The following is a 62,331-nucleotide window of genomic DNA, read 5'->3' as shown; positions in this document are numbered from 1 at the left end:
GTAATGTTAAAGTTTGCGTACCACCCCAAATATTTTCAAAGTCCATTGAGATATTGCTTTGATATTTTGCATACTTGTTTACCATGATAGCCCCAGTCTGTAAAAAGAAGGCAACTCTATCAGGTATTTTGACTGAATTATGGCCCCTTTTCGACTTAGAATATGCTTATTGTAATGTTAAAGTTTTACTCATAGCTTATATTATACTATCAAGCACTGAGAACACGCTGTCCACTGACAGTTCTTTTTACTCCAATACTTGGTCATAATGCGTATCTCCTTGAAAACTCGGACGAGTTTGAAACTGGGCCATGTGGTTTAAAAAACTCGGTCACTAGGTCAAACATGTTTACTATTACGGTGTTACTCAGGTGAGCGACCTAGGGCCATCTTGGCCCTCATGTTTTTTTTTGTTGTTTTTTTTCATTTATCGGTATGGATTCCAGTGATCTCGCTTAAAAGCCTGCCGTGACACAACATCTGAACAATGATGCAAGTTTGTCATAGTATCTTAGATAAGACAATAAATCTATACCTAAAAATCTCATATTTGCATATCTTAGCATGCTACAACTAAATTTAAATTTGAACATGGTTTATAAATTAGGTACAACGTAGAGAATAGGTATGTATACTGCACTATTTAAAAAAAAAGCGGTATGGATAGCATGAAGGCAATTGATTCTAGTACCTTTGCTACCCCTGAAATTGTGAGTGGAAACCCGATAAGAGACATTGTTCGGCAAGAATCTTGTTTTCTTCATTTTTTCCAGCAATATTCATATGTACACAAGGACGTAGCTTAAAAAAACTGTTTGGAAGACAAATGCAATAATGTTGCAGACCCAGTTCTGTTAAAATCCCTATTGCAATTCCTAAAACAAAGTCTTTAATACATAATTTTCATATTTTTAATTTGTCTGGCTCTGTGTGCCCTGCATGAACAAAAGTTGAAAGCGATTTAGCAAATGCAATTTGGTAAAAAGTTATGATTGTTAACTTAACCTTAAACATGCTACCGGCAAGATTCTGCTTTGCTACCAGCAGAAATTATGGCCGTTGAATTACCGAAAATTGGCTTTTTTTTCGGCGACGCCGTCTAAATTCGATATCGTTACCTATGCCACGTGACTTCAGTTTGCAAATCAAACTACTTGATAACGCATTATAGATAATTTATCAAAATGGAAGATTTATGCAACACTCTGCCTGATTGGACGAGAGTGTCAACTTCTTTCACTCTGTTGATTGTGCTACGCTGAGTGAAATCTAGACGAAGCGTTTGTCCTAAACGACGCTGTTCACAGTTTTAAAGCTAACTTTGGCTCAGTATATTTAGCAAGAATATTGATATATCTCAAAATGATAAATAAGTTTAATAAATATGATAAAAACCTGTTCAAATACCAACATATATCAAATTAAAGAAAGAGCTGAATATGGTCTGCGTATCACATGAATAAGGGTGTGATAAGAGTCTTTTATGTAGAGAAGTGCTTTTTAAAAGATTTTCCTTGTTACAATTGTCGTCTGTATATGAAAAGGTTTCTTGCTTTTGTGACTTATTCAGATTGCATATTAAAATGAGTACTTGTTTGCTTTGATATATTTGTTATAAATTATTTAACTGATTTATTATATATGAATATTTTTCTTTAGTATGGTATGCAAATATTGAACTCAGTTGAAATCTGTTTCATTATATATATGCTATATAATGACTGAATCTCATCACACTGACATGAAGGTACGCTGCATACAGTTTATCTATGTGATATGACTACGGTCAGACTTTGTTTATGAAACAGAAATATTGAAATAATTACACTTGTATGTTTTGCTTGACCTTCATTTTTTTTATAGGTGTGACGTCATTGTCCAAAGATTCATGAATAGCGAATATGCAATTTTTAAAGCGGGATCAGTTGGCCTATTTTAGAAATAAATAAAAATAATAAATAAAAAAAATCTTTAATTGATTTTTTCGCATGTATTCTAATCAAACTTGATTTGTAGCATCTTTATTAGGCCCGCAACCAACTTTGTTCAGCTGGGACATTTGACCCCTTTTAGGGGTTGCTCGAGCTAAAACTAGAAATGCCTTCATACAGCGTCTCAAGAACAGCTTGGTGGATCTTTGTCATACTTGGTCTGGAGCATCATTACAATGTCCTCTTCCAAATTTTATTTAGGAGCTTGGGCCCTATTAGGGACCACTATAGCTAAAAGTAGATATGCCTTTCTTCGCATTAACCACTAAAATGTAATGGATTTTTATCAAACTCGATGTGTAACAATATCGTAAGGTCTCCTGCTATTTTGTTACAAATGGGGATAGGGACCAATTTAGTTAAAAATATAAACACGTTTAATGACCTCTTCTCATGAACCGCTTCATGAATCTTCATCAAACTACTGCTGTAATTATTCGTCTAAGGATAAACGAAACAAAATTGCAACCCTACGAAACCTTTGCGAAAAATTAAAAGAGAACCATTTAAATTGTTAAAGTTCGGTGTTTAGTTTTGCAATTTGAAAAATGTTAGATGAAAGATGAATGTTAGATGAAAAATTCATAAACTCCTTTCCTTATTACAATTCGCCGACCATCATTTTTAAAGATATTTCTTGTTACTCTTGTCAGCAGTCAAAAGTCGAACAGTTCTCATCCGATCTTTAACACACATTCAACAAAATGTTTTTGACCTTAATTCCTCGGCCAAGTTCATTAACTAGCTAAATCACCCGAGGCACTTCAGAATTAGGGTCCTTGAATTACCCCAAATCAGCCTTTTTACCCTTCAAAGGTATATTTGTAGTGAATAAACAATATATAAAAATTGACTTACTATTTAGATGGTTAGGCAGTTGTGGGAGACGTGCGCTTTTCTCAAAAGCATCTCTAGTTTGTTTAAGATTTCAAAAAAAAAATCGAGTAATGCAAAATGATTTGATTTTATTAATTTTACTATATGTACATTTTATTAATGTTACATGAATGTATTGTTTCATTTTCCGAGCAAACATCATTCTAGGATACATAGGTGTAAATGCTGAATGTCCACTGATTTATAGTTAGATATCAAAACAAGATTAAATTTTATGGATATAATAGTCATTTTGATTTTGTCGTAATTTCTCTGCCTTATTACGAAATTCGCTCTTGCATTTGTTTTAAAATTCACGGCGTTCAATCTATCATAGCATTATATGATTTTGTCGTAGTTGTGATATGTCATGTTCATGTACTTTCATAAACGTACTCTGACCTGTTTGAGTAGAACGATATGAACTGTCACGATTCAAGTGCAGAAAGTAAATAAGTACGGTGAGGATTCACAAAAATAGTAAATGTCTTATCTTTAAGACCTCAAAATGTGTAAATATCGTCCAGATTACATCTGCTATCGACGAAACAAGGGACGTTTAGTTTAAACATGTGTCGCATTAAGTGGTTTCTCGTAATTTTGGTGTTTGTTTGTATAGAAACTGTGAGGTGCTATTCCCAGGAAGAAACGATAAGTTTGTTATTAAACAAAACCGCCGCGCTAGAAATAGAAGTAAAGAATAACAAAGATGTATCTGAATCCGAAAACGCAAAACTAAAAAATGAAATATTAACACTAAAACTGAAACAGACCAAGTTAGAAAACGAGAATAAGGAGCTTCATTTCACTTTAGGCGAACTGACGGGTGATAGGACTGGACATGACGACAAGTCAAAGAGGCGTAAGTGAATTTAAACATAAAACCATATGCCATGTAGCACACTTATTTAGGAAAATGTAGAAATAGAAATACGTTTTAACAGTAGAAGCTATTTTATATCTTTGTTATAATAATTATTAATATCACAACTACATTGAACAGAAAAATACACGTGATGTGAAGTACATTTGTATGGTGGCATATTTGTGCCAACCACATATCCACTTATTTATCTCGAAATTTATCGTATAAATGTCACTTATTCAGTTACTATCTGGCAAGTGACAAAAATGCTTGTTATTCACTTAAGTAGCTTATCAGGACAAAACTGCCTGTTAGTGCCCATTACTGCCATACACATATTCACTTACGTTAACTAGGTATCTTGAGTTTTGTCAGTTAGTCAGCTATGATTGGCAATATCCCGTAATCGTCCCCTATCATTACGGAATAAATGAAAATACATAAAGGGGCATAACAATTATGCAAATTTATAATTCCAGATCATATCTATAGGCATAAACCATTAGCGGAGGTGGTAGGGGATAAGGCGGATATACACTCATTCATTCTGTCACAGGATGAGAAAAATGTAAAGTCAAACCGAGACTCCAACCCGGGGCCTCGGATTACCGTTCCATAAATCTACCGACTGAGCTACCCGACCGCCAACACATTTTAACTGAAACATAATTGAAAAACGGCGTTAAACCCAAAACATACGAAAACACAAACAAACACTTTGAACAAATAAATTTCTTTTTTTTGTTTGCGTTTCAAATTCCATGCAATGCCTTTAAACATACAAGATATATTTTAGAATTACAGCAACATTTATAATTTAAATCTTTATTTTGATGAGCATAAATAAGTCTATGACATATTTTGTTTCAGTTCTTATGTCCATTTCACAGAGCTTCAAAAACGCCGCTTTCTCCGCCAGCCTTACAAATCACGTGACCAACCTTGGGAATTCCCAGACTATAGTATTTGACAATGTCTTCACAAATAATGGCAACGTCTACTCGTCAATGACCGGCGTCTTCACTGCACCACACAACGGCACTTACTACTTTTCGGCAACTGTCATGAGTCATTATGGGCAGTATTTAGAAAGCGAAATTTGCCTTAACGGAAATAGTCTCGTATTTATGTATTCATATGATAGCGTCTATGTGCAAGGTACAAACTCAATAGTTCTAGTCCTGAAGGAAGGGGACATGGTCTGGGTAAGACATCATGGCAATGAAGGTAGCAATGTGTACGGCGAACACTGGAGTTCATTCTCCGGCTTTCAAATTTCTTAATACAATTGTATTTTTGGTAAAGTGAATTAAATACAGTCATATTCACGATGGAATTTAAACTTTTTTTATGACATGATTATATTATTCCGCTTCACCTGTTTTGAGAAAGTTGCTTAAAATATGTATTCTAACCATATTATGCCTCAGACTCAAGTAGACTAGTAAATTATGAAATATCTAATGACCTGTTCAAGCGTCTTTAAGAATAGAAAATCGAGAGGCAAATGTTCTTTTTAAATAAGATCATAGCCATTAACATGATTATATACGTACGACGGCCATTCTAAAATAATGACAATCGTGCTGTAATAAGGTACACTGTGTACAGACTTTAAATTTAGTTTTTCCCTTCAAAGTATTATCCATTGACTTCCACGAGAAATCCAAGATGTGAACGCTGCTGAGAAGTCTCCCCTTGTTATAGTTTACTTATACCACTCCTATGTGCTTTATTCGAGAAATATTTTTACCAAGGCAGCATCTTTTTCGGCCTTGGAAAAGAAATCACAAGGACTTAGATCTTGTTAATAAGCGGGATGATTGATTTGTACCACTTTTTCGTCTCTAAGAAATTTTGAACGATGGCACTTTTGTGAACCGCAACGTTGTCATGGATCAACCGGAGTCCGCGAAGACGTATTGTTTTGTATAAAGCTAAACATCTCCGAATCGGTACGATAGATTTTAATGAAACTTTGCAGTATTTTAAAGTCATCTATGAGCTATGTAAAACATGGGTTTCTCGATGTCAAACTTATACAGAAGCGAGCGGTTGTCATTATATTTAGAATGGTGCTCGAATAACAAATTCGTTTTAAACGACAAGAATACAAAGCAAAATCCAAAATAAGCTAAAGAAGTCCTTTGCAGTTTAGTTGATTTGTATATGAAGGTTTTATTTTTATTATATATGCATAATGTACAGGAATATGCATAACAACACTAGGGACCTCCGTGGTCTAGTGGTTAAGGTTACTTACTTTAAATCAATTGCCCCTTACCAATGTGGGTTCGAGCCTCGCTCGGGGTGTTGAATTCTTTGTGAGAAAGCCATTCATTTGGCCCACGGAAGTTCGGTATTTCTACCAAGAAACCGCCTCTGCTGAAATGATGCACAGAAGGGCACCTGGGCTCTTCCTCCGCCATCAAAAGCTGAAAAGTCGCCATATGACCTATAAGTGTGTTAGTTTGACGATAAAACACAACAAAAAAGTGTTAAAAAAAAGGCATTACAATACTGGCATGGACACAACGCTAGCATGGGCACGGTGCTAGAAAAGGAGTTGTAACAGAAACAGTAACAAAATATTAACAAACCATGAAATAATTAAAGAGGTGTAAGGGTTAGGGGGTATTATTTCAACATGCCCACATGCAAAGTGTTTCACAAATAATACCTATCACGTACATATGATATAATGCAACTTTCGTCTGATCACTAATAACTATATGACACAATGCAGTTAATCCATAAACCTGGCGAACGGCCGACAGCACGGTTATATAATAACACCAATAGTGAGGCGAGATTGCTGCTACAAGAAAACGCCTAGAAAATGGAGCAGTTTTAGATATATTGCGGTGTATTTGAAAATCTACAGTAGACATGTCAAATAATTTAAAGATCACTTTAAAAGTTTGGCTCACATAACACGGACAGCTTTTCGCTGACTGTGTAGATAACGTACCCACTTTCGCAGGTGGGCGAAGTGTTTTGAATAAAGTTCTGAGAACTAATTGCAAATATTTTTGTTGAGGAAAGCACTCATTTTGATGTCTTCGATCTGCCTTTAGCTTATGTAAATCCTCCAAATAATAAGGAAAACTTTGACACAATTTAATTTGAAACTGGACATTTTCTCAATGAGTACGGTATCGAAAAGTCACGTGGGTTGGCCGACCTGTTTTTGAAACATAGCTTTATAAAGCTTTGTCAGAGATTCAACTCAACGGCAACCTCTTTGGAAGATTTTGCTTAGCCTGTAGACATATTACCGACTAACAACTTAATTTCTTAAGTTTACTTTGCCCCAATGTATTATCACTTTGAAATAGTAAATCAGGTACTATAAAGCCTTTTTTTTTTGACATTCACATTACTTTCATAGTTGAACTTTTACCGCAAGAAATACATGTTCTAATGTAAAGAAACACACTTACAGATAAATACTTAATTGAAATCTCGTACCCTTGATTCAAGATGAATCGTTAAGGTAAGTCATTTCAAAACATAGCGAAAAACATCATTTTAACCAAAAAAAAAAAAAAAAAAAAAAAAAAAAGAAAACGTGACATCCCAGCAAAATAAACTATATTAAAGTTGATTTACACTGCAAGTAGGTCTTGATTTCTATGATTGGATATCAAACTAACAGACTTGACAGATGTTTAATAATTTCAATAAACCAATATAAAATAACTTCTTTTTCATACGTCACTTTTTGTTTTATTTAACCTTTCTTTAATGATAAATGCTCGCAAGTTGATAAAGTTTTGTTGGGTTTAACGTCACATCGACACAATTATTTTATATGGCGACTTTCCAGCTTTGATAGTGGAGGAAGACCCCATGTGCTCTTTCGTGCATTATTTCATCACGAGCGGGTACCTGGGTAGAACCACCGACCTTCCGTAAGCCAGCTGGATGACTTCCTCACATGAAGACTTCAACGCCCAGAGTGAGGCTCGAACCCACATCGATGAGGGTCTATTGATTTGAAGTCAGCGACCTTAACAACTCTACTACGGAGGCCCCCGCAAATCGATAAAACAAACAGCGTCTTTATATACATGTAAGATATAATGCATAAACTGAAGTGAATAACATGCAGTGTAGTGGTAGCCTTGTTTATCCTCTAAGTAATTGCAAGTAATGAAATCATAGCTGTGTGTAGTTCATTAACACCTTATATTTTTTTCCTGGCCAACTGAAATATAATTCCATTGAGTATATTAAAATAGCTAAAGTTGACGAAGTACGTAAACAGATTTAAATTTAAATAGAAATATATATATAATCAAATCCCTGAAAGGACTGATAGCAAGTGCTTACTGAGTGATATTGTAACCGATACACCTGAAGAATCAACATTTCATTGTGCATAGAACGGTCATGATTTGAACAATGTTGATAGAGGTACACTAGCGATGTGCTACATGCCATACATCTAAGTTCTGTGTATTGTGGTTCTAGTCAAGAAGAATTTTAAAGGTTGTTCCTATACAGCTCTATGTAAAATTAAGTTTGTCTCGGGGTGATTTGTTTGTTTGTTTTGGGTTTAACGCCGTTTTTCAACAGTATTTCAGTCATGTAACGGCGGGCAGTTAACCTAACCAGTGTTCCTGGATTCTGTACCAGTACAAACCTGTTCTCCGCAAGTAACTGCCAACTTCCCCACATGAATCAGAGGTGGAGGACTAATGATTTCAGACACAATGTCGTTTACCAAATAGTCACGGAGAACATACGTCCCGCCCGAGAATCGAACTCACGACCCCGCGATCCGTAGACCAACGCTCTTACCTACTGAGCTAAGCGGGCGGGTGTGTCTCAGGGTGAGGCAAATTTCAACCCTCTCTTTAACTTTAACACTAAACTCTAGACCCTAGCTCTAAACCCTAACCCTTACCCTAGGGCGTAGTGATTCCGAATATTTCGAATATGAATATAAAGTTCAGAATTATTCTAGAGTCCGTTGCTGCTTGCTTTTGTTGTTTAAAACAGTAGTCCTCAATTGCTCACACACTCACACAATACCACTATTATAAAAATAAATCAGGGACTATTATTTACACATCCAGAATATTTGTGTGGTGCAGTTACATAGAAATAGAAGGAAAAACTCAAAGGACGCGAGTTTGAAACTTGGTAGTTGATTTACAGCTATAGCCATTTGCTAAAGCACTGGCAGATGTATCGAGTATATTTACCATTCGTAGAATTGCACATACATGATTATACAGCTGCGTGAACCTTTTGACATACTGCCACAATATTTCGAATAAACTGCACACTGCGTTTTTTCTCTCTAAAAGCCATAGTTTTTACAAGAAATAGTAAATTACAGTAGTGATGCAATGCAAAAGCAGTGTTCATCTCTCTGTAATAACTTACAAAAATGTCTGTTGGTATTCTATTATATCTAAATTACTGAAAAAACATCAACCACATCAACGATGTTTGATTCTATGATTGTCTACATTCCATTTAATATGAAAAAAAAAAAAAAAAAAAAAACAACCTTTATCCGACTTTTTTACACTAGAAACCAGTTTTTTTTCGTCCAGTTGTATAAATGTATTATGGACCATAAGAGAAGCAGGTGCTTTACTTTCCTATGGTTTCACTGAGCTGATAGGGCGACCCAACATCCTGATGATTTTATACTTTACGATGTCTAAACATCTTATATTGTGAAACTGTGTTCTAGGAGCAAACGATTTTTTTAAAACCAGAAACAACAAATTATAGAAGTTCACACTGATCTCAGGGTATGAAATACTGAAACTTCTTGGAGTCATGAAGAGGACGGGCTGTAAAACTACGATTATTATGCAATTGTTGACAACAGCATTGAACAACTTTGTGTTTGATTGTTTATTAAAGTCTCATCAAAGTACATACATCAATATAAAAACAATCATACATTCTATATAGATTCTACATGTACTTGGAGTAATAAGAATAAATTTAAGACATAATATATTACTATCTTAGTTTTAAATAATTACAATAAATACAAAACTAATTCAACATGGTTAGAGGGTATTAAACGCTGCTTAAAAACTAAAAAAAAAGTGAACTGAAAGATGCTTTTGTAGAAAAGCGCATGTCTCCTCCTCTGCATAATTATATAGACAGAAGTCAATAGGGGACAAGAGCGAAAGTCAAAGAGACACTGATGGTTGGCTGCAATCGGGACCATCTGCTTCTCATGTCCAATCATCCCACTACGTTTCAACATTCTGGGCCCAGTGGTTCTCAAGTTATAAACTGGAAACAGTTTTCCATGTTCAGTCCTCTGTGACCTTGACCTTTGATCGAGTAAACCTAAAATCAGTAGGGCTTGTCTACTCTGCATGTCTAATAATCCTATTTAGTTTTAACATTCTGGGTCAAGTGGTTCTCAAGTTATTGACTGTTCAGGCCCCTCTAACCTTGACCTCAGCTCAAGTGACCCCAATAAGGGTCACCTACTGTTTAAGTTCTATCATCCTATGACGTATGAAGGTACTAGGTAAAATGATTCTCAAGTTATCGATCGGGAACTATTTTCCATGTTCTGGTCCTTGTGACCTCGACTTTTGATCAAGTGACCAAAAAAGCAATACAGGTCAACTACTCGACATGATTATTCATCCTATGAAGTTTCAATATTCTGGGTCAAGTGGCTCTGAAGTTATTGATCAGAAAAAGTTTTTTTTTTTGTTTAGGCCCCTGCAATCTTGACCTTTGATCTAGTAACCACAGAAACAATAGGGGTCATTTTATCTGTAAGCCCTATCATCCCATGAAGTTTGAAGGTTCTAGGTCAAATGGTTCACCAGTTATTGATCGGAAATGAAGTGTGACGGACGGAAGGACGGGCGGACAGGGCAAAAACAATATGTCTCCGCCAGTAGGGGGAGACATAATTAATACCCAATGCCTGTTGTACGAATTTAAAAGTAATGAAAGAAAATAATACAAAATAATAAATGGGTATACAATTGTTCATCGACAAAACTGAAATCACTCCGAATTTAATGTTTCACTTATTTAGATACTACAGTGTGTACACTACACCTTTGCTTGACTCAACGAACCTAAGGCGTAAACATGAATAATTGTTTATTTAAGGTTATTAAAAAACACAAACATTTTTACTATTCATATGAAAATCAGAGTTGTATCACAAAAAGATGATAAATAACTTGTTCATTGTTTTGATTCACTTTTATAGAAATAATTATTTTTTGATATTCATTTTTTTCTCGTTATGAAATATAATCGTAGCATGAAATATATATCGAAATATCATCGGGGAATATATACAAGTAAACGCAGCTGTACAGCGTGCATTCGGCATATCAACCCAATTCCGATGCTAACATAATAAACATACAAATGATCTGTACATTTGATTTTTTTTCATAGGATTCAAGTTAGCGTTTATTTTCCTTAGAATATTGCTTTGCCGTCGCAATTGCCCGGATGATCTACGTTGTTCATACACGTATCATCACAAATCTGTGTCTTTTGTTTTCTTAAAATGCAAAAAATAATAAAGATTTTTACTTATACATCATGTTGGTGTAAGACTCTTTGATTATCCCTAGAGAAAGAATAAAATATGTATTAACTGCAATCATTAACTTTGAATTATTTGATATAAAATTATACAAATGGCAGCTGTACCATTCTCGCAGTGGATCTACCATGGTTTCCTGGTTGAAACTCTGGTATTTTTTGCCGATATTTTAAGGCATTCTTTACATTACATGTTCAAAGTTTCAGCCAATCAGCTGCGTTCCGCCACAGGTCTTCGCAAAAAGAATCAATAGCTTCCGCGAAAAGCGCGACCGCGTCCATTTCAGTACTGGCGTATTATTGCGAGGAATTCTTTTTTTTTTTTAATATTTCTTTTTCATCGTTAATTTCTTAATGATCGATAAGGAGAGTTAATGTTGTCCTTTTCCAGCTATTCTTCGTTTTCACTCATTTTTACAAAATGTTTTGCTTATATGTTGCTTGAATTTCCAATTCGGCGGGTCGAATAAAAGGAAGCACTGATTGGCTTTAACTGCTCCCGATAGTAATTACGAGTGCTCATGATCATCTGATGGATGAGAATGAGGAGGATAGTCCCAAACCTAGATTTTATAAACGGTTGCATTTGGCTTTAGTTATATGGTAACATGATTGCATATTTCAAAGCGTCATGGATGAAATTTTTGTTCCAAGTAATGGAAATGAACATGTTGTAATGTTTGAGAGTTACCATCTTTGGTCCTTCAGACAGTCCCGCACTACGCGATGTCCGCCATGTGTTTCTCTTTGTCCTGAATGCATCTCGTATCTGAAAGCAAACTTCACAAATAAATTGATTCATGTGTCTTATTAACATTTATCTTTTTATAAAAATACAATGTTGTATAAATGACTTTGAGGATGAATGATGTATTGTTTATCTGATATTTGTTTATAACAAACAATGGCCAATGAATGGATTGGGTTTTTTTTCTTAATCTCTATAACTAATGAATGTATGAGAAATACGCAATAAAGAGTTTGGTACCTTTTTGTTCATCAAACAGTGAAAAACGAATATAAGCAACCCCTGAAATAAAGAATTGTAAAATATTCAATATTTCCTGTAATACCATTTTTAACTTTTACCCTGCTAAATTTCCAAAATGGACTGGTCCATCATTCATTTTGGGCAGTACTACTTCCTGTTCAAAGGGGAGTTCACTGAAAATTTGCTGACTGAATAGCGAACAGTGCAGACCTGAAATGCAGGCTGATCTTGGTCTGCACTGGTCGCAAAGGCAAAACCATTTGCCGCCAGCTGGCTAAAGGTTAAACAAGAACTATCTTTAAAAGAATACGCGTTATAGAAAAATTCATAAAGCTCGATGTTCTGTGTATACTTCCATTATAAACAATAATTATATTGAGCAAACAAATTTATTTATCTATGAAACTGAGCTTGAATAATTATCATTTATGTTCAGCAATAAATACGTTTTCAAAGCTTAATGTATATCAACCCGACTGTTCTTCCCGAGGTGTACCGGCACGTTATATGGAGCTCAAACTAATCAACATACCCGATATTAACAATTGCATATTTGACACTTTTAGGGAATATACAATTACCTGTATTATTTTACGTGCCGAAGAAACTTGTTTTAACTGCAAAGTTATATTTCTATATATTATACACTTTCTTTTAAAAAAATAGATTGATTATTATAATTTCATCATCTTATTTTGAACATAGAGAAAGTAATTTTTCGACGAATAATGTCATTTGCAGTCAGGAAAATAAAATTAATGATGGTGTGCAACGCTACTAGAAAAAAGTAACATTGTTTCATCGATAGAAAAAGCGTTATTGCTCTAAACACCTGAGCCAGAAACAATTTTGTTAATGTTGATCAGCTTTTTATATAATAATAAAAAAGCACTTTTCTCGAAAGCCTGTTAACACAACAGAATTTCATTAACCTGTTTTATTCCCATCCAATCAAAAATTACCCTACAAATTTAGTTTCTTAGTCAGTCAAACAACGTGATTTCCAGGCAAAACGAGCTTAATACGGTTGCGCCGAAAATAAGGAGAGCTAAGCACGTCGAACACTTATTTATGCATTTTTATAGAACCTCCAGTAACATAATCTTCGTTAGTTGGTGTATGCAGTGTTTAACTTATATTTCTCAGCACTTTGTTACAAACTCCAACCTGCAGGTAATACTGCCAAAAAAATTGCCGCTGTAGGTTGCCGCTGGAGGTTATTTCAGGAATGTTTCCTGATTTTCACCTATTCTGATGTTACATACGATGCGAATAATTTCGATATAAATGGTTAGAAATCAAAAGCCCAACCTCTTTGTCATATCATTTATCATCCATATTCGCAGGGTTAACAGACTGGCCAAGGGAAGGTTACAGACCTATAACTAGTTTTACACAGAAAAACTTACTTTTGGATGTTTTAGTCACTGTGACTACCCTAACACTCATACAGTTTTGCAATGCTCTCCATTTTGCAGAAGAAAAAAAACCCCTAAATTTCACCAAATGCATTTTAAATTTTATGTAATCAGATAAGCTGAAAGCAAATGTGTAGTAACTCAAGCATTTTGCCAGCTAGAATATTTTCATACATTTGTTTGTGAAAAGGTAATATACCTGTAAGCTGTTTAAGGTAGCGAAAAGGTACTGGAAAACCAGAGTGTCCTTATTGACTGAGAACACGCCGAACACCCATGTCAAACCCATTATTGGCATTAATATTAAAATACCACGCAAGGCAGCCCTGAAATCAGAAAAAAAAAATTCTTAAGAAAAAAAATATTGCCTTTTATTCTTAAAGTGTTTACGTGTTTTGAATTCAACATTTCAATAAAATCTATAATAACAACATGATACACAGATGACACCGCGGGTTCCATTGATAATAGCTAGTATATATATTTAATATCTATATTCAAAACGAGTAAAATTAATATAATCTATCAGATCCTTTGGTAGCAATTAAAAAAACGCAACCAAGCAAAATAATAGCAGACTAGGTTTGATTGAGACTGTTTACGAAACGCAGCTGGCACTGGCTTAAGCGGAATTCTATTATATTAATACTGAATGAACTCCATGACCCCAAATGACCATGTTTATGACAGTTCACATCGAGCAAAACACATTATTTTAATGTTGATTTATTACTTCAATCTTTGTTTTTCTTATAAATATATCTTATGCGCCAACTGTAGGCGAACTGGAAGAGAGGAATTACTTATGATAATACAAGCAAAGTGTACCATGCTCTTTCAGTAAGTGATTTCCTTGACATTGCTGTTGTTCCACACATAACCCTAATAACCATGCAAACGACAATAAAGTTTATCTGAAAACATCCAGTAAGTATAACAAACGAGTTAGATATTTTTACTGTGTATCATTTATTTAACTAACATTTTTTAAATTGAAATCGATGTCCAATTAAGGAAAAGGTACAAAAAGCAAGAAGTATTTTAAACTAGTAGATTAGTATGGTTATATAAAATGGACACAAGGACAACAAGAAATATCTTTAAAAATGATGGTCGGCGAATTGTAATAAGGAAAGAAGTTTATAAATTTTTCATCTAACATTCATCTTTCATCTAACATTTTTCAAATTGCAAAACTAAACACCGCACTTTAACAATTTAAATGGTTCTCTTTTTTAATTTTTCGCAAAGGTTTCGTAGGGTTGCAATTTTGTTTCGTTTATCCTTAGACGAATAATTACAGCAGTAGTTCGATGAAGATTCATAAAGCGGTTCATGAGAAGAGGTCATTAAACGTGTTTATATTTTTAGCTAAATTGGTCCCTATCCCCATTTGTAACAAAATAGCAGGAGACCTTACGATATTGTTACACACTGAGTTGGATAAAAATCCATTACATTTTAGTGGTTAATGCGAAGAAAGGCATATCTACTTTTAGCTATAGTGGTCCCAATAGGGCCCAAGTTCCTATATAAATAAATTTGGAAGAGGACCTTATAATGATGCTCCAGACCAAGTATGACAAAGATCCACCAAGCTGTTCATAAGACGCTGTATAAAGGCATTTCTAGTTTTAGCTCTAGCAGCCCCTAAAAGGGGTCAAATGTCCCAGCTGAACAAAGTTGGCTGCTGGCCTAATAAAGATGCTACAAATCAAGTTTGATTAGAATACATGAGAAAAAATCAATTAAAGGATTTTTTTATTTATTATTTTTATTTATTTCTAAAATAGGCCAACTGATCCCGCTTTAACAAATGCATATTCGCTATTCGTGAATCTTTGGACAATGACGTCACACATATAAAAAGTGAAGGTCAAGCAAAACATACAATTGTTATTATTTCAATATTTCTGTTTCATAAGCAAATTTTGACCGCATAAGCAAAGTTTGACCGTAGTTATATCACATAGTTAAACTGTATGCAACGTACCTTCATTTCAGTGTAAAATGAGATTCAGTCATTTTATAGCATATATATAATGAAACAGATTTCAACCGAGTTCAATACTTGCATACAGTACTAAAAAAAATATTCATATATAACAAATCAGTTAAATAATTTGTAACAAATATATCAAAGCAAACAAGTACTCATTTTAATATGCAAACTGAATAAGTCACAAAAGCAAGAAACCTTTTCATATACAGACGACAATTGTAACAAGGAAAATCTTTTAAAAAGCACTTCTCTACATAAAAGACTCTTATCACACCCTTATTCATGTGATACGCAGACCGTATTCAGCTCTTTCTTTAATTTGATATATGTTGGTATTTGAACAGGTTTTTATCATATTTATTAAACTTACTTATTATTTTGAGATATATCAATATTCTTGCTTAATATACTGAGCCAAAGTTGGCTTTAAAACTGTGAGCAACGTCGTTTAGGATAAACGCTTTGTCTACATTTCACTCAGCGTAGCACAGTCAACAGAGTGAAAGAAATTGACACTCTCGCCCAATCAGGCAGAGTGTTGCATAAATCTTCCGTTTTGATAAATTATCTATAATGCGTTATCAAGTAGCTTGATTGGCAAACTGAAATCACGTGGCATAGGAAAACGAAAACGAATTTAGACGGCGTCGCCGAAAAAAGCAAAATGTTTAACCTCATTCCTACAACGCATTCCCCTTACAGAACGTCCGGCATCAGTGTATATTATATATAAGCTACATAAGGCTTTATATACGAAATACAATCGAAATTGTCTAAACATGTCAGCCTCGGTTTTTCTTAAAAGCAACCAAGAAACTCAGAAGACTGTGTACGACTCTGTTTTATGTATATTCATTAATTTAAAGCAAATATTCTTAGAACCCGATGGGTTTTCGAAATTACACGTTCTCTCACTTGAGTTACTAGTATAGCGAATGAAAATGAGAAATGTTATCTATAGCATTTATCAAACATTTGACATTGATGATTATAGTTGCACCTTCAATAATTCTTATGTGGTGATGTAAATGGTTGTTTCCGTTCTAATAATATTACCTGGCAGTGCATTAATATTTAGAAGGCTTCAAGTTAACTGTTTAGTTGCACATACCAGTATGACCGCAAGAACAGGTCCGATGAATGCCCAAATCAATCCGTTTTCAGTAGACAGCCAACATCTGAAACAGGGAGTACGAATGGAAATACTTTCAGAAGCATTCTGACTACAACTAGAAGATTATATAGAATTACAGGCTAACATCAATATCAATTTGGATTTATGCCAAGAGCGCATACTTTAATTTTCTACTACCTGCTTGACGAGACCACTGGTACGCCTTTATTACTTTCAACTTTAAGTTTTTGCTGCCATTCAGGTCAGTATTCTGTCAAAGGGATAAAATAGGGTTATTATAATAGTAGCTTGATCTAGGATGTTGTATTCCGCTTGAGTGAATTTTGCCAGATCAGATCACGAGCCTCGTGTGATCCAACCGGGCAAAATCCACAACAGCCGAATCCCAGATATAGCTACTGTTATAATGACCCTTTAATTATATACTATCGAACGAAATATTCAATGTTAAATGGTAATAACATGTATGACATATATGTATAGCTGTCCAAAATACATAGAACACTATAATTTCTACGTGATTCTTTAAATGATTATGTCATGCAGCTCTGTGATATCCTTTCAGATAACATTAGAAAATATCACATAATGAAGGTAAATTAAGTCGTCCCCTATGAATGAAATATCCGTATGAATGAAACTTTTTCGGCGTTGGTTAGGTAAAACTCAGTGACATAATATACACACTCTGTAATATGCAGAGATAAAGCTAATAAATCATTCGAAATGTAAGACGTATTTAACAAAAATATACAACACATCGAATTAAACTTTCATCGAAACATTTAGATAATGGCACCTTTAAATGGAAACAGGATTCCAGCGACCACTTCGTTATAACTTATGACCTCGGTCTATAAATAGCTCATCAAACAAACACTGGTTCCGTGCACAGTTTCATTCATAAATGTTGATATGAATTATACTGCGCATTATTAATTATATGTTTAATAAAAGTATTACTTTTACTGGGTATGATTTTGCATATAATACAAAATGAATAATGTAAAAGGGGAGCATAAGTAATAAATTCTTCCAGATCAGTTGCTATAGGTTCTAGGGGAGGTAAGCGCTGCGTGGAATTGCCACAGTAACACGATTTGTATACCGAAACAGCGTACATGTTATATTTTGCTACAGAAATAATGTTAAACTATAATATTACTTGATTTAACGGCAGTTTGTTTGTTTTTGGGGTTGTTGTTTTTTTTTGCATTTTTTATACTAAACTAGTTCGTTTTAGAAACATTCTAACGAATGCTGAAAGTAATATTTATTGTAAAAATGCTTTTCAGGGAGGGGTGTGTGTGCGGGGGGGGGGGGGGGGCGATGTAAGCGATTTTTGTTTAAACACCTCGCAATGGTATTGTTTAATAATTGCATTAACTTGATACAGTCTTGAAGTTAACATTGTTTTTGGACTGTGTTACATGTTTTAAACAACTTTTACCGTGTCGTTTTTTTTTTGTGTGTGTATTTTTTTTTTTTTTTTTTTTTGTATAATTTATGTTATTTCCTCAAGCTCAAACAGAGACAAATTTCAAAGTGATAACCACTGCGCAAAATGATCGCAGAGAATTTATTATACCAAACATTGCAACAATTATAAAACACAAAATAAAACTGTCGATAACATTTTTTTCTGGGGAGCCTCAAGTAAAAGGATTTACTCGGACAGAAATTAAGCTCCAACACTGAAAAATTATGGCCTTGCTCTCTGCATTCAAAAATAACCATAGGACAGTAGTAAAAACTGTCTACATTTCTTCCTCAATATGTAAACTAAAGAATAAGTAACTCAGTATTATCAAAGATGTCTAAACCTTCATCCTTCTTTTTCAGAGGTTAAATTCTCTTTAAACAGCAAGAAATGGCTAATCAAATGAAAAATCAATAATAAGTCTTGAAAAAACAGTTTATCTTACTAGATAAAAGAACTATAAGGTAAAAAAAAAACCTTTGGTCCTAGTGGGACTTGAACCTACGTCCTCCTGAAAAAATAGTTAAAGTAGGTTTAAGGTAGGAATTGAATACTCTTCAAAAAAGGAGGTACACTATTATAAGTACGTCAATTTTCCTAACCATCGTGTTAGGGAAGGAATAGGACTAGACCATAACTATTAACAGTCCGACTGGTAGCGGGGTTCGAACCTAAAATGTCCCTCAGACCGACAAAAAATCGCCCATTCAGTACTTCAGTGCTTTGATTCTATAATATTATACTTAAACGACTCAATGACATATAAAACTATACGCGAGATTTACACATTTTCACTCCCGTATCCTTCCATTTGAACTATTCCCATGGACGCCGCAACAATCACAACAGCAAGAACTGGAATAAAATAGATCAGAATTCATACATATGAACATACAGTGGGATTTGAGAAATAGAACAATGCATTTATATATTTGCATACTATAGAAATGTAATCAGCTGATTTTGAACGGTCATTTAAATGACTCGTGGACACGTGCACTATTAACTATACAAGCCATAGACAAAGCTGTTAAGAGACAGGTATAAGGAACAGATCTATATAAAATCTAAATGCGATTTTACATTTTGACTTGATAATTGAACTTACAAATTTATGGTTTAATTTGTAATGTTAAAAACATATATTTACGTTCTGTCACTTGTTGTACACGTATGAAGCCAAGTTTTCAAAGCAGTGAAAAAAATATTTCAATATCTAGGATTATGGTTTTCTTTTAAAAATAATTTCTATACGATAAAAAAAAACACCAGATATTTTTGCCAGGTTTGTATTTGGCAAATTTGCCCCATACTTCCATGCTCAAAAACTTACGTTGTCTTTAATTGCCGTGCTTTCTAATTTGTTTCAAAATTAAAATGACATGATTTTCTACCATTGCTACATTTTTGTAAATTATATGAATGACAAATTTGCAATTGCTATGGCGAAAAGCCCTTTCGCTATGTCAATAAAATCTGAAAGTAGATCACTCGGAAGCACCGAAAACAATGCAAACAGTGAAAACGCATTGACATGGCAAGAATATGTTATACTGTGGTGTCAACAACTTTCAAATTTTCTTAAAACAGCTTTTGTCCCTAGACATGACTATGTATAACTATAGTTTTAATGCCATGCTAAACCAAACATTTTGACAGTTACTGTAACCGTTTCAGATCTTGTACGTACCGTATGATAGTACCAGCATAGGAATACCAGGTGTTCGAGTACTGAGGGGTTTAATAACAGTGTAAGCTAAATGACATCCTTCAGTTAGCATAATGAAGAAGACAATCAGAAACATCAAATGGAGGAGTGCTGCCATAGCTCTACAAACATCCTACAGTATATAAAATGAATAAAACAAATCAGAAAGGGATATGCGAACATCCTACATTTAGTAAACGGTGCAGCAGTTAGTAAATAAGGATTTTTGTTGTACCAATTCTGCAAAATATATATACAAGAATTGAAGCATTGAAACTCTATCATACAAAAGTGAAAGGTATGCATGTATATTACACATATCTTGTTCTTTCTGTAACTGAAAAACAGCAAATGCCCCCAGCGGAAAAGTGCGACGATAATTATTTTTCTCCATACTTTGCAAATATAACCATTTTAAATAGTTAACACATAAGCCACGTTTTCAAAAAATGAAATTTTAACGAATATTACGAAGACTTTATTTTTACCTGCAACATATGAATGTGCTGCCTCGTAAGTATTTAGAAATGGAGACCTTATTATCTGTGATCCCAGAAATGCGTCGTGAAGAACACAAATATAATTTCGGTATGAACAAACCAGTTTCATATTAATTTTAGTAAAATCAATTCCGCATTATATGCTTTGACCGTTTGTATATAAATCAAAGAGCTATTGTCTCAAAATCGCGTTCGAATAAAGAAAGCCTCGTATACCACATTTTTAACCGGTAGGTAGTGTAATAGTAGTAACTTGGTTGTACATTTTCACAGTGAGAACATAAGAAGAATAACTTTCTTGCAATTTCTATATTCCTCTGTTAAGTTTACCTCGTTTCCCGTTCTGTTTATCCCAGTGAGAAAAAGAATGTACGCAAGGAACAAAGAGCAAGACAAATGGATGTGAATTATAGACCTCACGGACTTTATCACTCTGAAAATAAAGAAATTTTTAAACGAAATGAATATTAACAGCAGAAGATACAATATAGCGATTTGTTATAAGTAAAAAAAAACATGTTTTCTTTGGGGTTTTTTGCTTGTTTGTTTTTTTTTTTTTTAAGAAAAAAGTAGATTATACGGCTTTAATTGCTTAGACAATGTTATTTAATCTATATTTTATTTGGAACAGAAACAGATAAAACAAATCATCACTTCACGACGCACGTTTTCAGGTTTTGTCCATATATAAAATATTTGTACTTATCTTGCCTTAGAATTGTTACAGTAGAGCTTTAGCAATAAAGTAATCCAACAAAAGCATGGTGTTTGGATGGTGTTATCCTTTGAGGCAAGGACCCGTCATTGCCATTTTTATGCGATTTCGTGTTCTCCATAAGCGATTTCTTTCTTTGTACGGAGCGCCAAGTTTTCATATAAGCGAGTAAAATACCAAAAAATGCCGAAATAGAATAAAAAAACATATGTAATCACACGGCAATAACCGATTATATTTACGGGTACTTTACCTTAAGAGTTTAAGAAGAGTATTTCCTCGAAATTTAATAGAATTTACAAATAAATTTACGTCTTGTTCTTCTATGTTGTTTATGTTATCTTCTTGCTGGTGTATTTGCAAACATTGAATAATTATATGTTATTGCTAACAGACGTGATAATGCTCAAGCAAGTTTTCATATTTCAGAAAATCTGCTTCTTTTTACTAAGCGCATTCTTGGAAACACAAAGCAAGGCTTCGGACCGCAGATCAAAATATCCAGTTCTTAAATTAATGCATTTCTCATACAGGAAAAGAATGACCTCATTTTAAAACCAAGCGTACCATTTTTTTTATCCAAAATGAATTTATACAAACCTCCAGAAATATGCATGGATTGTTACATTCAGGAAAAGACATACCATAGAGATGACACAGCCAGTTATCGATATAATAGACAGTGCGGTGGCATGGTCTTCTACCACCTAAAAGTTATCGAAAGTATAGACAGTTACTTGGTCATCTAACATATGAAACATAACACCTTATCAGTTATCGATATTATAGACAGTGGCATCTTCAGATAAAACTATTAGTTGTTGATACTATATATAATAGAGACTTACCCTAAGCCTACTTTACGCAAGGGAAACAATCGAATTATATAGTGAAATTGTTGAGTGAACATCGGTTCTTAATCCTAATCCTGCCCATGTTATATCAGTGCAAAGGCAAGTAACCCATCTATGATAAATGCCATGTATGATTACACAGTTATGCATCTAACAGTCTCGAAATTGATTTCTTCGATTTTCTCATATTTCTAGATATTTTTCCCATACTTTGACGCATATGTATGGTTAGTTCAGATTGTTATCTTTCCAGTAGTAGCCTTTTCAACAATTTTCACCTTGTGAAATTCTGTGGGTTTTGACTTTTTAAAAGAAGTCGTCTGTTTATTTACAAATTTCACCACAAAATATGTCCTACTTTCCCCAGGGCAATCAATTATTTGATCTTTACATAGTTTTGTATTCAGGTTGCTAATCCATGTGGCAAGTATGCATGCTGTTTTCATGATTAGAGGTAAAAAGTGGGTAGTCTGCATGAGGTACTAGGTCAATTGTCACCTAAGCCTATCATAAAGTCTTTGCGGAGTTGTCTCCATTTTTTCCAAATATTTCATCCGGGATCATTTTTTTCAGCTCAAATAACTCTTTTTTAGTAAATGATATTTTAATAATTTTTTCAGTCCTTGTATTCTGATGCAGTTAACTTCACATACATTTAATATAGATAGCTCCTACTTGAAGTTTGTATTTTCAGTTAAAATGCCTATATATAGTGCAATGACATGATCATATAGCGCCTGAAACATACCACTTTACCAGTTATCGATACCATAGACAGTGGAATGGTCATCTAATATCTTGAAGATAGTACTATTAGGTATTGCTATCATATACATTGTTTTACATGGTCATGTAACACTTGAAACATACCACTTACCAGTTACCGATATCATAGACAGTGGAATGGTCATCTAATATATTAAAGATAATACTATTAGTTATTGCTATCATATACATTGCAATAACATGGTTATATTACTCCTGAAACACAACATTTTAACAGTTATCGACATCATAGACAGTAGCATGGTCATCTAGCACCTGAAAGATAACACTTTACCAGTTATCGAAATCATAGACAGTGGCGTGGTGACCTAGCATCTGAAAGAGAACATAATCATCTAGCACCTGAATCATAACACGTTACCAGTTATTGGTATATAGACATAGCAATTACAGTATCAGTTATCGATTTACAGAAAGCGTAAAGGCATGGTCGTCTAGCATATGAAAGATAACGCTTTACGTATTACCGACATTATAGAACATAGCGTGGTCATCAAGCACCTGGAAATATGTGTATAGCAGTTTCAGCCTCTGTCATCGGCCAGGTTTCAACAACACTCCAAATGTATATTAAATTTCCCGCTCGTTTTACTTTAATTATCTGAGTATGTTTTTCACAAAACCCTGTTTGAAGAGTGTTACCCGAACTTCTTAATGTTCAAATTTGAGCAGTATATCAGAAAAACTACTAAGGAGTTGCGACAAGAGTGTCCAATTTCAAAATTAAAAGACAAGACATTCATGAGTTATTATTATTTTTATGTAAGATACGTCCAGTGATTTAGCAATGAAATATTTCATTCTTTTAAACTTTTGATTTTAAACGAGATGTTTCTAGAGTTATCATTATTTCACCGTAACATCGTTATAACATGCTAACTCCATTTATCAGGCCAAATGACAGGTAATCAGCTTTTCATCCGATCTCAGATTTCTTTCAGTATAGTCAAGAATTGTTTTAACAGTTTCGCACAAACATCACTAATTTACAATTAAGATTCATCAGGAATGTCAGGTTTGTCTTGGAAGACATAAAGTGCAAACCAACCTTTATTCAGTGCTTTTTAACTGCATTAAAACTTAACTGGAGCAATGGCTTTAAAATAGCAGCAATGATATGGAAGACAATATGTACTTGCTGTAATTAAATTGTGAGAGTGCAAATGTAGTTGATTCGGTTGCAATAATTAACGAATAGTCTTTATAAATAGATATTAATTGAAGTTGAATTTAACTCCAGTCTACAGTAATTAATCCGCGATTTTGTACGTTCAAAGCTTTCAGCGGCGAAAGAGTAGTGTCTAAAGATGTCTCCAGAAACACCAATATATCAAATTTGTTTTCAAAATGGATAGAAGCATTATAATTGTTCAAACCTAAAAGCAAAATGTTCAAACATATACTATTTACTTAATGATTAATGAGGTATATATTTCGACCATACATTTACAGAACTAACTAGTAGTCTGTTACATAGATTGTGTATAGAACTTGCTGAGAAATATTGCATTCCAACCTTTAAGTATAGTTCATAGCCGATAGAACTGTTTCTAAATTGTAAAAAAGGTATTGATGCAAGTCATGATCAGTAGGCTTTGAAAGGATGTATTGTTGGCATACTACACGGACCAGCCCTAAGTATGCTGGACATGACTGGTTCTGCCTTTGCGACCAGTGTAGATCATGATCAGCCTGCACATCTGTGCAGTTTGATCATGATCTGCACTGTTCGCCATTCAGTCAGTATCTTTTCGGTAAGAACCTATTTCAAGGGTAAATGATACTGTCTTAAATGAATATTGAAGAATTTATTATAGAAATTTAGCAGGGTAAGGGTACATACCACAGAAGGTGATGATGGACTCATAAGCACGGCGAAGTTTGTAAGGTGATTGCATATGCAAACTACTATGCCATTTTTCTGATCATCTTGTTGTTGTTGTTGACAACCATCTTCAGACCAAAAGCCTTGAGAACTGCATTTAAACAACAAATGAAGGTATGTTCTACTTCCAAAATCTTATTACCTTAGTAAAATGAGATATTATATTTTGTGCTATAAACCTTTTAGTTTATTATGAGAAGGTTAATAGAAAGGTTACAGTGAAAACGAACGTGATTTTAACAAATTTAACTTATACTACCCGTTATTGAACTTATAGTAATATGCATTTTGTGTAAATTTCATGAGAAGTTCTCCACAAAGGTATATCGACAAGGACTATTTTAGAACACCCTCGTTCAAGCTATAATTGAAAAGACAAAGTAGAAAATCTTTTCTTTCTTTTACCTACTCAGGAATGTTAATACTCAACTTAAGCATCACTTTTTCAGAAACAGAATGAAAACATCAGTACTCACCATTTAGCTTATTCTAAGGACAATGGAAAATATAAAGTACAGTTATTTAGGAAAAATAGTTTCATTTGTTGCAGGAGGCATGCAGGCGTATCAGGATATTCTTATTTTGGATAAAATGATCCAACAATCAGACAGTTACACAATATTTCGACCTTGCTCAATAGTTGCTATAATAAAGAAAATTATAAACAGTGAATCAGTTTTCGTCTTTTTGTGGGATAAGAAAGAATGCATCCTGGACCTACTGTGAGACTTGTAGGCATGTATTAGTCGGAGTGCAGATTGATTCATATGCATATTGTTACTTGTCACAAAAGGGCACAGCTGTGCATGTGGAAATATTTGAAAAAGGGAGTTAAACGATAAATATGGACTAGGCGAATTAGTTGAGAGATCAGTTGCTCTAGAGTGTTGTTTAAGCAATCTTGTTTGTTTGAGATGGTGAGGTCGAATACATTCAGTGTAGTTTGTATTGTTTGTGTTGTTTGTTTGCTTTGGGTTTAATGCCGTTTTTCAACAGTATTTCAATCATATAACGGTGGGTAGTTAACGTAACCAGTGTTCCTGGATTTCGTACCAGTACAAACCTGTTCTCCGCAAGAAACTGCCAACTTCCCCACAAGAATCAGAGGTGGAAGACTAATGATTTCAGACACAATGTCGTTTATCAAATAGTCACAGAGAACATATGTGTTGTAGCGTCAATAACTCTAGTTATAATAAAGCAATACTTTATGTGTAATTTTTAAAAAAAATACTCAACGGCTGTGACCAAAAAATATGTCAACAATGCTAAGATGACAATTTTGACAAATTTAGGGCTTGTCGATTCTTGTAGATTTTGTGGTCATATACATTCCATGTACGTGTCATGAAGTTAATCTTGTGTTATTAGAATGTTGCTCCTTTTCAAAGTTGTTAGAGGTCTTGACACGCTATATTACTACTGTGTGTACATGTCATGAAAATTGCTAAACACATGATACCACTAAATTATTGACGGAGGACAAAGAACAAAAGAACGACGAAAAGCGATGGACGGCGATCACTCTCGGTGTTAAAGTATGATACTGTACTTATAACCAAACATTAATTTAGGAAAGTTACCTATCTGATTGCGTCCAAAAGGAACAGCTTGCGTTTTGAAAGTGTTTCTAAAAAGAAATACATGTACATGCACAATATATAAATGCATAAGATTTTTTTTTTTAAATTGTTGTTATTCAAGGGACTGTATCTTCGCAAAATTAACAGAATTGCTTCATGCGAGATGCAATAATGTTTTTGTTTTATTATCAGTTCCGTATTTTTTTATATTAAGTTTCTATCTCAGTTTGAGCTAGCAGACACTTAATATTCTTAATTAAAGAAAAAGAGAAATGGCTTTATATTAAGAAGCCAGTAAATGAGTGAAACGGATCACTATGCAAATGATCCCTTTAAAGAAGGTTAAATATCAAGCTTATAATTCCGCCATGCTATTTGTATGTTTCCATAATCTGCTGTTGCTGGTTTTATTTTCATCATTTATATTAAAACGACTTAAGTCAATTTCCATTAGATAATGTTACTTACATTGTATAATTGGAATCTGATTTCGACTGGACTGTCAAGCTGATGTTTCACGTTTGGATATAACGTAAATGATATCACCGGTGCATTCAGTTGCATAGCTTCAGATCTGTATGACCATATATGAGCGAAAAAAGAATTATTTCAAATATATTCTATATATATATATATGCTTTTTTCATAAAACGCTTTATCAGTCATAATTCTTTCACAATTATAACACTATTGGAAGATATGAGATACTAGTTATCATGAATTATTCTCTAATTGCAAAACAACGTTTAACACTTTCTTTGTAGTTAAATAATTGGTAAAATATTGTTTCGATATGTATGAAATTTGTTTACTGTAATGAAGAAAGTTATATTTTGTTTACTTTATTAGTATATTTTAGTTCTTATAACGATGAACTGTACATGTTCAAGTTATATCAATAAATTACTGTTCTGTTCTGTTCTGTTCTGTTTATTCATCTTTAAAGTGCAGAAGTGATACCGCCTATGAAAATGTGTAGATTGACGGTCATAGACATTATATGAATACTCTGGTAACAATTACAGAGCAATCAATTGTTTGTGAATATTTATCAAAAATTTATATGCATTTTACCGCAAGTTGTCCGTGAGTTGTGACGCGGCTGCTCCATATTTCGAGAGATATATAACATTTTATTTGTGGATAGATTACAAAAGTGTACTATGTATACGTTTGCAAACAGAAGATATGGACCTCGTCATTTAGATTCCAATCACTTGATTAAAGACCAAATATTTCATCTGCTTAACGGCGATTCATTACTTCTCATTTTATGGAAGGTTTTATAATCAAGAAATAATTTATAGCAAATGTGTGCTTTAACACTATTTATGCACGATGGGCGGTAACACTTCGGGTGTAATAATTTCACGAGGTCGCAGCTATAAATTATTTTGATTCTAATATGTCCTTTAACTAAAAGAGTAGATAAAATATAGTAGCAGTCTGTCTTGGTCGCAAAAACAAAACATTGACGTCACCGCACGTGAACGTGACGTCATTCTAGCGTAAGCGTGTTTTAACAGAAACAAGCATACTAAAATCTACATTAAATCATACTTACCTTTTGGTTGTTGCGGGCATAATCTTTGACAAATTCCTATACATTACACCACTAAAAGATTGGAACGTCCCTACAATGAAACAAACTTTACAATAACAGTACCTTTGAAAAACTAATGTTCCATTGCGAATATACCGAATATGCAATTATCAGAATATTTTATGTCAGACACATAGTGGCATAAAGTCTAGAGTAAAAGCTGTTGCACTTTAAAGGGAAAGGCAATTTTGTTCTTATGTTAATTCCATCTGCTAAAATGTCTATAACCATTTAAAGAAGTGAAAGAATTTTCAAAATTGGCTTAGAACTGAGAAAGTTATGAGCATTTAAATATTCGATCGAATTGGCGACCATTTTGTTTCCATGGCAACAAAAATCAAAATGGCGGATTTATTAAATTTCTACCAACATATCTGAACTGTATTTACTTATTTCTGTAAAACATTTTTTCTATCTTTACAAGCTATAATGAAAGTAATTACCATGATTTACATCTTACACTCAAGAAACATATGAAATTAATCCATTTGAAAGCTTATTTGTTAAATAAAGAATTCTGCAGTGTGTAAATGACACCATAGACACACCAAAATGGCTGCCTCCATGATCAGCCATTTTCTTAAATTTCAAACTGTCATATCTTTTCAACAGTTATCTGATTTTAAAAATTCTTTCATCGTTATGAAAGGCTTGAGAATGGCTTTCATATAAAATTAACTTAATGCCAGGCTTTCCTTGCCCTTTAAGGTCTTTTTTGTCTGTTTTTTGAAATAGAGCACCTTTCGCATTTTATAACAAATATAATAATAATAAAATGATACGATTCAAGCTTCATTTCTTATTTCATGTAAAATACAAGTGTAGCAAATGATAATGCAACATACTGTTGTTACACTGAATAAGGAGCCGATCCTGTCTTGTGTTCGCCCATTCCGGCATAGTCTCAGTGCCACGGTCAGGAAAGTTAATGAATGTCTCACATTCCTTAAGGGACCCAATCCTTAAATCTGCCAAGCAAACAAATCAGTGAATTCCGGCATAATGTTTGTTTAAAGGATTTGCTATAATTCATTAAATACAAATTTTCATTTTTGATCAGTAACCAAAATACATTATATTTTCCGATGGGAGTAAATGACATTTTTATTCTCAATATGCTTTCGGAGCTAAAGGTAGTAACTGACCAATACATGCTAGACCTGTACTGACAAGAGACCATTTCGGACCAATACCATATTCGGACATTTATCGGTCCTTCTGTATGTTGTACCGTATTGTCAATAAATTCTTTATCTGTATCATTCAATCGGTCTGCCCTATCACTACATTATATAATAAGTGTAAACGTTTTTTTATGTGATAGAAGATTTGATAAAAAATATCTAAAAGGAAAACCAGTTATGATATATCGCTAGTTTTTGCCAACTCTTTAAGTCCGACTTTCAGATGCTTAATTTCAGTAAATGATTACATATTTTCATGAAACTCAAGATAATAACATTTTTATCATTTGTAAGTTGTATATATGCATAATAAAAGGAGTAATTTAAAGTCAAATTCAATATTTACAAATACTTATGAATATTAGTTGCAAAGATTACACGTTAGGGTGTTTAATGTTGAATCAAAATTGAGAGTTCATTGTTACCTCAGTCCAGTATTATCAAAGTTTGGAACGTTAATTGGTAACTAACCGACCTCTAAATAAATGAATATTTTTTCAATTATTTTGACGTTACGCTCATTGTTGGCGTACATTAGCGTAACTGACGTTATCGTCGTTTTTAGCCGTTTGGACGTTAAAGGGATTACTTGGGGTGGTTGGACTGCAGTTTTCATAAATCATGTCGTTTCGATATTTAAGGAAATATTTGATATAGATGTACTATAAAATATTTATTCAATATAATTATTTATCAGACAGTGAATTATATTGCGGTGTTCAGATACAATTGTAATACATTTACATTATTTAGTTTTTAAACGTAACGTCGACGTTACATTAATTTCACAGCTGTGACATCTCGGCTAGATTTTGCAATTTTCATGTGTTAAATTTAATTCATATTCAACGTAAGACTTGTGCATATCAATTTGCAGACAATTGTATGTACTTTCAGACTGTAGTCGCTGTTTTGTACACAAATACATATTTCTTTAAATATTTCAGCACGTAACAACTTCGTAATTTTATTTTTTGCATTTTTTGACACGTGTGACATCCCGGCTAGATTAAAGTATACATATATTAAACGCCATTATCAAAGTCAATATACGACAAAAACTTACTAATTCAAAAGTAGAATTTATGTACTTTTTGTCAAAATAAATATTACAGAAAGCATACAATAGTTAAAGAAAATACAGAAATTTTAACAAATCCTGTCGAGGGAAGACATTAAATCTTACGTTTCAAGTTGGATCTGTCTTTTGCTTCCTGATTGTTACAGGAAGTATTGAACAACAAATGACTGCAATGACGTCAAATATAGTTAACGTCACGTCACCGAGTCTTCTTGTTTGACGGAAAAAAATAATTTTATGAATTTACCAAGCCGTTGAATAATGCGCATTGGTGGATTCTGTTACATCTTACATGACGTTTTAGTGTTTTTTTCTATGATTCTATGTCGAATTAAATTTTTACTAATTGTTTAACGTAAATGCGATCATATCTACTAACAGGGAGATTGTTTTGCCTTTCTTGTGATATAAGAAGATAAACAACCGTATTTCTAAAACGAATTTCATGAAACCTTGAAGTGAACGAAACTGAAAAATTTCCGATGTTCGCCAACAACGTACGCAACGTCTTTATGAACTCCGAGATGTTAGCTTACATAAATTAGATTTAGGAAATACGGTAGTATCATTCGTTGTGCTCACAATTTTCTCCACAAAACGGTCTATATTTTGAAGAACCCTGTCTGCTCCGGAACCAGTCTAAAGATAAAAAATCACGCTCAAGTTGAATCCGTTCTATGAAATAAATACATGTATTTAGACATTAAGCTTTCCATTCAAAAGGATAATAATACTTTCTGAGAATGAAACTGACACAATGATATGTTTCAAGGTGAACAAGCAAATTCGATGAATTGGTATCCCCCGCCGAAAGGGTTTGCGGTGAGGAATGGCAAAAAAAATATATCCGGCAAAAAATTAAGGATGTTAATAAGAAGCAAATAATTTCATTAGTCAAAATCAATTTAACAGAAAACAAATGTTTAATAAAAGAGTACATAATAAATGTATGATACTTTGATCCTGACTAAAGAATTTATTTTGAATGGGATATGCTTACTGTATAAGCTTAGCTTTTAAAATTAAATGCAGTTAATTGAAATGTGAGCTTGAAGTTTAACTGGAATGAAATATTGTCTTTGAGTGGTTTGGCACCAGGTGTTGCTGTTTAACATGTACATTTGAACTTAAAAGAACAGATGTTCTTAAGAGAACACAGGTAAGATATCTTGAACATGGCAGTGAAGTTTAACTGGAACGAAATATTGTCTTTGAGTGGTTTGGCACCAGGTGTTGCTGTTTAACATGTACATTTGAACTTAAAAGAACAGAATGATGATGTTCTTAAGAGAACACAGGTAAGATATCTTGAACATGGCTGAGGACAAGGTTTGTGCAGTCACAACTTAATATATTTTTTTAGCGGGTGGGGGTGCGGGGAAACGGGAGAGGAAATGAAATTTCTATTGATGGAAAATTAAAAATGAAAAAAAAGGGTAAAAGGGTGAAGTTGGTGGGGGGGGGGGGGGGGGGGCGGCAGAGGATGCATGATCAGTGGTGGGCATGACTGGGCGGAGGAGTGAGGTGGGGCAATGGTACAACTTGCATGTTGATAAAAAATCTAAAATAAGAAATGAAAAAAAAAAAATTTTTTTTGGAGGGGGGAGGAGGGGGAGGGGGAGGGGAAGGGGGTGTGACCAAGGCAAGTGGGTGACCAGGTGTGGGTGCGCAACTTCACAAGTTTATAATAAATGTTCACAGAAAAGAATGAAAGAAATTTAATGAAATTCTGCCAAATGGTAAATTTGTTATGTAGAAATATGTGGATTCTTAGAAAAATAAAGGACAATAACTCTGAAGTTACAAAAGAAACCCGTTCGAAATTGTGTGTGCACAACCACATTATAGTGCTCTAAATTCTGTTAAAGTTTCATAGTTCAAGGTCAAATATATCAAAAGTTATGATGCAGAAATTGCCATATTTATAGTACCCTATATAGTTAACACTAGAAATTTCTAAGGGCCATAACTCTGGTGTTACTTGGGCAATCTGTCTGAAACTTGATGGGCCCCATAACCTCATAGTGGTGAACATGTATATGAAGTTTGTTTAAAAAAATTTAAATAAGGATTTTTTTTTTGGGGGGGGGGTGTCGGGGGATAGGGAGGGGGTGATCAAGGCAAGGGGATGACCAGGTGTGGGTACACAACTTCACATGTTTACAATAAATTTTCATGGAAAAGAATGAAAGAAATTTAATGAAATTCTACCAAATGGTAAGTTTGTTATGTACAAATATGTGGATTTTTATACAATTAAAGGGCAATAACTCTTAATTTATAAATCAATCCAAACGAAATTGTGTGTACAAAACCACATTATGGTGATCTAAATTCTGTTTAAGTTTCATAGTTCTAGGTCAAATATATAAAAAATTATGATGCAGAAATTGCCATATTTTTAGTACCCTATATAGTTAACACTAGAAATTTCTAAGGGCCATAACTCTGGTGTTACTTGGGCAATCTGACTGAAACTTGACGGGCCGCAAGAACTCATAGTGGTGAACATGTATATGAAGTTTTAAATAAATATTCCCAACCATTTCCTAGATATGGCTCAGGACGGACGGACGGAAAGACGGACGGACGGACGGACGGACGGACAACGCCAAAACTATATCCCTCCGACTTTTGTCGGGGGATAAAAATGTGAAAATAAGCACTATATTGTTTGTTTCTCTTCCTCTTCGCACCGTATATGTTTTCAGTATTGACAAAAACATGTCATTCCGACAACTATTAATGGGTGCCACGTGATTAGGATATAAGAAACACTTGCATTTATTAAATGAGGCAGATACTTATCATTATAGACAATTATAGAGTACATCATAAATATCATTTCCTTTATAGTCAATATTTAATATTCAGTGTTAACTTCATTAAACATTCTTTATATGTCTCTTCTATATTCAAGCACACTTTCCACGTCAAATTACGCAATCATTGCTATCAATGGATGTTTAGTTGTATTTACCTCATGTAACATCACCGTCCATGTAGGTGTTATTTTCTCTTCTATAATGTTGTTTGCGGTTTCCATGAAGGACTGAAATACATTTATTGTATTACAATTAGTTTCAGAATAACGTTGAAACACGTGCAGAAACAAAGCATTATTATATTAAGTTATTGCAAGGTTGACAATCAATCAATCAATCGATCAATCAAAAATGCACTTAATTTTATTTATTTGCAGATTTACAATGAACATTTCTTTTTTAATAGTGGAAACAACAAAATCATATAAATTAAAAACATCTTGCGCCTAAAATTAAAATTTGAAAATATGAAGATTAACTACAAGGCTGTTTTTAGAATTTTGGTGAAATTGAAATAAACATGTCCTTGGCAGAGAAAATACTGTGTGCTACTTTTGAAATACGACACACTAATAAATATATAAGTAAACATAGAACGAATATATATTGCCACCAAACATTTGAACGTTACCTAACGAACTTTTGTTACTACAGATGACAAAATTAGTAGTGTGTAAATAAATTAATCACAGAAAGAAATCCTCAAAAATATCATTGAACATTTTTGAGATTATGAGATCTGGAATTCTAAAGTAATATCTAATACGTTTTGTGCCCTCTACTGTGGACTATATGCTGTGCTGTTCTAGTACTGGTATATTGTAGCATAAATGTTTGCTTTGAATATCAGAAAAAAATATATTGAGATTGATTTGTAGGCTGTTTACAGACAGTGAAATATATTAGATTTTCTATATCTAAATCAATAGCAGACAAAATATTTTGTTTGGTGTAACACTGCAACGCAAAGGTAAATGAAGAATGAAGTTCGAATGTAGGGATAATAGGCCTACACGATTTTTTTTGTTTTTTGTTTTTTGTATGTGTGTGTATTAATGTCTGCGGAAGCCCGCGGGATTGTTTGTGACCGAGACCTAGTTTTTAACATTTGTTTTACTAACTTTATTTTCTCTTTATTTTTTCCATAATTAACAAAATTAATGACAGATAAATCATGTCAAATACTGTCCATTTTAAAATGATTTCCTCTTCAATTCTTATAATAATAAAATCCATAATGCAAAAACATGATTTTTTTTTTGTAAAAAGTAATATATACCATTCAATGTGACCGTAATGTAGCCGACAGTAGGGGTATGTGAAAAATCATAAACCATTTTCAGCTGTAGTAAAATTTCGAAACGGATCTGTGTTTGTTTTTGAATAAATTAAAATACATATAAACCTGTTGGTGTCGCCTGGTTGTTTAAATATCTGCTATGTCTCGTCGATGATTATATCAGACTAGGTTATTCATATACAAGCTATTCATTATGTATAAATTTACAACAGACTTGAAATCTTGAGAGTATTTGTCATATGAAATCAATAACAAAAAATTAGTTCGGATTATTGAAGACAATATGTCGCGATGACTTACGGTGTTATTGATGTCGTTAAGCAATAATTGAACCTTGTGAAGAATAAACTATTTCTTAGGTTGGTACATATTTTATTCGAGACAATGAACTTACGTTCGTTAGATAATTAACACTTGTAATGTTCACTGTGATGATATCTGTTATTTTTGACAACGTAGCGGTGACCGTATCCAGGTCACCTATCAAAAGAGAGTTACCCATGCTTGTTCCTGATGTGGCATTTGCAAGCGCATCTAAAGCCTCAGTAACATTAACATTGTCACCGCCTTGCACTACCTAAAGATATAGAAATCGAATTGGTAACTGAAACGAGGTGAAGTAGTTTGAATATAATGCAGTTTATGTTCCAGGAAGCAGAAAATTTCGCAAACGAATTGGCTGGCATACAATTTTAATTAGCCAAATTTTGTTGAATATAATTATGTTAGTAAATTTAGTACAGTACATATTCAGACGCCATGTATTAAATTTAAATGTTTTAAGCCACTTAATGATATGCTTATTTGTCAAACTACGATTTGCATATAATATGGTAACCGTTATTAACTGGTTAAAGACAATAATTCAAATAGTCAAATGTACATTTGCATGTGAAGTCGATTCATAGAAAAGGGTAATAAAAGCTAAACTTTTCAAGCAATTATGGCCTCGCAATCGATATTCACTTTATTGCAAAATATATAATAGCTACCATATGATGTCACTCAGCATTGGACATGCCTTTTTGTTAATAAAAACACTCCTGGTAACAAAATAGTAGTCATTTTTGTTGTGTCGTTAAACAATTCTTGTACACCAGTGGCCAGCACATAATTATTAGATAATAATTATGTTGTTTCTATCCTCAAAATGACTGTTAATAAAGAGGTTAAGATGTCAGACTTGAACAGAAACGTGTAGGCTGCTTTTATCAATTTCAATAAGCGGTAGAGTTATCAAAAGTCAAGAGTTGCAGTTTTCATATAATTTAGCTTAACCCTTTTAATATGATAGAAATAAAAAGAAATCGTGTATTACGTTATTATATATATCAGCAATCACTGAACTTGTGCAGTAATAAACTGGTTCCCGGTATGTTCCACTTTCATCACAATATCTGGTGACTATTCCTTTTTAAATAAAATAAAGTATGTTTATGTCTACAGAAAAGCATACTCATAATACATATACTAGTATTCTAAAGAAGTTGTAAAATATTTCCATCAATAAGAAACAAAATGTATTTATCATGAAACGTTAATAAATACTCGATGCATAGCATGAAGATATTTTTTGTAATCAGCTAGCCTTTTTATCAAGAACCTCCTAAGGAGATTTCATGTCAATGACAGTACAGTAACAAGTGAACTGGTGCTAAACAGGTATCAACAATATCATATTGAACTACGTCTCCTTAAGCTCACCGTCAATAAACATCTATGTATAATGCAACTAACAAATAATAGATAAAGTTAAATTAAATAACCCTTAAAGTTTGACCAGACGGCAAAGTTTGGAGTCGAGTCCTTTCTCACAATACAATCACGCAATTGTTCACTTTTGAAAATTAAGCTCAGAATCAACCAATTTATGCTGGAGTTTTGAGACTAGTCGCCAATTTCTGTTTTATAACTTTGGACACTGGATGTCTGATCGTCAGATCATAAATCAAACACGCATATAAGATACGTGTGTAGTCAGTTACCATCATATCCGGGCGGACAAGGGCGAATTGTTTTATTCCCTGAAACTTCTCCTTTCCAATGACTATTCATGTGGTCTGTGTCACCTAGACAATTTAGAACTGAAAAAAAGTTCAGGATATGTTAAATATGGTCTATAAACTGTGGATGATGTGCCACTGACTGTTTCAAGGCAGTCATCCAATGTGTTAACTATTTTTGGCTGTTCTGTCACTGACTTACCATTTTACTTTGTCTATTTTATGCGAATTTGTCACACATACACTGCTATTGTTACACATATACTGCTCTCACACATGTACACTGCTGCTTAGTATTGATTCGGAAAGTCTTGTCATACCCGTTTGCTTTTTGTCTTTTTGAAATTATCACTAACTAATATAGAATTAAATTATTTTTGGTGTTTATGCATGTGTAAAACCTGCCTAATTACGCACTCATTGAATAAAGACCGTCTGTGGTTTTATCTTTAAATGTGTGTGTTAAAGACAGTGTTTACACACGCATGAACATTAAAACAAATGAATAAATCCTAAAACAATCCGAGTAGACATGCTTCCAAACGTTTTTTTTTTTTTTGAATTCTTAAAGATTTGCACACCGCATCAAAACTTTTGAGTACAATTTTATATCAGATTTTTTTTATCGAAACCACTCACGTTTCATCCTGAAATAAAATAGGTTTCACTGTTGTTTTTCAGATTCGGCATTGACGCAGTATCGATATAAAAATGATAAACAAGCTAGGTTCATTATTATTTGAACGTCTCGGGTAAACTAATCAAAGTCCTTGAATTAACAGATATCGAACTTATATTAGGATAGAATCCCTGTCGACATGGTATGAACATAGAAAACGCAGAAGGCATATACATTAATTTGCATTTGCCGGTATCCTTGTTGATATATGTTAATACTTAGCTACTTGAAACAAATTATAAAAGAATAAATCGAGGCGTTGGATGAAACTTTATTCACGAAAATCTTCAAAGGTTCGATCATTTTCATCATGTAGCAATTTCATAGTTGGTAAAACCGTGTTCTAAGCAATTAAACGAAACTAGTCATAAAGTGTCACAAAAACTTAAGGTAATGTAAGAAAATTTAACCCTTAGGCCTAAAGAATTCTTTGTTTCCGGTAACATGCTCAAAAAATTAGGGTAGATAGGTCTGAAATGTTTTTGTTTCTTTTTGTGGGGGGGGGGGGGTTATTAAGTGAGACTTTTCGGAAATTATTTTTATATAAAAAATGAATAAAAATAAGGGGATTATGCCTTTAGAGCATCAGTGAGTTGATTTCTAACATCACTGACCTTGTTTAGAGTATGAAAAGTGCAGTTTAGGCAACTTTTTCTTAGAAAGTTGAAAAAAATATTCTCCAAGGCTACAAAAACATTAAAGTCGGGGCAAAACTTTAGGATAGGTCGAGATACAGGAAACGAAAATTTATTTACGCCTTGGCCTACTGGTGGCAAGTGATTCTGCCTTTGCGACCAGTGCAGACCAAGCTTCGTGCAGGCTGATCATGATCTGCACTGTTCGCTATTCATTCAGTACATTTTAAGTGAACACCCCTTCGAATGATAAAAGGTATTGCCCAAATTTAATGATGGACAAGTTCATTATAGAAAATTAGCAGGGTTATGTTAATAAAGGTAACAAAATGTCTTACCAAATATAATGATTGAAACATGTTGATGGTTTTGTTGTATAACTGCATTTTGTACATTGTTCCCTGCTCTAAGGATCTAGATCAGAGATTATTTCGGACAAAATTCTTGAAAAACCTATATTAAAATCTGTGACACAGGAAATTGTGTACACAAATGCTGTAATAATTGTATGAGAATAAATTTTTATCCGTGTTTATTTACTTAACAACACTTTACAAGAACTTATACATGAACATGTAGCACGTGATAAAATGTTTCGTATACTTACAAAATATACTGAGATAAACGTCGACTCTTAATTGCGGAAAGGTAGCATCAACAACACCTATTACCAGCCCACACTCTTTATAATTTTTTGAAACATTTTTCACGATAACTTTTCCTGATGATTCAACTGTAAATGCTGGAACGATCGTATAATTCATGTATTATTTTATAATATCTTTATGAATTCTAATTATTCACGGATAGCTTGAACCATCTGTTTCTAGCTCTCATTGGATCGTTAAATTCGAAACTGGATCACGTGGGGTCAAAAACTAGGTCAGTAGGTCTAAAAATAGAAAAACGTTATGACCTCCCTAGAGGCCATATTTCTCAATGGATCTTCATGAAAATTGGTGAGAATGTTCAACTTGATGATATCTAGATTAAGTTTGAAACTGGGTCATGTGGGTTAAAAACTAGGTCAGTAGATTTAAAAATAGAAAAACCTTATGACCTCTCTAGAGGCCATATGTTTCATGAGATCTTCATGAATATTGGTGAAAATGTTCATCTTGGTGATACCTATGTCAAGTTTGAAACTGGGTCACGTAGGGTTAAAAACTAGGTCAGTAGATCTAAACATAGAAAAACTTCATGACCTCTCTAGAGGCCATATTTTTCATGAGATCTTCATGAAAATTTGTCAGAATGTTCACCTTGATGATATCTAGGTCGGAACTGGGTCGCGTTGGGTCAAAAACTAGGTTAGTAGGTCTAAAAATAGAAAAACCTTGTGACCTCTCTAGAGGCCATATTTTTCATGAGATCTTCATGAATATTGGTCAGAATGTTCATCTTGATGATATCTAGGTCAAGTTCGAAACTGGATCACGCGGGGTCAAAAACTAGGTCAGTAGGTCTAAAATTAGAAAAACTTTGTGACCTCTCTAGATGCCATATTTCTCAATGGATCTTCATGAAAATTGGTGAGAATGTTCACTTGATGATATCTAGGTCAAGTTTGAAACTGGGTCACGTGGGGTTAAAAACTAGGTCAGTAGATTTAAAAATAGAAAAACGTTATGACCTCTCTAGAGGCCATATTTTTCATGAGATCTTCATGAATATTGGTGAGAATATTCAACTTGGTGATACCTAGGTCAAGTTCGAAACTGGGTCACGTGGGGTTAAAAACTAGGTCAGTAGATCTAAAAATAGAAAAACCTCTCTAGAGGCCATATTTTTCACAAGATCTTCATGAATATTGGTGAGAATATTCGGTAAGAATGTTCACCTTGATGATATCTAAATCAAGTTCGAAACTGGGTCACGTGGGGTCAAAAACTAGGTCAGTAGGTCTAAAAATAGAAAAACATTGTGACCTCTTTAGAGGCCATATTTCTCAATGGATCTTCATGAAAATTGGTCAGAACGTTCACCTTGATTATATATAGGTCAGGTTCGAAACTGGGTCACGTGAGATCAAAAACTAGGTCAGTAGGTCTAAAAATAGAAAAACCTTGTGACCTCGCTAGAGGCCATATTTCTCAATGGATCTTCATGAAAATTGGTGAGAATATTCAGCTTGATGATGTCTCTTTCCAGTTCGAAACTGAATCATGTGGGGTCAAAAACTAGGTCAGTAGATCTAAAAATAGTAAAACCTTGTGACCTCTCTAGAGGCCATATTTTTCATGAGATCTTCATGAATATTGGTCAGAATGTTCGCCTTGATGATATCTAGGTCAAGTTCGAAACTGGGTCACGTGGGGTCAAAAACTAGGTCAGTAGGTCTAAAAATAGAAAAACCTTGTGACCTCTCTAGATGCCATATTTCTCAATGGATCTTCATGAAAATTGGCGAGAATGTTCAGCTTGATGATATCTAGGTCAGGTTCGTAACTGGGTCATGTGCGGTCAAAAACTAGGTCAGTAGGTCTAAAAATAGAAAAACCTTGTGACCTCTCTAGAGGCCATATTTTTCATGAGATCTTCATGAAAATTGGTGAGAATGTTCACCTTGATGATATCTTGGTCAAGTTTAAAAGTGGGTCACGTGCCTTCTAAAACTAGGTCATTAGGTCAAATAATAGAAAAACCTTGTGACCTCTCTAGAGGTCATATTTTTCAATGGATCTTCATGAAAATTGGTCAGAATTTTTTATCTTGATGATATCTAGCTCACACGTGCTCAAAAACTAGGTCACTATGTCAAATAATAGAAATAACGACGTCATACTCAGTTCAACACTGGGTCATGTGGGGATAGGTGAGCGATTCAGGACCATCATGGTCCTCTTGTTTCATCAAGTTCTCTCATATAAAATAAAATATAGGAACTTTTAACAATACAGTTGATACCGCTGAAGAAAAATTGAAACTGCGGATTTTTTATCTGTTTACTACGGACCTTGTGAACAGTATATCTGTTGTGTAGAACTAGTTTTTTGCACAAGTTTTTAAACAGCAATAATAAAAAACAGCAACACGCAAACAGATTTAAACTAGATTTATAGATATAAGATTAACAGATACGCGAACATGCTCCTTTGCGAAAAAAAAACATATACTTAACCATTTTCACGCTGGACACGATTGATTGTGCCTAAGCGACCAGTGTAGATCATAATCAGCCTGCACATCCGCGCAATCTGAACAAGATCTGCATTGTTCGCCATTCAATCAGTATCGTTTTGGTATGCGCCCTTTTTAACATTCATTTTAGAAATTTAGCAGGATAAGGGTCAAAATATACCCGTGAGAGAATTGAAAGAAATAATGAATTAAATCATATGTTTTATATTATTATTTTTAACAATAACTGTTATATAGGGGATGAATAAAAGACATTCTAATTACCATTACTGCAAAAATCCATTCTCAAATAATAAGATACTGTTTTGTTGACATAGTTTCCGCCGATACATGTATCGTCCAGGTAAGCAATAACATCACCGCTGTTCTTGACGGGAGTTCTAATTTCGAAATATTTTTTGCTGCAGACTGGATCTTCGTCGCCGATATCAGTGATAGTGAGATTTACAGTTAACGCAGATGTAAGCCCTGGCTTATCTTTCACCTACAAGTTCGAAAATAATAAGTTAGAATCAAGTAAGAATCAAAAAGCAATGATGGACTGTCGTGTGGCCGTCACCTCAAAATGCTTCTCTGTACTTACAGTATTGTTACAGTTTCTGGTCGTTCGGGATCATGGATTCGATACGTAGAATTTTGCGGAGGCCGGTGCTAAAAGGTGTAAAAGAAGTTGCAAATTCAATTACCTCTCATGAACAGATTTAATCAAATTGAGACTGCTTGTGTATGCTTAACAGATTATTCAGCTGATATAAGATGATAAGCATTAAATATTTTTGAAATTTAAAAAACGTATTTATTAATATGCATTGATTTAGGTAAATGATCTTACTGAAAAGAAATACACACATGTTCACATACGAATGGAGGTAATCACATAAATACGTGCTTCTAAAGTGCACTAAGTAAACGTATTTACTTTTCATGAAACGTTTTGTCGTTATGTACAGTGAGTCTGTGCGGTATTAACCAACTTGGAACTATAAACATGAAGTACTTACATGTGAGTTACGGTGAGTTTGTGTGGTATTAGCAAAATTAAACTATAAACATGAAGTACTTACATAAACTGTAAAACGTATGACTGGACCAGTATCACTTCTTTCTACAATGTACTTCTCTGTCTGGCTAAGAATTATAAAAGAAAAAACAGTGATATTTAAAGATATTCATAAAATCTTGATAAAATCTCATATTTTATTAAAGATGATTGTTAGAATGTGTGTATTCATATAGCAGCGTTTCAATTTTCCCTTTTCGCAACGAAAACGCATTTTATTTTTCTGGTTAATTTTATCGTCTAAACTTGAAATTCAGTGCATGACAATTAATGTATTTATGTTTGTAGTAAACATTGACCTGTTACCAATGAATGATTTTTCTTTAGAAAAAATGTCTTTTGGGGCCGTATTGTGGCCGAAAAAAGTTGCGTCTTACATGAATTTATCTCTGATTTAATGTTCTTGTATTATAACAGAAATCTGCTTAAGCTGGTGTTACGCGGGAAGAATATCCTTAACTGAATGAGGGCAAGTTATTGATCTACTATAAATAACAACACTGCTGGTAAAGGTCTGGACTTCTCTCAAGTCAAGTTTCAACGTATGAGCACACCATGTCCATCGTCTACGCCACATATAGAATCTACGGCTTCTACGTCAAAATCACGGTTAATTGTACCTTCGTGTTCCGGAATTTAGTCAAAATCCGCTACAGTCAGATAAGGAAACCCCATTTATTTTATTTAAGAAATAATATATCCCAAACAGTGATTTGCTCATGAATAAAATCATAGTTTGAAGTTTAGATGCGAAGGAATCATATCACCGGGGCTGCGCCCTAGTGATATAATAATATAATAATCTAAACGACATACAATGACTTTATCCATGAGCACACTACTGTTTGACTGACATATATTATTTCCATTCTTACACGTTATCAACGATTAATACATATGTTACTATATATAGTAACAAAATGAATATGTTTTCAGCCGGTTATTGCTTTCACGCACTGATTATCACTTATCGGCCCGGGCCGAAAACTCATAATCATAATCCGCCCGGTGAACACGTGCGCGTGAAACAAATGGCTACATAAAACGTCATTATGTTCAGTGCGTTTTCAATATGGCGGTCGAGCGGACGTTGGAGTCGTTATTGGACATCATAATAGACTTCACTGGTCTACACGTTCAACTTGTTTATCGCAGAATTATATTGCTTGTTTATCGCAGAATGACAATGCTTGGTTTTTAGTAACAAAACAGGACATGCACATATTTACATTGAAGCTAGCATTCCGACATTTACATTTGTTCCGATATGTGGTGTAAAACAACATGATTGCACCACACCTTTTCAAAATTTCGTGAAAGTTGCTGTTTTTTTCTCAGACTGCTATGTTATGACTGTTTTTCATTTATAAACATAGATCTACTGCTAAGAAACTCCAGTTATTTCATGGAGTGGCTAAAATTATTTGCGATGATGAGATTGATACAAAAATACGAATTTATAGTAGCCTACTGCGCTCATTACCGTCAAGAAAGTCTGCAATTTGTCTAAATGTGCAAGAATAATTTTATTGCACTCACTTTTATTTTCTCCATATTGACCCTATGTTGCTTCCGGGTACAGATAAACACTGATTTTGAGACTAAAGTATCCCCAAACTATTTACCATATGTATTAAAAACATTAGGCTAATACACGCCAGAGCCGGGCCGGGAGATGATAATCGGCCCGAAATTCATAATAGCCCTCGGGCCATTATTCATTTTCCGGGCCGATTATCACCTCCCGGCCCAGCTCTGTCGTGTATTAACCTCTGATTATTATGAACGTCCTTGACGATACCCGTCAAATATTTGCCTGATTTCAATTGATTCTTACATGCGCCTATGACGTCAACGCTATGACGTATAATTGTTACTCGAATATAGCACACATTCAGCCCTCGGGCCATTATTCATTTTCCGGGCCGATTATCACCTCCCGGCCCGGCTCTGTCGTGTATTAACCTCTGATTATTATGAACGTCCTTGACGATACCCGTCAAATATTTGCCTGATTTCAATTGATTTCTTTATCAGTGCGCCGCTATGACGTCTAACGCTATGACGTAATAATTGTTACGTCAGAATAATAGCACACAGTTTTCAGCCCTCGGGCCATTATTCATTTTCCGGGCCGATTATCACCTCCCGGCCCGGCTCTGTCGTGTATTAACCTCTGATTATTATGAACGTCCTTGACGATACCCGTCAAATATTTGCCTGATTTCAATTGATTTCTTTATCAGTGCGCCGCTATGACGTCTAACGCTATGACGTAATAATTGTTACGTCAGAATAATAGCACAGTTTTCAGCCCTCTTTGTTTCATAGGATAGCAAATCGGCCGAGTTAGAATTAATCTTATTTGTTTTTTCCTTTTTGAAATTTTAATGCTGATTATAACCCCGATAGTATGGCTACACAGAATCAAATCCATGACCCCAGATACACACGTCAGTACCAGCTAGGTTACAACAAATACAAGTCATATGGCAACTAGTCAGATTTTCAGGTTTAAGTAAGACGCCAGGTGATCCTTATCTTAGATATAGACTAGTACCTGGGCAGAGCCGCCGATTTTCCGTTAGACAACTTCCTTACACGAATGACTTGTGTACTTCAAGCAAGGTCTTGTACTCATGGCATTGAGGGGCGACTGATTAAGAGTTAAAATGCATTTACTGCTCAGCCATGGAGGCTCTTGTTATAATGAAATGAGACAAACTATTATCGGCTGTATCGTGCAACAGAATTCACATTTTTATAGATCAGCCAAAAAATAGACCGACATACAACATTCAGGGAACGACAGTCAATTAAGTTATGTGTACGCTCGAAACAAATACGTTGAAGATGGCAGTTTAGCTTTCTGACAGGTAAAGAAATTGAAATATAGACTTATTGTTCATTGATTAATTGGGGGTTGACTCCACAATGGATGTTCATAAAGGCTTAAAAGGTGTCGATATTGTCTTCACTCTCGAAGAGATAAATGGAGGTTATGGTAACTTTTCGATTCACAGTGGCACCTCACCGTTGGTGCTGTTCTGAAAACGGCAGGTGTTTAATCGGAATTGCTAAGCGATTCAAACGTTTGGAAAAATGTTTGAAAAGGACTGATTATGAAGAATAGACCATTTAATTTATAAAAGTCGTGAAACTTTTGAAACAAATGCTTGTTCATGGGTTTGTAATCTACTTCAACGTGCAGTAACATTTATTTATTTGCAAATTGGAGCAGTGAAAGACATACATTACAGCACGAACCTCAAGGCAGAGGTAACAACGGTCACGCTTAAAGTTTCAGAAAAGTTTGAATGAATAATAAATTATTTGAATTAATGTTTTAAGAATGAAATATTTCATTCATGCCTTATCATACGAGTTCCTCTATGTCTTCTATGAAGTTCATATTTGAACATGTCAAAAATATGTTGTTTATTTTACTAAATGTTACTTTATTATGACATATATAATATTATATTTCGGATAAAAACTGAAAAAGTCTAAAACAAGAAATTGTCATACTTATAGTTGTTGTATTTTTCTGCATCCAAATGTTTCCTTGTCCTAACCCGTATTGTGTAGTTTGTCAGTCTGGCTATTTCTAATTCTTCAGGTAGATCTAAAAAGGTAATATGACAATGTTCCTTATAAAGATAAATATTGATCAGTAATCGATGTACCAATTTTAATACCTTTGCGGAATTCCTTCTAGTTACTTTTAATGTGACACAACACGCCGAGAATACACTGTAATTGACTGTTATTCTGTTGAAATTTCGCATGGTGACCGGAAAAGTCTGATCTAAACATTTTATCGGTTATTTCGAGTTCTGTGAAATGACTTGACGTAACTTCACGTCAGTATTTCTTATCCTGGTGGAAGTTTTATATCAATATCTTGTTTTGTTTTATTTGTTACTGTTTTCTATCCTTCGTTTCTTCATTTGTTAGGTATGTCCACCGCTTTTATATATATATATATATATATATATATATATATATATATATATATATATATAAAAAGAAAAACATCCAATGGGTTTCCTCTATCTGTATTTCTGTCTACCTACCGGTTTCATATCATAATCATCAAGGCAGACATATAAAAAATGTGTAGTTGCTACGCAACGTCACATGTGTACACATGTGTACGCAACGTTATTTTATGACGTCATCAATATTTGTTTAGTTTTGGCTTAAATATATCAAAAAAGTAACGTTCCGGTAGGTAGACAGAAATACAGTTAGAGGAAACCCATTGGATGTTTTTCTTTTTTATTTATTATATACTTGTCCAGGAGTAACTTTTAATATTTTCTATTATATATATATATATATATATGAACAAACGGACTAAACTGAGTATCATATAAATGGTTTGAAAATCTGGACAAAGTTTTCAAAGATTGTGTACTTTTATGCAACTACTATTGCCCCCCAACGGAATTACAGCGTACAATTGCTATATTATTATTAAATGTATTTGTAAGAAAGTCACAAGGAGGTTTTTACACACTTAATATTATTCTGTCTAATATATCCATTTAATGATGTTTTTCTTTTTACTTTGCATACTTCGATTAACAAACTATTAATTTTCTACTTGACATAAACGAAGATTGAGACTAATGTGTAGGTTTATAAATACCGTCACTGTATACCGCCAGTTCGCCGTTCTCTCCAGTATCTGGATCATACAAAGTGAAATCGCCTATTGCAGTACTTAATGGAACATTCTCATTTACAGCTGTAGAAAACGTAGGTGGTAAAATACTAGGCCGATTATTTACTTCAAACGCATAGATGTGAACAGGTATTGCGTTCAATATTTTCTTTGAATTCTGGTCCTTGGCATCAATGATTAACTGTAATAAAAATATGAAAATTCGTTTAAATGACATTTAATGGTTAATTATTTAAAAGCAATGTTTTTTTGTTAAAATCATAAAGAATTAGATAGCGGGAAGCATGATATTACTTGCTTTGCTTTTGACTTATCGATCCACACCCAGTTCATTTGTTAGGCAGCTCAATCATATTAAAAAGTAAATCTGGTTTTAATCTGTGTTGACCTCAATTATCACTATTATGAAAGTCAAATCATATCGCTTTTCGACCATTAGCAGGGAATAACTTGCAGGTTGTATATGAATAAAAAAATAATTCATGAGTTTTTTTATTGACTTTGAGTTTTGCATGTTGCAGGTAAAATCGAAATAAACACAAATGACTGAAACTCTGAAATATTTACAAACTCCATGGAGTACTTTTTTTAAAGTTAAAATTGACATCATTTTGCTGTTAATGATCAGCCGCACAGTAAAAAAATCCCAATAAATTTTGTCAATGCAAGCGAGTGATTTTTTTTTTCTCATAATGTTTTTTTTTTTTTCATAAGGTCATGTATGGCTACTCAGTCAAAAGCTAAACGGGCTATATTATGATTCGTTAAGATACATTATATAAGAAATAAGTATCGATGAATCATGTCAAAATTCGATCATTTTCAGGATATATCAGTTTAAAGTACATTGTATTTAAAGGAATTCCTACATCAAAACTTGATTCTTTTGCCAAGACAAAACGAACAAATAAAGGAACAAAGAAGGGCGCTATGATTACATAGACACACTTGTGTTATTGCATTACTCAATGTAACTGCAATTTCAATACATTATTCAAAAGATATTGTCCTAAAATGTGTATGACATTTAATTATTGTACTTTCATTAATACGAAAGACATTGGCAAAATATCGAAGGGCGTTAAATGTTTTGTTTAGTGCATTACTTTTGATGGATGTTGTGATCCGAAGTTAACACTTTAATTTCCTTTGACGACATTTTAAACTTAGTCTTTAGAAACAGGTGGTCTACATACTAATTTATTGTACATAAAAGGCATACATATGGTAAGGAGAAAATACAATATACTTACATTCCAACTATTTACTTGAAGTATGCTGTTAATTGTAAAGAGCACATAATGAGAACCATTAATCACGTGGTCACGTATATCGAAGTATTTTTTCACGTTTTTCACGTTGACTCTAAGCGCCAGATAAACCTTTCTGTTGTTCCAGTTAATGCATGAAATGGAAACGTTTTCGTTGCTACCAACAGGTGTGTCAACGCTGATATTTAATACAATTGCACTTGGCTGACAGGCTGAAACATAAAAATAGCACACATACATGGCGAATAAAACACACCGATGTAAGTAATATACTTAAACTAATACAAAAAATACATAAAATCTGAAAAGTAGATCCCTCGGAAGCACCGAAAACAAGGCAAACAGTGAAAAATGCAGACTCGGTTCAGAAAATAACAAAATGAAAAATGTCTTCAAAGCAAAACGTATAATTAGATCGTTTAAAGGAATATAAGAGTTATACTCGAACCTCATATTACTGACTTGCTGAAACGAGTTGAATAAAATTGGTTAGCTTGTTATAACACAATGCTATGACTGTTACGCTAAAATGACACCTTACTTGATAAACTTTGGTTAATTTGTTAAAGGCAGATTTCGAGGTTTGAAAAGAGAAAAAAAAGAGTTGTCGGGTACCTTTCATTATTTGAAACATACAATCATCAACGTAAACATTCCTGCTTTGTTTGTTCCAAAGCTCCCGCTTTCATAGCATTTTTGGTATTGCTTAACTACCCTTTGGACAGAATGCCTGCATTTTGATTTTGTCTTTTGAGAAGTTATGTGATATGTAGGCTCCATAGTCTCTAGTCAACTCTATAAATTCTAGTTTGTTTAGTTCTGCCTAATATGTTTTAGTTTCGGGTTTTCGCGTCATTTTACCAGGACAATACACCGCTTTTCATGGAAGTACATTGAAGGTTCTATGTACAGCGCCGTAAAAATACATTTGCGAATGTCTGTTACTTGTTTTGAAATTAACTCTTTTTAACCTTTTATTTTTATTTCTTGTTTTTAGTTTTACTTAAAAATGTGAATATGTCGAGATCTGTTCAAACCAGGGCTAGAGGGCCTGGACGGCATCATGAAAATCAGTTACCGTCCACGAACCGAGCTTGCAATATTTTCCATTTGTATTGTGGGGGCTGTGTGTTTCATTTTTTCTATTTTACTCCAATACATTTCATTCAAATAACAAGTGGAGCTTGATCAAGCAATTTCACTTAAATTGTATCTGCCACGAAACGGCTGTGATATACAGTCAAGGGATATGGCAAAAAAGTGGCCGTTTCAATTTTGAAAAGTGTAAAATGTATTTCTTTTTACATTTTACATTTTAAAGCGGGTAGAGAACCTGAAACAAAAAAGTTCAAGGATGTAATATTTGTAGGAACAACACTTTTGTAATCAATTTTTTGTTTGCTTTTCTTCACAATTATTTTGTAGTTTGACATTTCGAATTATTTCATTTTCAAAGTTTGAATACATGTAATAAATCAGTAGCAACTACTTGAACTGTGTCTTCGTTTAGAGTTTATAACATCATCGGTTAAAATGTAATACATGTCACTAGATAAATATTGACTGATTCTATGTAAGCATTTGCAGTAAAAAGTATTGTTATATAACTGGCTTTGCATAGAGATTTACCCTCTGCCCTCTTTATGCAAGGGAAACAAACTGTTTATAGAGTGAAATTGTTGAGTGAATCATAATCCTGTCCATGTTATATCAGTGCAATGGAAAAGTAAGATATCTATGTTACCTGTTATACATTATAACACAGTCTCGCACCTAACAGCCCTGAAATTGTTTTCCTCGATTTTCTCTTATTTCTAGATATTTTCCTGTACGTTGACGCATATACATTGGTAGCAGAGATTGTTTTCTTTACAGCAGTAGCTTTCTCAACATATTTTACATTGTAAAATTCTGTGGGTTTTAACTTTTTTTTAAAAAAAAAGTCGTCTGTTTGCTGATAAATTTCACCACAAATAAATCACACTTTCACCAGGGCATTCAATGATTTGATCTTTACATATCTTTCTTTTCAAACTGCTGACCGTTGCAGTAATTAAACATGCTTTTTTCATGCCTAAAAGTAAAACGTGCATAGTTTGCAGGAGATACTATGTACATTGTCACCTGACCCTACAATAAAGATTAAGTCGAGTTTTCTTTTTTTTCTCTCCAAATATTTTACCCATGGTCATTTTTAATTTCAGCTTAAATAACTCTTTTCAAAACATGATATTTTAAATATTTTTTCCGACTGTGTACTTCGATTCAGTAAGCTACACATATGCCTAAAATAAGTAGTGCCTACTTGAAGTTTGTAGTTTTGTTTCCAATGCCTACATTGCATGTCATCTAACAATGCTATTATCTATAACCGTAGTTTCTTTTTTTTTTTTTTTTTTTTTTTGAAAAAGTATATTATAAACGTTTATTCTGGGAAAAAAACTGAATACAATTTAAATAGATAACACAAATGCATGTAACTATTGCCGTAATTGCGTAGAACTTGATTGTTACTGCTTGAACTATTGGATTAATAACTTTGAGGGATGTGCTAATTTAAGAATCTCATAGGGAATCTCAGAGGGATTCGGAATTATTTTGAGGAAAACTTTACGTGGAACTTCGTCTCTTTTGAGTTTAACGCCGTTTTTCAACAGAATTCCAGTTATGCAACGGCGGGCAATTAACCTAGCCATTGTTCCTGCATTCTGTACCAGTATAAACCTGTTCTCCGGAAGTAGCTGTCAACTTGCCCGCATGAATCAGAGATGGATGATGATTGATTTCAGACACAATGTCTTTTATCAAATCGCCACGGAGAACAAACGCATCGCTCGGGGATCGAACTCACGGCCCTACGATCTCCCTATTGAGCTAAGATGGCGGGCTTGCTTGGAATTCAATGAACAAAAAGGGATAAAAGACATTCTCGATATATTACAGACAACCGTAACAGGACAAAAATAATGTTAGTATATCAAATATCAACTAATTATTATCTCCAAAGTTCATCTACGGAATCTTGTTCATGCTAGTTGCAATGTCTTCCGTCGCACTTAAAGGGCGACACAAAACAGTGCGAAATTACATCGCCACAATGCCACATGACAACGCGACAATGCGATACGACATTACTACTTTGAAGGGCAGTAATTTTAAGCTTTTTATCTTGAAAAGCTGTAAGATTTACTAAATTTCTTTAATAATTTGTAAACTTCCGCGTACAAGTTTCGTAAAAATGAAATTATATTTGAAAACCTTTCTGTTTGAAACAGGATATCTATCGTTATATTTCTACAATGAATCAATACTGAGATATGCATGCTTGTACAAATTTTTGTGTAAATGTAATAGCAGACAAAAAAGCATAATGCATCTTAAATTCAAACTTCGCCACCATTGCAACAGTTAACTTTTACCCTGCTATATTTCTACAACGTACTGGTCCATCATTCAAATTTGGCAGTAACATTTATTACTTAAAGAGGTGTTCACCGAAAATAAACTGACTAAATAGAGAACAGTGCAGACCATGATCAAGATCTTGGTCTGCACGTGGTCGCAAAGGCAAAACCTCTTGCCATCAGCAGGCTAAATGTTAATCATGTAATTGACCAAAACTGATGTTTTTTGCATGGCCTATCTTTTGGCATCATCCTGTACCCTTTTATTATTTTCTTATGTCTAAAAGTGGATATAGAGTTGGAAGTTTTGAAAGATATGCAGAATAAAAGAGCATTTTTACAATTTGAACGGAGATGTGTTGAGTAAATTATAATCTTTACATTCCTTTCTTGTGAGTTTCAATTAGATTTACTTTCATTATCATCTTTATTTCTGTAACAGATTAAGAAGAAATGGAATCAAGACCAGGAAATGAAATCTACAAATTATCAGACGCAGTGAGAAGGGCTGCATAAAATGTTGGTATAACTTAAAGTCCAACCCATTTGCTATTTTCATACTTTTGTATTAGATATGTGTATATTATGTATATAGTGAAGATATGCAATAAAATATGATTAAACTAAAACCAGAAAATGCCGAGTTTCCAAATTGTGAATAAAGTCTGCATGGAGCCGCGAGAAAAATTTTATTTCTCTAGTTTGAGATATATTAATCATCTAAACTGGGTGTTGAGTATCTTAAGACCTACTAAATATTGTTATAACGGTACCATGCTAGCCAGTCATCGCACAAGTTATGGCAATTGTGAAGCTTGACTGAGATTCGAACTTGCGTAGTGGAATAACAGTCTTCAAATTGCGTCTCTAAGTTTTCAAAACATTGTCAATAAACGTTTTTTATCTTTGTATCTCATACTTAGTATTTTGGATACCAAAATGACACAAAAACGTTTTTAATCACAGGTTTTACGGATTGATGGTAAAATACAACATTTCCCTTTATAGATTTGGACAATAGGTCCGAAACCCTAACATGAACCATAACAAAATGGAAATTCATCCTTTATTTTTTGCATAGACAAGTGTCTCAGAGTGATATGAATGTGCAGGTAGACTGGGATTATAATCTGAAGTCTTTGAATATCGTGACGGTGATATTGGGCAACTTGCTCTTTTTTCCATCAGACTGAGAAGCCGAAAATATTGTACTTGTAGAGTACATCTTCCCTTTTTACACTTTTATTCAGTTTTTCACCCATAAATTGTATCCTCAAAGTATACACTTATTGAATGGCAGGTCGGTCAACAGTCAAAAACTGTTGCCTGAGGTCAGAAGGACCGAGGGCTGATAGTTTAGACTTTTGTCCGACAAGCCATTCAGTTAGTGTTTCATTGCATGACACCAGAAATTTACGTTCACCATTTATTTTAAGAGTTGACTTCTTATCCCAGTAAACATGTACTGAAGATAGACCGGACATATAACACAAACTATGAACCGGGGATTTATGAAAGGAGTCATGCAATATTAAATAATATTTTCTTGTATACTTACCTATTGTCGTTCTTGAACATAGAGGATATTACATGAGTGTCTTTTCATATTGAATTTATTAAACGAGTTGAATAAAATAATAAAATGCGAGGCTCTGCCGAGCATTTATCAATTTTATTCAACGAGTTTAATAAATTCAATGTGGAAAGTCACAAATGTAATATTCTTTTAATCATATGTTAGCCTTTCCTGTCGAAACATTAAAAATTCTACTTTCTTTTACTATATAAACAAGTCAATTTGGCCAACGTCTCCTTTACTATAAACGACGTCGACGTCAAAGCTTTATTACATTAGTGTATTATCGTTTTTATTTAATGACTTTATTACACTCCCGCGACGTCAAACATGTGATAAAAGTAATTACAAATCAACCAAAATGCTGACAGACACAAACAGTTTATCAAGTATGAAAAACTTTTAAAAGGAAACAACTGTATTAGCAGAAAGGACAACACTAATTGAAAAATTATAAACTGACAGACCTAACAGAGAATTAGAAGATTATAACTAAATAGTTTTGTATGCATTATGTATGGATAAATATGAAAACGCTTACTTGTTGTTGCTGCTGTTGGTTGTGCTGTAACTTCCCAGCATTTAAATATTACAGTATACAAACACAAATATTCGACAAATGTATAAATATACATATTAAGCAAATTTTACAACCGGACGTATTTACGTCCGCCAGTTTAAATATAATGCACTTCTTCAGAGCGCAAATCGCGAAAGCGATAACTCTTATCAGTGTTTAATACCCATATTTATATCAGTCTAGTGTTTCCGCAGGAAGTGGGAACCCAGTTTAGAGCTTCTTTAAACAGTTTTGTAATTCATTACTGTTCTTTCCAATTCAGTCCAAACTTGAAAATGCAGGTAACTGGTGTTTAGCTTGAAAGCATTCTCTGAACTATGTTTTATGCCATTGTCACAGTTAGTCCACCCTTTAACTTTGTGTGCTTCATCGAAAACATATCTGACTCTGTTAATTTAGTTGGGATTTTAACTTTATGTGTTTCATAGGAAATGGGAAGGCTAGCCCATGGCTTCACTAACCTCCCTGGTGATATGTAACTGCATATAGTACACATATTTCGTAGGAAATTGAAAGCATTAAGTTACAATTCATTACAGGATTGGTATTCTGTCAGTGTTTGTAAGAATACGTAAATGAAATCTACATAAAAAAACGAAGATAAAATAAACCAGACTACCGGAACAAAACAAACAAATGAAGGACTACAGTGATCGCCGTTGTGGAACGTGGTGACAAAATCAGGTTGATAATACATATGATAATTTTTTTTTCAAACGTCAGATGAAGAAAGCCAACTTTACCATTGATACAGTTGGGACTGCTTTAGCGTGATCGGGGAGATTCCTGTCTTTGTGACCTTAACTATGTGTCTATTTGACGCAAGTATACGATAAAATGTGACATTCGACTGTGTGCTTTATTCTGATATTTAAGTCATTTTCCACTCAAGCTATGTGTATATACCTTTAATAAATAATTTTACTAGTTAAATGAAAGTTCAAACAAGAGCTAGTAGGTTTCTGTTTATTTCCTTTACTTTTTAATAGCAAAGTTATTAATACGTTTTTCAAAACAATTTCAGTTGTTATTGAATTGCTAGTTTTTAAATGCCGACTTTGGTTGTCCAGGGAAAGGTTTGGATCATTAACACCTTGTGGGTTCAGGCCATAAAGTTAACACATTTTTTGGTATGAATTTAAGGAATTAATGACATCTGTAGAAATTTCTGTGGTTAGCTCATGTTATCTCAGGACATTAAAAGCACTCTGGAATCTGAAAAAAAAATGTAAGAAGGGAATAATCGAAATAAAGGAACCATATATCAGCACTGTACTTTTAACATAATATATTACACAATGTTTATGGATACAATTCTCATGAACATCGATTCCGGTTAATTCAATTTCTTCAGATATATAGATTTATGAACACTGATTACATAAAAGCACTGTAATACAATGACCAAAGACAAGGATAAATATATATATCTTAACAAAAAATCAGTATTAAGAAATCATGGTCTTCATTTTGCATGTGCATGCAAGTGACAAACTCGGGTAAGAAACTCAGTGAGTACAATTTTACTAACCTGGTTGATTGAAAATGCCGACTTTAAAATTCATAATTATATTCCTTAGATCTAGTTCAGGATATTATATCCAAACCTTGATGTAGAACCAGATAACGGCCATAAACTGGAGTAATTGTATGTCTGTCTCTGTGTCTGTTTGTATGTCTGTCAGCAATAATAACAACAATTGGTCAAATATGATAACTTTATATATGTCCCTTAGAGCAGGGGATTTTTATTGCTTGGCAAATGTCTTTTTTTAGCTAAAATGTGCCACATATTATATCCTCAGTATTGCTGGCCCAAATGAGTACACAAAAAGCTATCATTTTAATTGATATTTTAAAATTAGTCTAGTATTCTAGTGTTTTTCATAAAGATTTCCAAACATAATGCTTGTGTTTTGATGTTATTTCTGCAATTAATAATGTTTATAAAGAAAATATTATTACGTATTTGTACAGAGAAAATCATTGCAAAATATATTCCTTGTTTTGATTGAAAGATTTTCAACAAAATAGCAATGTGTATTTTGTTTATCATACATTCACAGGTATCTTTTAGAATTCCTTGAAACTTAAAAATTTCACTCATGTTACTAGAGATAATACTTGTGGTCAAGATAAGCCAGTAGTTAGTAATAACTGTTAATCATCAGAAACTTCCCTGGACTAACAAAATCGGCCTTTAAAGGAAATATGTTATTTTGTTCAGTCATGTTACTGTAAAAGCACATATTTTCGCTGGGTCAAAATTTCGCGTATATGTAATTTTAATAATGTTTGCGAGGATCAATATTCGCGGTATCCTACTTGATGCCAGGATTAATTTTTGTAGAGCCTTGCGAGTATAGCAAAAATTAAACCCTCGCGAAAATTTCTGCTTTTACAGTAATTTGTTTATAGGTGAAATACTAATAATCATATTTGTAATAATCTTATCGGGAGGAATTTATATCACGGAAATTAATTTCACGTAAAGGATGTCCTGTTTATAAGGAAGTTCACACCGACCCTGTTTAATTAATGTTTAAAAGATGTCTTCCAAAAGACAACTTGACATTTATTTGTCAAAACTGAGTATTTCCCGTACAAAACAGTTAATAACTTGTACCTGCCTACGCCGTATCAGATACAGAACACTGAAACTGTTGAAGTTTGAAAAAACTATGAAAACATTTTTTAATTGATAATATATGTAGATAATTAGTCTGGTATATTTTGGTGATGATTTGTTCTACCTTTGATAATTTATAATGCGAATCTGTATCCTCGAGAATCTCATGTATTGGAAATTTAACTGTTCTAGTTCTGTTCTAGTCTTATTTGGTTAGTGGACTTATTGTGGAATATGCACGATCATTTTGTACTGCTAGACGTTTAGCCGTAATTGGTTTGGTATATTGTGGCGGTGCTTACTAACGCGTATAATAGGAACATCTGTATTTCAGGATTTAATGGTAAATTAAAAAAAAGCTGCGAAATACTCGTATACTATAAACGATCATAATAATAAGAAAATTGATTTTAATGGAATTATTTTCTTTTTCTTCAGTTGCATTATAAGCATCTTGTAAAAAAGAATAAAACCTAGACAGAATGGTTTGATTAACACTCTCCGTAATAAGTTTCTCTTTATCAGACATATCGCGATGGTGACAACAATGCAATTGATATTTTGTATTTGTTACTAGGTTATATATCTATAATCATATTATCACGTTGAAAACCACTTGTTCAACATTAATGGTGAAGCAAGATTTTTTCTGAGAAATATTTACAGCGACGAACATTTATTCTTAGTAGAGCCTCAAAAACTGATTTGTCACTTGGATCAATTATATTTGAAAAGTATGTCTTACTGTAGTATTACATAGGCTTCCATGCGGCTATTTTTTTATATGCAATCAACTCAATGCGATCAAAACCCTACTCTCGTCATATGTCAGTGGTTTGTTCGGCTGCAGCTGTTTGGCAATTTTATATAGAGGCTGGTCGCATGCAGTAACTGTAGTCTAGTTGAAACTGTGGTAGCGGACAGCAGCCTTGATAATATATATTGAGTGGTATAACTCCTTTCTAAAGTCTGCATTCTCTGGATTCAGGTTTGCAGGACATTGATTTTAATACTTGGCAGTTAATTCACATTCATATATTTACAAACTGTATGCTATTGTGCAAATTATGTGGTTTGTATTTTAAAATGTGATACTAGATGATGATCTTTAATACACCTATTTAGAACAGAGATAATAAATTAGATTGTATTTGTATATTTTTTGTCAGTAAATAATCTCAAATATACACCTGCGTCTGTGTTGCAAACTTATTTTACACTTTTTGTCTTTATTTTAGAAAACAAAACTAATATTGATATTAAAAAAAAACAACAACAACAATTTAAAACATTTTCCATATTGCATTATGCACTGTACACTAAAACTGCATTATTGACCTGACAAGCACCTGCTATGCCTATCTGAGGTACTTTTTCCTTTAATATCCTTGCAATCACGGGTATAACAATTATTTCTAAAAATCATTTTATCACATTTGTATTAACAAAACTTTCACATGAAATAGTTTGTAAAATAACTATTTGCTAATTTGAAATGTCTAGAAATCAATTTCTGAGCTTCGTGTCCTGATTTTACTTTTGACATTTTAGATATTCATCCAAAGAGGGATAACTTTCATTCATAATGTTTGCAAATAGTAAATCCACAGGAAGTGATGAGGTGTTAAATGAATACATTAAAAGCTCTAAAGAGAAGATGCTACCAATCTATGTATCACTGTTTAACATAATCCTAGAAACTGGAATTTTACCAACTAAATGAAGGTATAATTATTCCTATTTATAAGAATAAAGGTGATTCTAAATCCCCAGAAAACTTCAGGCCAATCACATTATTGAGTTGTATAAGTAAACTCTTTACTTCGGTTTTAAATGAAAGATTAAACACATTTCTTCTAGAGAACAATACTTTGTCAGAAAATCAAGCAGGTTTCAGAAAAGACTACTCAACATCTGACCATATTTTTACATTAAACTCAATAGTGGAGATACTTAGACATTACAAAAAGAAGATTTTCTGCTTGTTTATTGATTTTAGCCAGGCTTTCGACTCAATATGGAGGGTAGGAATGTGGAAAAAAATTTTAGCAGCAAATATAAATGGGAAATTCTTCAGAGTTATAAGGAATATGTACGCAAACATTAAATCATGTGTCTCTCAAAATAACAACATATCTCCATTTTTCTTATGTAACTGTGGGGTGCGTCAAGGGGAAAATTTGTCCCCTGTACTATTTTCTTTGTTCTTAAATGACCTTGAAACCTATCTCGAATCTAAGGGACACAATGGAATTAAATTCATCGACATAGAAAATGAAATTGATACTTTTTTGAAAATTTTAATTTTACTATATGCTGATGACACAATTTTATTGTCCGATGACCCTATAAAACTGCAAGAATGCCTAAATGATTTTGTAGATTACTGTAGAATTTGGAAACTAAAAATCAACATTAACAAAACTAAAGCGATGGTCTTCGGTTCAAGAAATGATGCCAATTTTGTATTTACCATCAACAACACACCAATAGAAATAGTAAACTCATACAAATACCTAGGAATCTTTTTTTCCAAGTCTGGCAGTTTTTTAACAGCTAGAAAGCATTTGGCCCAGCAGGCAAGAAAGGCTATGTTCCTGCTATATAAAAGAGTAAATAATTTATCTTTACCTCTAGACCTAGTGCTAAAACTTTTTGACCATACAATAGTGCCTATTCTACTCTATTCATCTGAAATATGGGGCTATGAAGATACCAATATCATTGAAAGACTACATACAGACTTTTTAAGAAAAATAACTAACCTCAGGAAAACCACACCTCTTTATTGTCTCTATGCAGAACTAGGCCGTTATCCTTTACATATTCTAATTAAATGTAGAATGATTAATTATTGGAATAGACTAATAACAGGAAATAAGAATAAATTAGCATATCAAATTTACAAATATATGCTTCAAATACCAAATTTTGATTCCAAATGGATAAAATGTATAAGACAGATTTTTACTCAGATAGGAAGACCAGATTTATGGGAAAATCAGAATGATATTCAAATAAAGTCACTGCAAAACCAAGTAAAACAAATTCTTATAGATCAAAATTTACAATCCTGGCACGCTTCCCTGCAAAATTCAACTAAAGGATTAAATTATTCAAGTTTCAAAGAAGGAATAATGTTAGAACCATACTTGCTCTCTCTCAAAAAGTCTGAATACAATTATCTCCTTAGATTTAGGACTGGAAATCACTTTTTCCCTTGTGAAACTGGTAGATGGGATAATATTCATTTTGAACAAAGAACTTGTTTTCTATGCACTATGTTGGATGTAGCAGATGAATTTCATTATCTTCTAAAGTGTCCCTTTTTTGCAGATGAAAGAAAAAAATATTTAAAAAAGTATTATTATACTAGGCCAAATGTCCTTAAATACAAAGAGCTTCTTACAACAAATTCCAAACATCAACTATCACAACTCTGTAAATTTGTAAAAAATTTACTTACTCTGGTTAGAAATAGATAATATCTATTATGTATCTTTCTAGTGTCTTATTATTGTAATCTATAATATTTTCATCAAGGTTGATTGTTAAGAAAAGAAAAAATGCAGGAAATTGCTGAGCACTCTCGATGCACTTTTGACGACTTAATTGCTGATACACATATTTCGAAATTGTCAGCAAAACACCTGTCTTATGCGTCTTTTTTTTTTAAATGTTTTTATTCTTCTATATTATGTCAGTAAGAATATAAGACACATTATAATCCAACAAGTTCTTGCTTATATACATAAGAGTAGACTTACCTAATCATAGACTAACGAATAAAGTCCATTTGGTTATATTAAAATCCAAAGAATTACTATTACACAACTGCACATTGTGACATTAAAACAAAAACAAACGCACATGTTCTACAAAGCTATTTAGTAGGTCATAAACTTCCAATAATACCTGTATTATAGTATATAAATAGAATATTTATAGTCTATTTCAAAAATTACCCACAGTAAAGTGTATATCAAAACTATTAATCGGTCAAGTCATAATGAGTTTCAACATAGGCTATATAATTGGTGATTACATTTTTACAACATTTCCCCCTCTCCCTCTCTCTGTTCTTATTACATAGTTTCCTTCTGTAAGCATTCAATTTTTTCACTCAGTTACTTTGAGCAATTGATTGTTACTTAATGTGTCTTATTTTCTTTTTCCAAATTGTACTATGCTATATGTAAACCTTTTTTTTCCAATGTACACACAACAATCACCATGTCATGTGAATCTGTATAATTGTATCGCATTGTATACTCATATAACTGTAATGGTTTTTTTGAGTTAATAAAGGTATGTTCTGTTCTGTTCTGTTCTGCATGTTAACAAAATGAAAACAGCTTTTGTACGTATCTCTTAAGTATCAAAGAATAAAAGTAATATTAGAGCTAGTAACATTAGAGAAGATATTGTTTATTTTCAGTCCAGAAAAACTACAATATGGCGTGTGTACTTTAAAAAGAACAATCAAGTGTCAGTAGTGAATCAATTAATTGATGGCGGTTCTGGCCAGCATGGAATATGGTGGCCATAATGGATTTTGTCTCAATATGGTTTTATAGACTAGATTATTAATATCACTGTTCCAGTTTACATCCCTTTTACAAAAAAGCAAAAAACAAAAAAACAATAAAAAACAAAACAAACAAAAAAACTATAATTTGAACATCATTTTGCCATTTTCAAATTATGGTCACAATAGCATAAATAGTATTTCCTATATATTCTATACAAAACTGTTCATTTTCTACCACAATCTGACCAAAATAGCCTATTTATATCAATATCTGAATAAAGCTCAATTTTAGCCCACATTTTCTTATAGGTCACAATAGCATAAATAGTATTTCCTATATATTCTATATAAAACTGACATTTTTAATAAGGTACCAAACATAGCTAGACCCATTTTAAAGAACAAATCCTTACTTCATTTTAAAGAGTTACAGCAACCAGCTTTAATTTAGACCTCTCTGGCCATGCCAAGTGAAAATTTAGTGCTCAAATACCTGGCAGCCATTACTCGACTAGACCAGATGGCTTCCATGCTGGTTCCTTTACTATAGTTAGGCCTATAAAAAACTGGCTTTCTGTAATAGTCTCAGTTCAATTTGTATAGTACCAGTAATATATCTGCATGAAAAATACCAAGTTTCAGCTTGATCAATTCAGTTTTCAAGGTTTATGGCATTTTCAGTAACGCGTGTCTCTGCGACAATTTTCCTCCGAAATTGATGTCGCGACATAATTTTTAACCAAGTCTTCTAACCTGAGCATGTTTTTACCCAAGTTTATATATTTTTACTATAATTTGTAAGCAAATTACACATTAACACTTTGCAATAGACCAACAATTCCCCTCTAAAAGCTGTAAATGAACAAAATTTAATATGTAAATGTGCATTTAAAAAAAAAATACACCCAAAACAGTGAAAATGTGATTTTTGGTTTTTTTTATCATCTTTTGTAGCAAAATTTTAATGAAAGGCTCATTTTCTACCACAATCTGACCAAAATAGCCTATTTATATCAATATCTGAATAAATCTCAATTTTAGCCCACATTTTCTTATAGGTCACAATAGCATAAATAGTATTTCCTTTATTCTATATAAAACTGACATTTTTTGATGAGCTACCAAACATAGCTAGACCCATTTTAAAGAACAAATCCTTGCTTCATTTTAAAGAGTTATGATAAAACTGACATAAAATGAAAAGAAAAGTAGGGGTCATGCATCTTCTAAGAGAGATTTCTCTTGTCACACTTGGTTACTGTAAAATCACATTAAAATAACACTGCTGTGACCTGGAAGTACTAACTCACACTAAAATCAAGTTTCACTTCACTAAATGCAACCTCCTCTCCCAGTTTTTCTATCAAAATGTCAAAAATAAACCCACAATGAAATTTAAACAGAAACCAGCTTTAATTTAGACCTCTCTGGCCATGCCAAGTGAAAAATTAGTGTTCAAATACCTAGGAGCCATTACGAGACTAGACCAGATGGCTCCCACGCTGGTTCCTTTACTATAGTTAGGCCATTAGATTTTGCGGCCATCTTGGATTTTGGCGGCCATATTGATTTTTCAATATAAATCATGGAGTTATTCCAGACGCACTATACTATTACACTACTATTCCAGTTTTATAGCTTTTTGTATGGTATGCACATTTATTTTGCCATTTTCTAATAAAACTGTGAACTGCGACGACAATCTTGGGTTTTGGTGGTCATCACGGATTTCCATAAACTGCTTCCAAGTCTTAAATGAAGCGTGTTATATTAATCTA

At 33.4% G+C, this 62,331-nt stretch overlaps 2 protein-coding genes across 3 annotated transcripts; one reads left to right on the top strand and one right to left on the bottom strand.

Annotated features, from left to right (window-relative positions):
* The first annotated feature begins 3,392 nt into the window (after positions 1 to 3,392).
* On the top strand, positions 3,393 to 5,196 carry LOC123551813 (heavy metal-binding protein HIP-like). Its single transcript, XM_053542430.1, has 2 exons — positions 3,393 to 3,729; positions 4,603 to 5,196. The coding sequence occupies exons 1-2, from the start codon at positions 3,438 to 3,440 to the stop codon at positions 5,013 to 5,015; spliced, it is 705 nt and encodes a 234-aa protein (XP_053398405.1). The 5' UTR covers positions 3,393 to 3,437; the 3' UTR covers positions 5,016 to 5,196.
* Positions 5,197 to 9,495: 4,299 nt separating this feature from the next.
* On the bottom strand, positions 9,496 to 53,481 carry LOC123551802 (adhesion G protein-coupled receptor L4-like). Of its 2 annotated transcripts, XM_045341001.2 has the most exons (27): positions 53,355 to 53,481; positions 47,816 to 48,045; positions 46,527 to 46,743; positions 45,401 to 45,497; positions 41,877 to 41,940; positions 41,077 to 41,296; positions 38,279 to 38,413; positions 36,340 to 36,438; positions 35,673 to 35,764; positions 34,749 to 34,931; positions 33,210 to 33,281; positions 30,766 to 30,868; positions 28,810 to 28,932; positions 27,926 to 27,995; positions 26,830 to 26,935; positions 26,362 to 26,408; positions 24,737 to 24,869; positions 21,854 to 21,960; positions 20,869 to 20,971; positions 20,021 to 20,171; positions 19,116 to 19,185; positions 16,827 to 16,893; positions 14,542 to 14,627; positions 13,913 to 14,039; positions 12,293 to 12,334; positions 11,996 to 12,073; positions 9,496 to 11,260 (listed from the first exon to the last, which is right to left on the bottom strand). In XM_045341001.2, the coding sequence occupies exons 1-27, from the start codon at positions 53,446 to 53,448 to the stop codon at positions 11,237 to 11,239; spliced, it is 2,940 nt and encodes a 979-aa protein (XP_045196936.2). In that variant the 5' UTR covers positions 53,449 to 53,481; the 3' UTR covers positions 9,496 to 11,236. The 2 variants fall into 2 exon arrangements, with proteins under 2 accessions (XP_045196936.2, XP_045196935.2); XM_045341000.2 differs by lacking the exon at positions 9,496 to 11,260 and having other exon boundaries at positions 11,860 to 12,073.
* Between the last annotated feature and the right edge of the window lie 8,850 nt (positions 53,482 to 62,331).

Source organism: Mercenaria mercenaria, chromosome 4 (assembly GCF_021730395.1).
Source record: "Mercenaria mercenaria strain notata chromosome 4, MADL_Memer_1, whole genome shotgun sequence".
Classification (NCBI taxonomy): Eukaryota; Metazoa; Mollusca; class Bivalvia; order Venerida; family Veneridae; genus Mercenaria; species Mercenaria mercenaria.
Note: the sequence above shows the minus strand (reverse complement) of the source record. Positions and strands in the feature narration are given on the sequence as shown.

What these genes read in the sequence shown, in the direction of transcription:
- LOC123551813 (XM_053542430.1), top strand. Translation starts at nt 3,438, where the DNA reads ATGTGTCGCATTAAGTGGTTTCTCGTAATTTTGGTGTTTGTTTGTATA. An exon ending in TGACGACAAGTCAAAGAGGC is followed by an intron (nt 3,730 to 4,602) that starts GTAAGTGAATTT and finishes ATTTTGTTTCAG; the next exon opens with TTCTTATGTCCATTTCACAG.
- LOC123551802 (XM_045341000.2), bottom strand. Translation starts at nt 53,448, where the DNA reads ATGTATATTTATACATTTGTCGAATATTTGTGTTTGTATACTGTAATA. An exon ending in GAAAAATACAACAACTATAA is followed by an intron (nt 41,941 to 45,400) that starts GTATGACAATTT and finishes TATAATTCTTAG; the next exon opens with CCAGACAGAGAAGTACATTG. An exon ending in TATGCTGGTACTATCATACG is followed by an intron (nt 19,186 to 20,020) that starts GTACGTACAAGA and finishes ATTTTATTCCAG; the next exon opens with TTCTTGCTGTTGTGATTGTT.